Raw genomic sequence first — 54,113 nt, forward strand, 5'->3', positions numbered from 1 at the left:
TTGAAGGAAAATGCACTGAATATTTTAAAGTTCAATTTTTGCTGTTTGTAATTTCAAAAAGTATGTTCAGTTTCTCTGATTAGGATAACAGCTCTATTGGATATATCACTGAGGATAACTTTATAGAAGATTACAGGATTAGAAAGCTTTTTTTCTCCTGTAAGAACATTTGGAGAAGAATAATCAATATGTATCTTTTTTTTTCTTTATCTGCCCATCCCACATTCCTCCTTGGTTATTCCCAATTGTGGCACCCCCAACTCACACAATTTGTGCCAGTGTCTGGAAGAGAATGCATACAGAATCCAAGGGGGCAGACTGCCTATAGATGCTTCCATGGAGATAGTTGTGAATTGTGATGATGGAGAAAGTTTTTGTTCTTAAAGTGATTATCATGGGTGATAAGCTTTAGAAAGAAAATACCAGGTAAAGAGAAGATGTGCCGTATATAAGACAAACATTGGGCTAGAACCACCTGAAAGGATTTAGTGATAGGAAGAGGAGGGGTTTGTATTTTAGAATGTAATAGAAAATAATATTTGTTTTGTTGGAGGTTTTACAGGGGCACCATGACCCGACCCACAAGGACAGCTGCAAGAACAAAGGATTCCAAGAACAAAAAACTTCTACACCAAGAAGTTTGCAACAGACAACCACACCCCCCTTCCTTTTTAGTATAAAAGGAGCCTGAAATCTGACTTGAGGAAGATGATTCTCCAGGATGTTAGTCTGCTGTCTTCTCGGTCTGTCAGCTTTCCAAATAAAGTTGCTATTCCTTGCCCTAAAACCTCGTCTCCTGATTTATTGCCCTTTCATACAGCCAGCAGAATGAGTTTGGACTCCATAACAAGAAGACTGGGAGGGGGTGTACTGGGGAACTGAAACAAGTTGGGAGGGGAGGATACTAGCCTGGGAGCACAGAAGGAAGCTTCTGCTTGAAGCAAGGGTCTTGAAGAAGGCTGGGGTTTCCAGGCAGGGTAAAAAAGTAAGCAAGGAACCTGAGAAGTGGCATTTGGGGAATGCCGAGGCCTCTAGTTTGTGGGAGCGTTAAAGAAGAGAAAAAAGCAAAGTTAAGGCAAAAAAGTAAATCTGGGGCTACATCGTGAAGACCCTTAAGTATCAGAGTGAACAGTTTGTAATCAGCTTGTGTGTGGATGACGTTCTACCTCCCTTCTGCTCAGGAGGTTGGTATTTTTCATGAACTCTTTCATATATTTCTGTCTTCTGGCCTACAAGGTAAGATCCTTGGTCATTTTAATTTTGATTTATTACACTAATGCTACACAGATTTTAGATTTATTTACTATACTGATTGATGACTATATAAATCACTTTATACAACTTTCTTTATATTATATGCCCTGATCTGTATCTATGGTACTCGAATTATGTAATCAATATTAGAAAAGTCTGTTTCATGCATTATATAGATGTTTCTGGGTATATGACGTCTATAAGCTGAGTTGGTTTAAAAGCATATTTGCTTAAAGCAGATTTCTAAAATGTCTTCTTTCTAGATCATTTCAATTTGAGTAGATAATTAGCATGTGGCCCAATCAGGACTCACTTTTTAAAGTCCTAATTCAGCCACAGAATCTTAGAGCTACAGGGCCCTTAAGCAATCATTTCCCCTTCTTCCTTCCTCTTTATTGTGCAGATGATGAAGAAACCAGGCTCACTGCCAAGGCACACAACCAGTAACTGGCAATGCCAGGGACTGAGACACTGTTCCCCAGTATCTTTCACACCACTCCTCTTTTCTGAAATATATGGCCAACAAAAACCAAACATTTAAAGTCCAATACACATTTACAGTGAAAAATTTCATAGGACACATCAAAATGGATCAGTCAGTTCCACAATTCAGATACAGTTATATGACAAGTGGTATCCCCTCAAACAAAAGTGAACTTGTGGGCACAACAGAAAAACACTTCACAGTGAGACCATGCCTTCTCCTGCGTCTGACCATATTTTCTTAGTTTGGAATTTAGCTAACAATTTGGTCACTGGACCATCTTGCAGAAGCCAGGCCCTGGCACTTGGATGGCCATAAATAGTTCTACATTATATTACAGCAGACCCTTTGTTGGAGGTATTTTCCAAGCTGAAGTATAATGAACCCCACTAGCAACTAAGCAGGCATCCTTTGTATTAGCTCGCCTCGGGCTCTGCAGCACATATGCTGTTTTCTGCACTGGAACCTTCAGGGCTTTCTCTGGGGAGAAGACTGGTTTATCCCCATGACCTGAGTGCGGGCCCAACACCAGGCACGTGGTACGTGCTCAAGGCTAGTGGAAGAGAGGTGTGGACACTTCAGGCTTCCAAGGGGCGAAAAAGCAGCATGCTTAGAGAAATGATTTTTTTTTCTGGATTCTAACTTGTGTTCATTCATTTTGGGACAGAGGCAGATTACACCCTTCTTCTGAGTCCTGGATTATGTTTCTCCCTCCCAAGACCCCTGAATACAATTTAGAAGGAAGATGGAGCCTAAATCAGACCACAGAGTGGCTCCCATTCACTTGGGAGGCCTTCGTGCTTCCTGCTCTTCGTTCACTTGGTGACCCCTGCCAGCCTTGAGCCCCTAGAGCTGCCCTGTAAAGTTCTGAGCTTGAGCTTTAGGAAGGGGGGAATTGAAAAGCCGCGGAACCAGAAGCGAGGGAGAGGCGGGGCCGAGGGGGAAGGAGAAGCAGCGGGACCGGAAGGACTAGCTCTGAAGCGGCGGCGAGCGGCGGCGGGCGGCGGCGGGCGGCGGCGGGCGGCGGCGGCGGCGGGCGGCGGGCGGCGGCGGCCGGCGGCATGGAGCCCCTGCGGGTCCTGGAGCTGTACAGCGGCATTGGGGGTATGCACCACGCGCTAAGAGGTAAGGGGGCACAGGGCGCCTCTATCTGCACTTGTGCGTTGGCGCTGGTCTGAGCTCGGGCTCCAGGGAGGGGAGCAGCGGCGAGACGCTTGGGGCGGAGACTGGACGGCGCTCGGTTCTCGTGGAAATCGTCCAGGCGCGGCGCCCCAGCCGGCCCCTTCCGGCGGGGACTCTCTGCCTCTCTCAGCGAGCCTGGTCCGAAGGGCGGGCCGAGCACCGGGCTGTAATGTTTGTCAGTCCTGATCCGCAAGGCTTGGCTGAAAAGCCCAACCTAAATGGTACTGACAGAGGGGGAAGGGCGAGGCCCCTGCCCTGTGCCAGTGCCCAGTTCTGAGTGTGGCTGTTACCCGGGGGCTTGGAAACTTGGTCCTTTATCCTCGAGGAAGTCAGCCAGGAAAGGGAGGTCGCTGGGCAGGGCTGTGCTGGTGAGGGCTGGATCGACATAGTGATGACTACATGCAAGCTGGGAGTTAGTGAACACCAAGTGGAACTACAGGTGAAGCCTAGAGGAAAGTCCTGGTCAGTTCTGATAATTGAAAAGAAACGTCTTGTCTTGATACATCACGTCTGAGTACATTTAGGCTCCAGAAGCACTGAGTTCAGACTTAGTTGCAATGTGACCTTGGGCTAGTTCCTCAACATTTTTGAACCTGTTTCCTGGTTTTAAAAGCGTGAAAAGTAGTTCTTTCAGAAATGCATTATTGTGAGGATTAAAGAACAAGTGGGTAAAGTTTATAATAATGCCTGGTACACTGTAACCACTCAAAATACTATAAATTATTCTATTTTATGTACCTCTTCCATTTTGAGGTTTTAAATTTCTTTGGTCCTGAGTTGGAATCACAAGGGTTATTTTCTGTGATACTCAGAAATATTTATTGAGCTCCTCATCGGTCCCAGGTACTGAGCTAGGCACTGGAGATACAGAGTGACAAACAGACTTGGGATGTGTATGTTTATTCTTAAATTACCAAGACAACCACAAAACTGAAACTTCCCTGCTTCCTTTTTTAGGACCAAGGGTTAACAAGAGACTTGTACTGTAAGATAGAGACAATATGTGATGTGTTGGGCACATCAGTTTTCTAAGCATTATCGAGTTTTGATTCTGGAAGAGGTTTGTGATTATTAAATTTGTATTATGTACCTATTTGATGGCTTTCTATATTCAGTTCTTATGCCAAAACTTACCAGCAGGAAAACACAACAAAACTTTAGTACTATTTGCTCTCTTAGTTAATTTTCTAATGTTGTATGTTAGCATTCCTTGCCACATCTTGAAATCCTTTAATGAATGTGACTTTGAAGGTTGTTTAGTGCTTTATCATAAGCTATAATTCAGCCACTCCTTAAGTGTTGAATGTTAGTTTTCCCCCCATTTTTTTGCAAGTATTAATGTATTACAATAAATCTTGATTTTCTTTTCCCTGTGTTTTCTAGAAGTCAAATTAATTAATAAAAGATCTAAAAGTTGAATTCATTAATTCAGTGTGCTGACTTGTGCTGATTTGACTGGCAATGTGCTAGTTACTAAGTCAAAAATTATGAGAATTTTTTTAAAAGACTTGATAATACAGGAAGTTGCTTTGGGGAGGTTTCTGAGTGCCTCCCTCGAGTACATTTTCCTTAGGATTTGTATTATCCATTTTTAACCTTTGTGAATTTGATAGGGGAAATTGTATAATTTTAGTTTGCATTTTGGGGGAGTTAAGGAAACAGATATTCTCTCTTCTATCAGCCAATGCAACCTGAATTTGTACACAAATTTCTATTATCACTGCTGCTACCCCAAATCTAAGCTGTATCATCTCCTTCTTAAATTAGTAAAATAGTTTCCCAACTGCTCCACTGCTTCCTTCCACTCTGCTTTCCTACCCCATCCTTTCTCCATGTGGCAACAAAGGGATCTTTTGCATAGTGAACTGGAACATGTCACTCCCAGCTTTCGTGGTTTCCCTCTGAGGTTAGAATCTCAGTCCCCTCTTCTTAGGCCTATGAGGTCTGGCTTCTGTCTGCCTCTTTGACTACTTCTACCACTCTCCCCTGGTTCTCTCTCCCAGGAGAGGTTTCTTTCTCCACGTTCCTCAAACCCTCCAAGTTCCTACTATGTTCTGGCCTTTGCTTTTGCTCTTGTCTCCCCACAGAGTGCCCTCACCTGAGGCTTTTCCGCCGCAGCTGTATTTCATCTTTCACGTCTTAGTTCATTCGTGGCCTCTTCAGAGTCGCCTTCGTTGGCTGACCCTGTGATCCAGAGTAGCCTTCCTGCTGCCTCTGTCTTGTCCTCTCTCATCTGATGGTTTGATGTCTGCATATTAGGGATGTTGCGTCTTAATCGCCCCACACGTTTGCTGTCCAAAGTTCATTTCTTTGATGTATCAAAGTTTTCCATTTTTCTGTAATAGAATGCATTGCTGTTTTCCGTGGGGTTTTTAATACAATAATACAAAGTAATAACAACGGCAGTTAACTGCAGCAATTATTCAGGACCTTTCACATGTCAGGCCCTGTTTTAAGTGTGTAATAAGCTAGTTGGTCGTGGAGCCAGTGTTGTAACCTAGGTCTCTTTACCTGACCTCTTCACCATGCTATGCTGCCACTTTTCTGGTTAGAGCCACTAATTGAATCTATACCTTAAATAACAGTAAAAAGCAGCCAACAGGAATAATACTGAATTTAAATTTTGACAGATTTCTAGATAAGGTTTATGACTGACCTTTTAAAATTGTGGTAAAGTATACATAACACAAACTGTACTAGCTACTTTTAAGTGTACAATTCAATGGCATTAAGTACTACATTCACAATTTTGTGCAATCAAAACTACTACGTTTCCAGAAGTTTTTTGTCATCACAGATAGAAACTCTGTACTATCAAGTAATAACTCCATGTCTCACTTCCCCCAATCCCTGGTAACCACCATTCTACTTTGTCTCTATTCATTTGTCTGTAATAGGTACCTTAAATAAGTGTAATTATACAATGTTCTTTTGTGTCGGGCTTATTTCACTTAGTATAATGTTTTCCAGGTTCACCCGTGTTGTAGCATGTATCAATACTTCATTCCTTTTTATGGCTGAGTAGTATTCCATTACATGCATATATCATATTTTGTCCATTCATCTGTTGATGGGCACTTGGGCTGTTTCCATCTGTTGGCTATTGTGAGTAATACTGCTGTGAACATTGGTATATATGTATCTGTTAGAGTCCCTATTTTCAGTTCTTTTGAATATATACTGAGGGGTAGAATTGCTGGGTTGCAGTGAAGGAAGCAGTTTCATGAGTTACACAGCAGTGGCGCCTACAAGGGCACCTGCATATATGAATGGTTAACAAATAAGAATCTGTCTTTGTCATAAAATACAATATCAGTGAAAGAGTAAACTGTGGTTTAAGGTGGTGAATAAAGGAAAGTTCTAGCTGATTGCTACTGTATATATAGTCAACTACTGAGACAGCCTTAAAAGCCAAAAGTCTTGCCCTACCAAATAATTTTGAAAGGTATTTCAAGTTACTAGTATTGAGTTTTAGCCACATAATCACATTTAGTAAGAATTACCTGGCCTTAATATTTTCTGTTAAAATGATCTCGTTTGTCACTCAGTTATTTTCTCAGTCTCTTTTGTCTTTATTTCTCAGTGAATTCTGTGTTTAACTTTCTGAGTAGCTACCAGGCTTTTCCATAGTGACTGCATAATTTTATATTCCTTAGAGTAATGTATGGAGAAATGTTCCAGTTTCTTTTATCTCCACATTCTTGACTTGTTATTCCATTTTTTGATAATAGTCATCGTAATGGATGTAAAACAACATCCCATTGTGGTTTTGATTTGCATTTCCCTAATAACTAAAGAAATTTAGTATTTGTTTCATGTGCTTTTTGGCTGTTTATGTATCTTCTTTGGATACATGTCTGTTTAAGTACTTTGCTCATTTTGGAATTGGGGTCTTTTTATTGTTCTGTTGTATGAATTCTGTATATAATTTTATGACATATATGATTTGCAAGTATTTTGTCTGACATAAGTGAATTTTACCAGTTATAAAAGGTACATTTACTTTCTTTGGTAGCACAACAGATTTGCCCCAAGCCCAGTGGACATTTTAATAAGTCATGAAACATTTTTCATCCTTAGCTGTATGTGTAATATGCTATTGTAGTGTTGTAGTAACTACATACATGCTTCTATATCTTTGAAGTTTCTTTTAACTTTATTTATATCTGTGTTCTGTATCTTCATGTCCATTTATTAACACAGTCCACATCCTATGGTATTCCCCTTCCCGTTCAGCCTCTAGCACAGAACCACCCTTGTGACAGGTTCTCTGTAGATGACTGTTAAGTTTATTATTGAATTGGTCATTAGTCTACTATCATGTTGGTAGCCCCCGTTTTTGTATGATACTAAATGCTTAGTTGCGAACCACAGAATCCACGCTCTAGCTAACATCAGTGGAGGAAAAATTATTAAAGGACATTTGGAACCTCACAGAATTTACAGGACACCCAACAAACAGGCGAGGTGAGCAGGAGCTCTGCTCAAACCACATTCTGGGCACTGCCCCACAAACCTTCACACTGCTCTCACGGCTTTCACCAGTGATGCTGGGGACTGCTGGGGACTGCGTGTGAGACATGCCATCACAGTGTTCCCCTGAAAGTTGGATCTCTGCCACTTGCCTCACCAAAAAGACGGATTTTCTCGTTTGCTTCCTCACCTTGCTGCTTCTGAGTTGAACTGATTGGTGGACATTAGATCTCATTGCCAGACTAGGACAGACGGGAGAGTGAGTTCTGGCTTGTTTTGGGAAGAAGGGACTTGTATTTGGCAAAATTTTGAAAGATAGGAGACATAAACAAAGATTCTAAATGGCCACAAGTGTAACAAATGTCATTAGACTCTTTAATACAGACTTGCCCCTGTGCAGGAACCACTCATTACCACTTCAATAGTCTTTATGCCTGCGCAGTCTGTAAAGTTTTGGCTAATGGGAATCTTCTAGGTGAAAACATCTTCCAGAAAACAGTGGAGGAAGCAGTTTCATGAGTTACACAGCGGTGGAGCCTGCAAGGGCACCTGCATGTATGAATGTTAGCAAATAAGAATCCATCTGTCTCATAAAATAAAATATCAGCAAAAGAGTAAAATGCGGTTTAGGTGGTGAGTAAAGGAAAGCTCTAGCTGATTGCTATTGTATATATAGTCAAAACTGGACAGCCTTAAAAGCAAAAAGTCTTGCCCTCCAAAATAATTTTGAAAGGTCTTTCAAGGTACTAGTATTGAGTTTTAGCCACATAATCATGTTTAGTAAGAATTACCTGGCCTTCTTTTAGGAATCCTTCAGGCATTACAATTAAAAAAAATTTTTTTTGCTTCTATTTTGAAAATTCTTTCATTCTTTTTAATTTCTGATACTTAAACTCTTTCTGACAATCATTTAATCATGTCCAGTAATTTGAAATTTGATGCTTTGTTTTTGCACAGTTTGGTCTTTTAAATCATTATGTTATCTGGCGCCGTGGGAGCGTAACCATGCACAGTGTTTACGTGGGACAGTTCAGGGGAGAGGCTGTTTTGTCTCTGAGCTAAGAGAACAGTTCTTTTGTTAGAAGGCCTTGGTACTTCCTGGCTATGTGACCTTAAGGGAAAACTCAACTTTCTATATACCTCAATGTTCTCTTCTATAAAAAAGGTCAATAATAGCACCTACCTCAAAGGGGAATTGTGAAGATGATGAATTAAGAAAAATAAAACAGGTAAATAGTGTTTACAACATAGTAAGTGCTCAGTAAACATGGGCAAATATTATCAAATATGTAAAAGTTACAGAAAGTTGTTACATGGTGTTAAAAATGGCCTTTAGAAGAAACTGATTATTAACTATATGAAGCTGTCAAAGAGTCTTCAGACTAGATTTGAATTACACAGGAGTAAATTGTTGAAGGAAATAATTATTTAAAACTACAAAAGATGATACAGGAGGAAAATGAAGAGGTGAAAGAGAAGGGCATTGAAGAGAGTGGATTTTTCTGTCTGAAGGCTCTAGAGAATAAGCCATGGGCTGAACTGATAAACAAGCTGTGAGAAATTTCATGTAGCTGGCTAGATAAGAGATGGCTTCTTTAATGTATCCAGTATGGAGGGCTGGCTAGCCAACGACGGGTAAGATCCTCAGAGGAGGACAACCTAAGACAGGCACGGCTGGCTGGATCGGAGATGGCCTGCGACACGTATCCAGTATGGACGGCTGGCCAGCCAACGACAGGGTAATATCCTCAGAGGAGGACAACCTAAGACAGGCATGGCCGGCTGGATTGGAGATGGCCTATGAAACGTATCCAGTATGGATGAGGGAGCATATTCCCTCTCCCAGATCTGTTTCATGTTCATTTTCCTGGTTTCCTTCCCAGTGCTTTCTCAAGTCCTCCATGTGTTTCTCTGGCTTTTTAAGTTAATGCCATTATTTAGGGATTAGGCAGATCTGTCAGATACTAGCTGTGTGACTACTGGAACATAATTCAGGTTTCTGGGCCCAGGTACCCTGTCTGTGAGATGGACTTAATACACCTTCTCAGAGGGTAATGGAATGTAAAATGAAAGAGTTGATGTATGAAAACTCATATAGATACTTAGTAAATCTTAGTTCCTTTTCTTTATGCCACATTGGTTTGTAACTAGCTTTCCCCTCTTTTAGTTGTGTTGGCTTCCCTCATTGATAAAATTGGGATGATAATACTAACCTTGTAGGCCTGTTAGGAGGATTTGATGACATAATGTATACATAGACCTAGTATGGTTCCTGGTACATAGTATGTAAGTAACACTGCTGACATTCCTTAGAGAAGGTCAGACATTTTCATACACTTGTTATTTGTATTTATTTTGTGTCTTGTTGCCATTGGTGTATTCTTTTTGTTTTTTTTTAAACTGGTGTTTGCTGTTCAATTTTACTATGGTATTTTTTACCAAGAAGGATTTTGAAAGATGATTGGGAGTTTTCCAGATAGTCAAGAAGGGAAATGGCAAACCAGACAGAAGGAACACTTTGTGCAGACACACAGGCATGAAATAGCACGGGCTATGTGGACACTCACAGTGTTAAGATATCATTGCAGGGTAAGTGCTGCAAGAAAGGAGGAGGATGTTTGCAAGGAACCAGACCATGAAATGGCACATGTGACCTGGTAAGTTACTTAGATTTTCATCTCATGGGTCTGAGTAGGGGATAGTAAAGGAAGGTTAATGAACTTGGAGTTGTGTTCTAGAAATGTTACCCTGTGACCCTAGGATGGGTGGGGAAATAACAGGCCAAGTGGTCAGTTAGGGGATTAGTTTTGAGAGATGATGAATTTAGGCAGAGCCAGTAAATAGGAAAGGCTTTTACCCATAAGATCTACAGAATCTAAAAAACAGTAAGACCTGGTAGTTATTTGGATGTTAGATACCCAGATTAATGACTTGGGTGATTTAACAGATGGCATAGGCAAGAAGGGGAGAAATAATAGGTTCCATTTCAGAGTTTGAGTTGTCTGTGGGACCCATGGAATTTGTGCCTTTTGGACTGAGGGAGAGATAGGACTGGAGACGAAGATTTATTTCTGTCAATATGTTGAGTGGATAGGGAGGTGGGCCAACAAGATGGAATTTTGTGGCCGGGTAGATAAATAGTATTCAAGGAGGGAAACTGTGCAGGAAAAATTAGAGAGTGAGGAGAACCAAGAGAACGCTGTCCCATGAGAATAAAGGGAGGCGAGGACTTCAAGGAGTGATTGGACGATACAAGCCAAGTGAAATGAGGATTAAAATGAGTTCTTGGATTAGTTGCCACTTCCTGGCTGGTACCCCCTGCGTCACTCTTCTCAGCAGCATTAGTCTGTGTGCCTTGATGGTCAGAGAAGCTCAGAAACTCTTCACACAGTGTTGTCCCTTGAATCATTCTCAGGACACATTAATGTAGCAAAGGTGTTGAGAAGCCCTACGAAAAAGATGCTATTTGGCTTAAAACAGCACTTACTATGTATATATAAGCAAGGGACACTTTTTTTTAGTAGGGGAGGGGAGCACAGTTACCAGCATCCTGTATCACAGTGTTCCGTAGCGTGGCTTGGGAAATGACTGATTGGCACTGACGGGGCTGTGGGAGGAGAAGCTGGAATTGGATTTGGAGGTGGTGAGTGAGAAGTGCCAGGGCTCCGCGTCCTGATTAATGTGCATTCTGTTTGATTATGTTGACAGCTCTGACTGACTCTAAAGTAAGCTTCTCTGTGATTTTTCTGGATGGCAGGATTTGTTAATGTTCCCATTATCTCTTTTTTTTTTCTAAAGATGTGCAAAACTGAGCTCCTGTTCTCCTTACTGCTCTCACAGCCTTCCTTGTCCCAGTAGAGGCATCTCCCAACTTCCAGGGTCCAGGACCTAGTCTTGGAGCCACCTCTGTGTCTTCTCTTTCACTTACATCAGCAGATTCCATAGGCTAGACCCTCAAACCATAATTATGATTCTATCATTTCTCTCCATCTTTACCTTTATCACCTCGTCTCTTTGGTTTATCAAACATAATATATGTGTCCCTTAGAGTCACCTGACCCCACTGCCTCCAGGGACCTGGGCTGCTTGTTCAGTGTGGCCCCCAACTCTGATGCTGTTGCCTCATCCCATAACACTGCCAGGGGTCGGGGCTGGCTCACACCCTCAGAATGCTCAGTTTCTCCCTGGTATCTGCTCTCAGATGTGCAACCCTGGCTGTGAACATGAGATCTAGCTGCTCTAGCAGCTGTTTGGAGGGGTCAGATAACATGACTCTCAGTGGAGAGAAGGTGGAGACTCATGCCTGTGAAATAATAGAAAAGCCATGTATATATGTCTCTGCTGCTAGTTCCTAAACCTCTGATAACTTCCTCAGTGATAAGAACACTAGGGGCATCTTTGTTTTAATACTTGGTCTTTGACCCTGATTCCTGACACAGAGCCCCTAAATACCTTAGAGTTTCCTGAGTGATAGGCATATCCTTTGTTCCAATGAAATGACTCTTGTTGGGCTCCTGGATGACTTCAGAATGAGGACCGGTCATCAGAAAGACCAAAGCAATAATCAGAAGTTTGGAACTTTCAGCTCCTCCCCTACCCTCTGGGAAGAAGAGAGGGGCTGGGGACTAAGTTAAGGATTGATCCTGCCTGTGTGATGAAGCTTCCACGAAAACATTAAATATCTGTCGTTTGTAGAGCTTTTGGGTTGGTGAATGTATCCACCATGTTGGTGAATGTGCTAGGAGGGTAGCATATGTCAAATCCATGAGCACAGAAACTCCTGCACTCAGGAGCCTTCCAGAACTTGCCCTGTGAATTTTTTCATCTGGCTGTTTATCACCTGTATCCTTTGTAATATCTTTTATTATGTAATAGACTAGTAAATGTAGTTTTGTGAGATGTTCTAAAAATGTTCAAATCCAGCAAGGGGAACCTCCGATTTGTAGCTAAATTGGACAGGAGTTGTGGGAGCCTGGGGATTTATTACTTGAGATTGGTATCTGAAATGGGAGCAGTCTTCTGGGACTGAGTCTATAACAGGTGTGATCTGAAGGAAGACAGTGTCAGAATTGAACTAAATTGTGAACATCCAGCTGGTGTCTCAGAGAATGGCTTCTTGTGGGGAAGAGACTCACACATCTGGTGTCAGAAGTGAGTGTGGTAGTTGTATGTGAGGAGAGGAGACACGGCTGTTTTTCCTACACTTCCTCACCGGGTGGCTTGACTAGTAGGAAGATGAGGAAAGCGCCAGCAGATGTCCCCCTGCCCCGGTCCCCAACCGCCCCTGCCATGTTCCTTGCTGCCGTGCAGATGGGAATATGGGAGGTGCGGCTTCAGACCACATTGTGTCTTGACTGCAGGGCTTTTGTCAGCTTTGATAGGTCCCTCCCCATGACAGCCTGCCTGGCCAAGGCCTTGGTGACAGGGCAGTTGGCTGGGCTTTCTTGTGAAGCTGTGGCCGGGGTAGTAGTGCACTGCCATGTGTCTGCATTCCCTCCTGCCCCTCCGCACTGCCTCCACGCTTGTTACTTCGCAGTTTTACCTCCCAGAAAAAGCATTTGCCACTGAGCTTTAATGAGGGTTTTCAGAAAACCTGGACAGAGGGTTATTGCAATAACCTTTTTCCTGGTCTCCCTGCTACCACTCTATCACCTTGAGTTTATTTTCACACAGTGGTCCACGTGATCCTGTAAGAAATATATCAGAGAAGACATCCCTCTGATTAAAACTTCTGAGAGGTTTGTCACTTCACTTAATAAAACCCAGAGGCCTCAACAAAACCCTCAGGACTCCTTGGTCTGGAGCCAGCCCGTTTCTCTCTCTGACCACACCTCCTGCAGCTTCCCCCGCACACTCCATTCCAGTCTTCGTGTGAGCTGCTACAACAATGGAGTACCATGGAATGGGTGGTTTATAAACAATAGAAATTAATTGCTCCCAGTTCTGGAGGCTGGGAAGTTCAAGATCAGGGTGGCGGCCTGGTTGAATTCTGGTGAGGGCCCTCTTCCTGGTTGCAGAGAGCCACCTTCTCATGTGTCCTCGTGCCAGAGAACAGGGAGACTCAAGCTCTCATGTGACTTTTTAAGGGTGCTAATCCTATTCAGGAGGGCGCCACCCACAGTCACCTGATTTTAATCCTGATCACCTCCCACAGGCCCTACTTCCTTGTGCCATCACACCGGGAGGTGGTTTCAACACAAGAATTTGTCAGGGACACAAACATTGAGTCCATAGTACCAAGTCTCCTTGCTGCTTCTCCTACTGACAAGCAAGCCCCCATCTCTGGACCTTTACAGTATCTCTTCCTTCTGTTCCAGAAAGTTCTTCTCTCAGGTATCTGCTAGACCTGTTTCCTCATTTTCTTCATGTTGCTACTAATGAGACATTCTCTAACCATCCACTGTGAAAATTGAACCAGTTCCTTCTCCCATACTGTCTGGCTTACTCTGCTTCATTTTTTCCCATAGTACTTTCCATTGTTAGGCACACTGTATGCCTATTTATCTGTTGTCCACCCCCCAAACCCCAGAATATAAGTTCCATAAAAGGATAGGTGTTGTCTAGAACATCACTTAGACGTATTTGTTGAATGAATCAACAAATGAATAAATGAACAAGGATCATGTTTGCTATGAGATATGTATAGCTTGAAATATACACCATTATATTGTGAGAAGTTTAAGCTTAGATATTAAATTTTTATCATGAAGGTCTGTGTTTGTTATTTTTTTGTTTGTTTTTTTGATGAACTAAGTATTTCCTAAATTTGATCCATGGATAGTGTTTTGAAGGATGTTAATAGGTGTTATGTAGGAGACAGAACAAATGTGTGTGTTTGTGTCTGTGTGTGTGTTGGACAGAGGCCAAATAAGAAGAATCATGAAAGGTTTTTATATGTGTGATTATATGTGAAATTTTAGTAGACAATAGAGATTTTTTTTGGTACTACATGATAAAGCATTTGAAATTTTCTCAAAATAATCAAGTCAGTTGTGAATAACTTGGTTTTAACTCAATGTAGAATTTTAAGTGTATGTTAATAATGTGAAAATAATGAAGTTCAGATGTTTTGTCTTTCATTCCTGTCAAGAAATGTTACCTCTTTGTATGGAAGGTTGAAAAGAAGAGGTTGGTAAATGAGAGCAAATCTATGTGATTACAGAATGATTATTATCATAAAGGTATATGAGATTAATGTTACATGTAGAATTTAGTATTTTTTGGTGTCTAGAGGTTTCTTAGGATTTCTTTTGGCTTTTTGCCTTGCCCTTGGAAAATTGTCAGGAGTATTTCTAAAAAGTGCTCTTCAGAAATAGTGCCAATTAGCTCTCAACCTGCCTAAAAGCAAAAAACAAAAAGCATCTCATTTTTGGAAAGTACTTAGTAGATTGTATGCTGAGATTAAAAAAAAAAAAACAAAAAACACTGTAAATACCATGAGTTTACCAGAATCAATAGTTGCTTTTACTTTTATCCACAAATTCTTTTCATCCGTGGACCTTGAGTTGCCACAGACCTTGCAGAAACCCTGGACTGGAGTAGAACAGCCCCATTAGAGAGTTAAGCTTAATAATTCTGAGCATCCATTAGTGATTTTTGTTCAAACTCAGTGGTGAATTTCATAATCCTTTAGTTCTCAATGAATGAGACTTAAGCAACAAACAGAACCTTTCAGCAAATACACGACCCTCAGAAACTTGGCATGTTCCTTAATTAAAGGTGAATTTTGGTCCAGAAAGAACCCACAATTCAAAGGATTTACAGTCATACAATTCTAGTTAGAAGTCCTTTGAACTTTAATAGACCACATAAGAGATAGGAAACAAGTAGTTTTGCCTTGTTTAAATTTTATCCTAAAAATCCCTGAGATTTAGATGGTAATAAAGTCCCAGAGAAATATCGCTGCTTCTTTTGAAGGCATTTTATTTTTGTGGCCTCAGTTTATTTTCTTGTGGTTGTTTTTTTGCTGAGTCGATAGTTAAAAACTATATTCTTTGAAGATTTAAGCTTAATGCCTCTCTTTGTTGATTCTGACTTAATACTGGTCCTTTATCTCTGCTTTGCTCTCCATCCAGTGAGATTTCTTTCAGCTAATTTTGAACTGTCAGAATGTTGGTGGCCCTGCTTGAGGGGCAAAGATGTGAATCTGTAATTTTACAGATTGTTTTGTGGGTTGGCATTTCAGGATTTGGATAGGGAGACATACTTAAAATCCCAAGGTCACTTATAATGAAGAGATTGTCTTCTACATTTCTCTCATGATTGTAACAGCAAAGGGCATGTGATTTCATTATTCAGAATAAAAACAAAGCCAAAACCCAAACATATATACACATGCCCTTAAAGACATATTTGTCATGAATTCTTCAATGCAATATATTCATTTATTATACTTGAACAGCAAAGTAATAAAATACTGCTTGGAAAAGTTAACATTAGCCCTGAAAAAAACTTAATACCAGTTTAGGATGCTTACTGAGATCACTTGACGGAATTGATGAAAAGTCATATAGATGAATTTAAAGATTTAGAGATCATTTTGGGGAGGATGACCTTACAATTACAGATATTAGATACCATTGTAAACAAATCTTCTAGAAGTTACATTACAAAGCAATACAGGAGGGGGTTATTTTGTGGAGATCATAAATAGCTAGTGGGTATTTGTCATTGGCATAAAATTTCCAGTGACATCCTCATGTATGATCTAAAAACATGCTAGATGTCAGGGAACTTTGAGTGAAGGAAAGCTAATGTGCTCTTGAAAACTGTTAGCTAGCTTAAAAAGTGGTTCTATTTCTGATAATGACCGTGATTCCAAAGATGCATATAGAATAAAATTGTTTCACGAAATTTGAGTGGAAAAAGCAAAACTTCTAAATGAACATAATAAGATAGTGTTATTTAAAAATGTTTATATAACTAAATTAATAAATTGTATAATATGAAGTCAGTTCCTTTGTTCATGTATATAGTGGAAATGTCTATACATCTAATTTTGGATATTCTCATGTGGAAAATGAAGGACTGACTTTTATTCTGGTTGTCTTATACCTGGGCACATACACATAGTATGTGTATGTTTAACGTGGATGAGTTTGGACACAGAAAAAGGTCAGGAAGGATGCACATTGTCCTGCTATCAGCGTTAGCTCCCTGGAAGTGGGATGGAGTAGAGACGGTGGTCTCCTTGTTACCTCCAAGCACCAAGAACATTCCTGCTTCGGTGCCATTGAACTTACTGTTTCCTCTGCCTGGAATGCTGTTCCCCGGATAGCAGCATGATGAGTCCCTTGTGTTTACTCTCATGGTATCTTCCTAGGGCCTCCCTGGCTGCTGTAGAAGATTGCACTTTCTGCTCTGCCTCCCTGTACCCTTTTTTGTTTTATTTTTCCCCTTAGCACTTATTACTGCCCATCATACTGTCTGTTTTGCTTGTTTATGTTTTTGATTGCCTCTCCTTCCAGAATGGAAGCTCCATAAGGTGGGGACATTTTTGTTTGGGGGTTTTGTTTGTTTTGTTGTGTAGGGACTTGTTTGTGTTGTTCTATTTGGTTCACTGTTGTATCCTTGGCATCAAGAATAGTGCTTGCACAGAGTGGATGCTCTATAAATATTTGTTGAATGAACAAATAAGTTATAGAGCATGGGCATTTTAAAGATTGATGGTATTGTCAGGTTACTTTTTAAAAGGACGTATGAGTTTTAAATCTTGGAGTGTTTGTGTGACCACAGGTATGTCAGTATAATATTTAAGACTATACAATTTACGAGGTATAGTTGTGGATTTTTGATTACTAGTGAAGTCAAATATTTTAAAAATATCACTTTTACATTTAGTGTTTTTTTAAACTCTACAAATACATTTGTTGAAAACTTGGGACATACTGAAAACATACTCATTTATCCATTGATTTATTCAGGACATAATTATTGACTGGTTTCTGTGTCAGTTACTGTGCTGTGTGATGCGGATAGAAACAAACCATATTCTTTTCCTCCTGAGATTATTGTCTGCTGGGAAATACTGATGTGACACAAGTGAAGAAGAAAACTTAAAAATCATACATGGTGCTTATTCAGGGATAAACCTTGTCGAGGATTTAGATGATATCTTTTCGATGTTTATTCTACATGTGTCCATGAACGTTAAAATAAATTACAGCTTTCTTTTTTTTCACTTAGAAAATCTTGAGTTTTTCTTGCCATTAAATATATTTGTAAGCTTGGTTTTTTATGGTTGTGTGATATTCCATTTTGTGGAATTTCCACATTTAGGAAATATAATTTTCACTATTATAAACAAAGTAGCATTTATACTTTATGGGAATCTTGTCTTCACATCCCTATTGTTGCCTTTTGTATTAGTTTCCTATTGCTGCTGTAACAATTTATTGTAAACTTAATGGCTTAAAGCAACACAGATATAATATCTCACTGTTCTGGAGGTCAGCTGTCTTAAAATCAAGGTGTTGCCAGGGCTGTGTTCCTTCTGAGGCCCTAGGGGAGAGTCTGCTTCCTGGCCTTTTCCAGTGTCTAGAGGTAACTGCATCTGGTTTATGACCCCTTCCGCCATCTTCAAAGCCAGAAGTGTAGCGTCTTCAAATCTTCCTCTCTGACCTCTGCTCCCGTCATCACATCTCCTCCTCTGACTCTAACCTTCCTCCATCCATCTTGTGATTACGTTGGGACTATCATCATATCCCAGGAAAATCTCTTTTTAAGATCCTTAATTGTATCTGCAAAGTCCCCATTGCCATGTAAAGTAACATTTCACAGGCTTCTGGGATTAGGACATCTTTGAGGGGTCATATTCTGTCTGCCACGCCTTGAGATATGTGCCCAAATGTGAACTCGGTAAGTCCAAAACAGGTTTTAAGGCTTTAGATACATATTGCCAAACTATTCCTACATCACTGAATCCTCAGTTGATGCTCACATCTGCAGTGAGAATTTCTGTCACGCCCGGTTCTTCTTAGCATTTGATATTCTTATTTTTAAAAGCTTTTGTCCTTTTGATAATAATAATAGCAACCGTATATTGATTGATTACTCTAGGCTGACACAAATGTAGGAACTTTATAGGTATTAACTACTTTAATCCTCAGAAAACTATGATGTAGTTACTTTATTATTTCTGTTTTACACATGATGACACTGAGGCATAAGGAGGTGTCAAGTAGCTTGTCTAAATCAGTTGGAAATGGTAGAGCTAAAATTCAAACACAGGCAGAGAAAGAGCTAACTAGCTAGATCTCCATATTCAAAACCTTTCTCAGGACACGTGAACACACAAACACACATATATACACTTTAAAAGATCTCTGTAGGGTGTGCCTAGGACAGCTTTGATTAAAGAAAATAATGATAGCTAATGTTTGTTGATTTTTATGGGACTTAGTGACTTAGTGGGAAAAAGTTTAAAGAAAAGTATCTAGTCAGGAGGAGTACAGAAGAGGAAAATGAGAAATGAAGTAACTGAATTGCATTTTCCTCTGAGGTCTTATGACAAACTTTTGCTTTCCAGTCTAGTGCAAAATTCTAACACTTAATTCTTCTTTTAGAGGTGCCTGTAGCAGAAATTCTGGTTAGGGTTTAAAACTTCATAAAGTCAGTAATGATGAAAAGTATAAGCTTTCAAGGAGGGTTTACTATATTATGTGGTGTAGCATCTTTATTTTCCTTTCCCTGTAAGCTAATTTGGCACCTTTCTCTCTGGTCCCACTTCCCCAGCTCTGGTCTGAACACAGAGCTCAAGCAGTTCCCATCCGCATTCTGGTTGATGGGCTCTTATGTTTAGTCAGATTCACAGTATGTCTTAAACTGAAGTCAATTTTTGGGGGGGGTTAATTATTAGCTAAACTTCTAAGGAGACTTTTAAGAAATTGAGTATAAAAACTTTAAAACTTACTTTTAATTTTATTTAATTTACAGAAATACTTTATGGTTTTTGAAATGTAAGAATCTTTAAAAAGAAACAAATATACTTTGGCAGTCATTTTAAATTCAGAATTGTTGCAGATCTATTTTTGCTTAATTTTTTTCTTAATTAAACTATCACTTTGAATGAAAAGAAATAGACATCGGGTATATTCAGCTGATCTTCCATTTCACAACTAGATGTCAGTGTTAACATACCTGACTAGCTGTTTCAGGTGTGATTAGAATGAGGTAATTCAAGTAATTACTCACCTAGATGAGATACAGTTTAGAAAAAAAAAGATAAAGAAGGAAAAGAAGAAAAAAATAAGTGACTTCCCTTATGTCTAAGTAGGCCAGTTAATTTTATATTTGCAATTTTAAATATTGAGTATCTTCCCCACCTTAGCTATGCAAGAACAGTTAAACTTTTTGATTTATTTGGTTAGGGAAGGCAGATAGAGTGTGAACTTGTACATTTTTACTACTCCCAACAGAGGTTCTTCTCTTAAACTTTTCCAGGAAGTGTGATCAGAAAAAGAAGGAAGATAATTACTATTAGAATATGATATGTGTGTGTGTGTGTGTGTGTGTGTGTTTTCTGCCCACCTCAATAAGAAACATGCTCAAGACCAGGGATTGTGCATGGATTTTGAGTGGCACTGCTGATGTCTCACCCAGGAGTCTCTTTTAACGTAACTAAATCTGCCTTTTTCAGTTGAAGTCTCATGTATGTGGGAGCATGATACACCTTATCCTTTCCTTGTAGATCCAATCTGACATTCTTTTAAAATCACTTATGTTGCATTTCTCTAACTAGGATGTCTCACCTTTTAATATGCTTCCTGTTGATAAATATGCAGTCCAGAATAATAACTGAAATACCACGAATGAAACCCAGGTAAGGTCAAAGTACTGCAAAACACATCCTCTCCTTCTGCTGCCACTGAACAATCCTGTGGTTCCCGTTTCCCCAGTTCTCTCCTCTTTGAGAATTACTAACCCTGGATCACCTGAGTGATAGATCTCACTAGGCAAAAATCTGTTGAATTGTATTCATCTGATATTTTTAGTTAAACATCTTAAAAATCTGTGTATGCAGTATAACAAAGATTTTTGGAGGCTATAGGCTTAAACTGTACAGTTAGAATATCAGGACAACCTGTCTTTGGAGCTTAATTTTAGATTTTTTAGAATTGACAGGCTTGCTTTTTTAAATTGTTATTTATAAGTTTAATTTTTCCTTGGAAACACACCCATACCTCCCAAACAATACTGTTTTGAAAAAGAAAGCTGAATTAGTGTCAGTTAGATCTTAGTATGTTCACTTTCATCATGGAAATAACTTTTTAGGTCATGTGGTCCTAATTTTATAACAATCTAGAATGTGCAAACAGTGCATTTGTTTATTGACTAAAAATCTATTGTTTCCTGAGAAAGAATTTTCGGTTCATCAGTTCTTGCATCACCACAGAAAATACTCATTTGACACTTGCTTTTTGTTGGTTTTTATGTCTTGCAGGCACATAATACAAGAACATAAAATTAATTATTGATTATGGTACAGATTCGGCACACGTCTTTGGATTTTCAATCAGCCTGAAAACAGAGAAGAGTCATACACATCAAATCCAGGCAATCCCAGCTTGCTGCAATTGTAATAAAAATGCAAGCAGGCTACATCTTGCTAATTGCAGGTTATCTTATTTAGCAAAACAATAGTTTAATGAAGTTTATTCAGCCCCTAGATTTCTTAAAGTGATTAGTAGTTGCTTAGTTCTGGACCTCGGTTATAAGGTTTGTGATTTTGCAGAGTGGTCCTTATATACTAATATTTTTGTTAGTTTTTTTAAAACCTTTCTTGATTTGTGTTGTAAGTTCTCTCTGATGTCTCTGACAAAGATATAATTTAGAACTTAAATTTACTCTATGTGAAGGCAAGTGAACCAGTTATTGAATTTAAACTCAACTGGAGGCAGCTACCTATGATGCTACCGACTGGACCTTTAAGTTTCCAGTGATTTATATACAAGGCAGCAGGGGACCTAGAAGGGGGCCCAGGGTCTCAAGCCTAGTAGACACCTAGTAAAGACTTACCTAGACACATTTATGCCCTTGTCTCTCTGACGTCATCTTTTCTAGGCCTCAGTGTCGGGTTGTGATTGTTTTTGGAGTGTGTAGGAACCTCCTTCCTTGCCCCGTCTTCCATAATGTGGGTCTGCCTGCATCACGGGGGCCTGCCTGCGGCATGAGCCCTAGCTCCTCACATCCTAATATTTTTCTTTTTCATTGTTTGATATTTGGGCTTCCTAATTTAACTCTTTTAACAGGAATGGTTATTCAAGAAAGAGCTTTTTGGAACTACTGTGTAATTTTGTAACAGTTTCTCTGATGATTTTCCTGAGAACGCTCCAATAGTTTTATTTTTAAAAACTCTTCACATTTTCTACTGTTTTGGGGCAGGGTTTACACATAATTGGATTTGTATGTGTATGGGGGAAGAAGTGCAAAGAGGGTGGTAATTGCAAAATATAACAGTAGCTACGTTTACACAGTTCAAATTTTGACTGTCACTGGAGGACTGTGGCTAAATTTTCTGAATCTGGAAGCATTTTGAAAATACCTTTCTTTAGCAGTGGGACAGAGGGGCAATGAAGAAGCTGTGCCCTTGCAATTATTTCCCTTACTCTTCTTACATTCTCTCCTGGTCTGTTAAAATGTTTTAATTTTGGATCTGTGAAGTTTCTACATTTGGATACCAATTAATTTTGCATCTCATTTAAAAACTTACCGAGATCTTCAATAAGTGTTTTGTGATATGTGAGTTATATCTCAGTAAAGCTATTAAAAAATTTTTTTTACTTAAAACTGACCAAAACTTACCTAAAGGCATATTTATAAATTTCCAAGTGATATGGCTCTTAAGAATCTGCTTCACTTTTCTATTTTTGTTTTGTTTTACTTTAGGAAAACTTTTCATTCAATTCCTAAGTGTATATCTTGCCAGAGGGAGGGAAGCAAATATAAGAGATAATGACTAAAACACTTAAATCTTACTTTTAGCATCAGAATGCTGTTGGGAGATGAACTAGAAGTGTATAAATATTCCACTTCAGGCCTGGCTCCTCCTGGCCTAGGTGTCCACCTACAACCTGAGATCTGGCTGGAAAATTGAGGAAGGGAGGAAAGGTACTAGAAAAATTCTGCTATTTTTGGCTTCTCTCTGTTGCAAGCAAATTGATGTCAAGGACTTTACATTTTAAGACATGCCATTTCTCATTACAGAAAGTTGTATACCTGCACAAGTGGTGGCTGCGGTTGATGTAAACACTGTTGCTAATGAAGTGTACAAGTACAATTTTCCTCACACACAGCTCTTGGCCAAGACAATTGAGGTGAGTAACAATTACTATTTTAATAAGTGTATGTAGCAAGGAAAATATGACTGAGGATTACTGCAAGATACTGGCTTCTTGTTTCTTCATTTGAGGATAAGTCACATATAAATGAAAACATTTAGGAGAAGGGAATTAACGTTTTATATTATATCAGAAGATAGCATGTTTTTTGTTTCTTTTAAATTTGCAGCTTTAGAGAAGGATGATCAGTATTTTGGTCTCTGAGAAAAAGGATTGAAATGTAAGGATATGCTTAACTTCTAAATGTTTGGTTCTGTAGTGCTATTAAACTTTAATTCTTTACTTTTAAGCAATACTCAACGTACTGTATATATAGAATATATATATATATGTAGCAGGAGTGAAAAAAAAGTAAAAAGAGTCATTGGGTATTACGACTGAATGTGTCTTGTTTTAGCCCGCCTGTCAAAGTTAAAGGTTCTGTTTCACCTGTGACAAACTCAGAAGTATTTAACTTTGATGTACATTTGTTAGTTTAAAAATAGTATGAAATTGTGTTTTTCTCCTAATTCATATTGTGAAAAATTTTACACACAAATTTCTCACGAAGCAGTAATTTATATATAATAAGCTGCACTCATTTTAAATGTGTAGTTTGAGTTTTGACCCCATATATACGACTGTATAACCGCAGCTGAAACTTAGAACATCCATCACCCTAAAACGTTCCTTAGTACCTTGTGTTGGTCAGTCTCTGACCCCAGCTCCGGGCAACCACTGATCTGTTTTCTGTATTACAGATTAGGTTTTCTATTTTTAGCATATCATAAACAAAATCACGAGTGTAATTTTTTTCAGTGTTAACTTCTTTTGTTTAGTGTAATTTTTTTTAATTTACCCGTGTTGTTGTATATATCAGTAATTTACTGTTTATTACTGCTCAGTAATATTCTGTGCACGCTACAGTTTGTATGTCCATTCACATGATGTTAGACATTTAGATTATTTCCAGTTTTTGACTATTATAAACAGTTGCTATGAAGATTCATGTACAAGTTTTTGTGTGGACTTCTGTTTTTATTTCTTGTGATAAATACCTAGAAGGGGAATTGCTGGTAAATTTCTTTAACTTTATAAGAAAATACCAACTGTTTTCCATGGTGTTTCTATGATTTTACAGTTGCACAATCCATGTTTAAGTATTTCACTTGTTTCACAGTCTTCTAAATTGTAGCCACTCTAGTGAACATATAGTGGTATTGTGATTATAATTTGTGTTTCCCTGGTGACTAATAATGTTGAGTATCTTTTCATGTGCTTACAGGACATTTCTATGTCTTCTGTAATGAAATTTCTTTCCCATTGATTATTTAGAATATTTGTGTTATTATCATTTAGTTTTAAGAGCTGTTAAAGTTTTCTGGATTCAAGTTGTTTGTCATAATATGTAAAATAAATATTTTCTTTAATTCTATAACTTATCTTTTCATTTCCTTAACTTGATTTTTTCCTGTTTGCTTCCAGAAGTTTTATAGTTTTGGCTTTTATGTTTAGGTTTATGACTCATTTAAAGTTTCTTTTTGTGTGTAGTCTGAGGTAGAGGTCATTTATTTTTTTCCAAGCACATATAAAATTGTCCTAACACCATTTTCTTGAAAGACTGTCCTTTCCCCAATTTCCTTGACACCTTTACAAAAAAAATAGATCATGCATGTGTGGCTATATTTCTGGATTCTCTCTTCAGTTATATCTATATGTTTATCCTCACAGCAATAACACACGTTTGGTTATTGCAGCTTTACAGTGGGTATTAAATTCAGGCATGGTAAATTTTCAAACTTCTAATTTTCTTTTCCAAGATTATTTTTGCTATGCTGTCATTTACATTTCTATGTAAATTTCAAAATCAGCCTGCTAGTTTCTACAAAAAAAAAAAAAAGATACTTTGATTGGAATATCACTCATTGATTTTGGAAGAACTAATATCTTCACAAAATAGTCTTCCAGCCCATGAACGTGATCTCTCTCTTCACCTGTTTAGGTCTTCTTTAATTTGTATCAGCTATATTTTGTAGTATTTAATGTACAAGTCCTACATGTACTTTTGTTAATTTATCCCTAAATATTTGTGGGGTTTGGTGCTATTATAAGTGGTATTTTTTTTTAAATTATTTTCCAATTGTTTGTTGCTAGCATGTAGAAATACACTTATTTTTATTTATTGACCTAGTATCCTGAGACTTGGCTATATTGACTTATTAGTTCTGGTAGCTTTTATACTGATTTTGTAGGATTTTTTTTAACATGTACAATTATATTGTCTGAGAAAAAAAGAGTTTCACTTTTCCCTTCCAATCAGTGTAATTTTTTTTTCCTGCCTTATTGCATTATCTAGGACCTTTACAGTGTTGAATAGAAAATGTTATATTGGACATCTTTGCCTTCTTCTAGATCTTAGGGGAGAACATTCATTTACCATTTTATAGATGTTAGTTGCATATTTTTCATAGATGACTTTTTATCAAGTTGAGGAATTTTCCTTTTATTCCGTTTTCTGAGAATTTTTATTATGCATGGATTTGAGTTTTTCAAATGCTTTCTTTTTACATCTTTGGACATGATTATATCATTTCCCCCTTTATTCTGATAATATAGTAAACAAACCCCTTACCTTTTTTGAATATTAAGTCAATATTACATTCCTGGAATAAATCCTACTTGTCATGATACTAGCGTCATTTTTATGTATTGCTGCATTTCACTTGCTAATATTTTGTTAAGTATTTTTGCATTTATCTTTATAGATGATTTTTATAGTTTCCTCTTAATGTGTTTGTATGATTTTGATATTAGGGTAATATGAGCCTTATATTTTCTGTAAGAATTTGTGAAGAATAAGTATTAGTACTTTATATAAATGATAGAATTTTATCAGTGGAGCCATCTGGGCCTGGAGTTTCCTTTGTAGGAAGCTTTTTAACTATGAATTTATTGCTATAAGACTATTGAGGCTATTTGAAGAAATTTATCTTTTTTAATCTAATTTGTCAAATGTATTGGCATAACATTGTTCATATTTCCTTATATTTTTTTATCTGCATGATCTGTAGTGATGTCCAGTATGTCATTCCTGATATTAAGAATTTGTATCTTTTCTGTTTTTCCCTCTATTAGTGAAGCTGGAGGCTTGTCAAATTTATTGCTTTTTTCGAGTAAATAGGTTTGGATGGAATTGATTTTATCTATTATTCATTTGTTTACAGTTTCACTAATTTCTACTCATTTTTATTATTTTTCTACTTACTTTGTGTTTAATTTACTCTATATTTCTTAACAGTGAGACTTTAGATGATTGACTTGAGATTGTTTTTCTTTTTGATGTAAACTATATACTATACATTTTGAACACTATACATTTTCTTAAGTTTTGGCTACAAGCTGCAGATTTTCATAGGTTGTATTTTCATTTTCATTCAGTTCAAAATATTTTCTAATTTCTCTTGTTTTCTTCTTTGGCCTATATGTTATTTTGAAGTATGGTTTTAAAATTTCCAGGTATTTAGGAACTTTTCAGAGATCTTTCTGTTATTTATTTCCCATTGAAATAAATGACTCTTATTGAATAAATGGCCTTTATTGTAAAAATGACTCAGTCAGTTAATCTAACTAAGCAAGAGAGGAATCAGAGTAAAGAACCCAGGAATAAAACTGCCATGTTCGGAAAGAAATTATGGTTAGGAAGCAGGGTGAAATGTTGTAAATCTTTGCAGTGTAGAAATGATAATATAATTGCAGTAGGAAGGGAAAGTGAGTCTCAGAAAATACGTCTATTCTTGGAAAGATAAATGAAGCTGTAGATTTTTAGGACATTTTTAATGTTGCTGTCAGGAGCTCAGCTGAACTGTCAGGGGTCAGAGTAGCTGATTAAGCAACAGGGCAAAAATGAGAGTGAAGTCTTAATTGCTGTGTGGGAAAAGCAAGTCTCTAATAAAGCAGAGAAAACGCCGACGCCCCCTGTTCCATTTCCCTAGGGGGCAGCACCCCAGTGGAGAGTTGGGTCAGATGTGGGGGTCAGCTCACTGTTGAAAGAGCCCCTGGCATCGGGGGAGAAGGTGAAGCGGGGAAGGCTGGGAGTGGAAAGTGCTGGGTACTAGTCATAGCAGGGTGAGTATCTTCAAGGTTTCCCTTCCTCCTCCCTTAAAGCCTTCAGGGCCACCTGTGTGCAAGGCCTCAGATAAAGAGACATAGGAATGCAAATATGTGAAGAGCGTGACCTGCCAGGGGTTCTGAGCCCGACCTGCCAGGGGTTCTGAGCCCTTGACCACACTGCAGGGCACAAGCCTGGCACCAGGTCTGAAGTAGGGAGGGCGGCTTTCCCCTGGACACCTGCTGGTGAAGCCTTCATCGTTGCCTACAGTCAGTCCTGAAAATTACATACAGGTGTTTAACCAGGAGCAGGACTCCCCAGTTACAAAGATAACTCATTATAAAACTAAAATCTGTCATTTATCTAAGTAGAAAATGGGAAATTACTAATCACTACTGTGTAAACATCATGTGAGCAGAGGCCTTGTCTGTATGTTCATGGTGTATTCCCAGGCCGAGCACAGTGTCTAGCATATAGCAGACGCGCTGAAATATCGGTGGATTAATTTATGAACATTGTTTAATGAACAACATGTCGTGGCTAAAAAAATGGACAGATGCCAGGTGAATGGTAACAAAGGACAACAGAGGTTTCAGAATTGATATTAGATAAGATCTGTCTAAAGGCAAAAGCATTTACGAGTCATAGAAAATTAGTTTATAGTGTAGTGACGATTAGTACAATGATCAAGAAAGATCTAATCGTCATGATATTCATCAGCAAAGGAATGTCAGCACTCAGAGGGCAGGGAATGGGAGGAAATAACCACTTGGTAAGTTTTTATTGGCGATTTATCATGCACCTCAAAGTTTTACTTCTCTTTAGTGTAACAGTAGATTTCACTAAAATAGTCAAAAGTTGTTTCCTAATCTACCAACTTCTTCCTAAAGTTTAAAAGAAAATTAAGTGTAAGAATAGCCAGGAAACTTTTTGAGAAAGTAAATAAAGCAAAGGTGTTTTTATTAACTTGTATGGCCTTGTTATGGAAAAAGGATAGATATCCATTAGTGTTAAGATATCAAATTATTAAAATTAATCATTGAGTCTTTGTAACTACTTTCTTGAATCCTGACACATTCATCGACCTAGAAAATTGTGGATGGTTTCACTGAGTGAGTGTTTTCTGCGTAACTGCTTGTCATATGGGTTGTACTATTAAAAAGAAAAAAAACTCTCCTGGAATCCTTTAAAATTGTGATTTTTTTTTCTTTTTACATCTAACTGTATTGGAGGCATTAACTCTGGACTTAGGTTCTAAACTTTAGATTCTAGACTGAGGATGCTCCTGATATAAAAGATTTTTGTCATATTTTTATTTTGATTTTAGGAAGTCAGCTTTAATCAGTCCACAATTAGTTGTAAAATCAATAAGTTGCTTTTCATAATAGCCCTGTGTGGACAGGCTGTTTAACTTGCATATGCTGTGCTGTGCTAAGTGCACTGGCCTGCCCCAGGTTTTCTGACAGACTGTTGAGTATGTGATTGTCAAATTGTTTTCTTTACGACTCTGATTTCCAGAGGTGCTTTGGAACTTCTCAATATTTAATTTTCATTTCATTTTACACATATATCTTAAACTACGTAAAAGCCTGTGATTTAATAACAATAGGCGTGTATGTTCAAACTTTTAATACAATAGAGACAACTGGTGTGTCTCCCAGGATAACTCACTCTTTATAGAATTCAGAATAAATCTTTTCCTGCTTTGTTCATGTGCTTGAACTTTTTAGAAATGTCTCATAATTGGAAGGTTGTGATTCTGGGCTTGTTTTAAATTTCTGGCAAAGAGTGTACACTGAGACTGCTTAATGAGATTTGGCAAACCCATGACTTGTGTTTCTCTATATTTATCTTCTGATATTGTATATAAAACAGGAGTAAAATAGTCTATTTCTAAACTATTTAGTCCAGTAGAGATGATTTTGATTCATCTTACCTACAATCTTTTGAACTTCTTTGACTATACACAACTGTAAAACAATATAATAATTGTGGATATATGAAAATGAAACCTTTTTCTCTTTGGTGTTATACTAACAGAAACATACAAGGGTGTATGTTGACAGAAAAGGATGGTGACTAGTCAGTAAATCACATTTCCTAAATAAAAAGTATTATTAATAGAAAGGTGTTAAAAAAAATTCTCTAGACCCTTTGCTGAGAATCATTAATTATAAAATAAAGTTGTCCATGTTTGATTCAGAAATCATAGCAGTCTTAGACTTGAGGTGTCACAGGGCACGAAGTGCTTATGAGGCAGGAGACTAGCCTTCCACCTCTGCTCTGGCTGGCTCTGGGTTTTGGGGGAAGTCATTTAATTTTTCATAGCTCCGGTTTATGGCTCCACTTCCTTCACAAAATTGCTTTGGAAAGTTAGTTTAAAGTTTATTGTAAAAGTATTAAGTGTTTTATAAACTTTCAAGTACTATAAATAAAACTTAACTGTTACAATTTCTGATGTATTTATTTATAATTAGTTAGCATTTTCCTTCTTCCCCATTCTATGCATGTTTTTATATTCTTTCTTCCCCCCAATGTTCATTCTTTAGGGCATTACACTAGAAGAGTTTGACAGATTATCTTTCAATATGATTTTAATGAGCCCTCCCTGTCAGCCATTTACAAGGTATGTATAATAAATATTTCTCTGTTAGGAAGAGAACTTTTGAAAGACTCATTAAATCAAATCATACTGTAATTTCAAGCATGGACACTTTGAAGTCCATCAGCTGCATTTTTGTAGGCTTGAAATTTTTCATAAGTAATTCCTTTACTCACACTTGTAATTTAGCATTAATCATAAGGAAAATAGCAATTACTGCCAAACAGTAATTTGGTCAATAGTAGATGTGCAGCAGCTACATGGTACCTCTTTGATATCTACCAAAGATCCAATATTTGTTTCTGACCTAAATTACATTAAATTATTTAAGCTAGTGAGCATTCCGGAATATCTTCCTACACTGATTATTTAAAGTAAATTTCCACAGTAAATATTCAAGTTCCAGATTCCTTGACTGTAAAAATTTAAAGCTAGTCAAGAATGCATTTGTGAATTTTACATTTCTCAAAATTGTTATGTACATTAAATAATATGTACAATTAATCAAATGACTCTTTAAAACTATGTCCCAATTCAGTTTTTTATTCTATGGTATTTATTTGGCTGTGTATTTCAGGGAATTATATTTTAGATAGACTCTTAACTAATCCATCTTCACTTAGATATTTTTAATAATAATATTTCTAATTATTGTAAATAATAATGATAATAATGATAGCCCTCTGAGTGCCTTACTGGGAGTATGCCATTTAGTTTAACAAGCTTATGGGATAGGTACTAGTCTCATCATTTTATAGGTGAGAAACTGGGGTATAGAAAAGTTAAATAACTTTCCCAAGGCCATACAATTAGACAATGTCAGAGCCAGGATTCATTACTTATTTTGTAGGGTCCTGTTTAAATACGTGATGTGATTTTAAGTGGGATATCACAAGTAGTAAAAATTCTAATTTAAATAAATATTCTCATGCTTAATTTCCATCCAAGTTTTATTTGAAGTTTTCTGGGAAGTTAATTCCCCGAGTTCATTGTGCACCTTTGTGCTGGGCATTGCTTTCGATGCTGTGGTTTCCATCCTATGGAACTTATAGTCCAAGGGGAAATGGCTGACAAATAATGGGCTTATAACGTGATCTAAGCTCTATAATGAATGAATACTGAAACCGCCATGACAGCATGGAGGAGAAAATGGCTTGCTGCATACCAGGTGGGAGGAATTCTTTTAGAGATGATATCTGAATTGTCTGGGAGCAGATTGGGAGTTTATCAGAAAAGGCAGGCCTTCCATGTAAAGATGGCTCCAAGCATATGCAAGTGTGTGTATGGGCTGTTTAACTATAGTTAAGTCAGAGGTACTGAACAGAATGCAGCCCCAGCACTGGGATGCCTCATCTGTCTGCAGTGGGCCCTCTGCAGTGGGCTCCCTATATATTCCCTGCTTCTACTTCTGCTCTGCATTAGCCCTGCTCCAGCTGCTGACAGCCACAGTCACTGATCCCATAGTACAATCACCCTTTTGAACACTGAGAGAAAAAAGGCCAAAATGAGAAGAACCCAAGGTTTCTGAGCAGTCTATTCAAGTCCACCCTAACCTCCCATCTGAGCCTCAGATCCACTGTTGGTGTTGATCCTGCCGTCTGGTGTGAGGAAACAGATGAGTGATGTCAAGTAACTTGCTTAAGACTATGAAGCTAATGAGGAGCGAGGGCTTAATCCCTAGTCCTCTGCTGCTGTGATAAAGGCCCAGTCTTAGTCGTCCTTTCTGCTTGGTTCTTGATCATATTGAATGTTACTTACAAGACCTAATTGCTAGTCCAGATGCCACTTGTTATGTGACATAGTCTGACCTAGTTAGTTTAGCCAAGTTGCAACTCCTTGTAGAAGCAAGCCTTCAGCTTTATTCCCTCCTTGTTACACTGGGCAAGACGATCTTAGTCCTACCTTCTACTTTGATCTGCTTGGATGGTGATCAGTTATCCTTGCCATCAGTTCTACATTGCCACTCTGCCCAACCAGCTCATTCATCTAAACTTTTCTTGTCTCACGTGGGACAGAGCAAAAGGCATCATCAGCCAGTTGTGTGTGTGTGCCTTTCCTAAACAAACTGATTTTTACGAGGGTAATTGATTTTATTCTTCATCGACTTCAAGTTCTGCTTTGCCTCATATAAGTCACTTGGCATATTTTTTTGCAAAAAGTGTGTTTATTAGACAGGCAAGGCTTTTTTCTTTTTAATTAAATGAAAAAAATACACTTTTGTTCTCCATAGCAGCAGAGGTGATCGTATTTTTTGTGAGGGCTGACTAATTTTAGTTCTCTCAGTTCTGACTTTTTAGAAGTGACTTGGTATCTTTATGAACTTGATTCTTGATGAACTTAACTTGCTTTCCGTACTTACCCCTTTAGAATTGGCCTGCAAGGTGATGTGACTGATCCAAGGACGAACAGCTTCTTATATATTATAGATATTCTCCCAAGGTAAAAACTTAGACCCCTGTACAAGCTTACTGTAAATGTAGAACTTTGGATCTGGATGAACACGATGTTTGTCATTTATAGAGATTAGAGCTTATACACGCTGCCTTCAGATACCATGTGCTTCGTTTATCTTTTGCCATGACTCGTGGAGTGACTGCAGATTTTGTCAATTCCATGGTTGCCACTAAAGTGAGAGACAGGGAGTTACAGCCTAATAGCTGAGTTCTGTTGCCTCTGCTCACAGTATTAGAGCAGATGATGCTAATGTTAGTGAGTGTTGTTGCCCATGGCCTGGAAAGTTGTGCTAACCCCAGAAACTGTCCTTCTGTGTGTACATTTGAGTTGTGCCGCCCAGAGGCTCTGTGCAAACTGAGTTCTGACACAGACTTCAGTGGAAATGAGCATTTCCAATGTTAACTTTATCGGGTGTGCCGTGTATATGGGGAAAAGGAATAAGTTATGAGTTGTCTCCATCCCTGATAAAATTCTTTTATAAAAAGAGAGTTCGGACAATTATTTACCTCATATTTCCCACCTGTAAGGATTTTCTTTACTTCTTACTTCTAAGTAATAAGATGTTTGGAATTCCATTTGTTTTTGTTTTGTTTTGTTTTTTAGATTACAAAAATTACCGAAGTATATTCTCTTAGAAAATGTGAAAGGTTTTGAAGTATCTTCTGCAAGGTAAAAAATGTGTGTCTTATGTTCATCTTAGACTTGGTATATTTCATAATAGGAGTTGTTGTGAAATAAAGATCTTAAAACTAAACATGTACATTCTGACATTTTATATATTTTATGTATTTTATTCATTAATGCTGATTTTGAACAGTTAGTAACGTGAAGTATCCCAAAATTAGGTTCAACCGATTCTCTCCCACTTTGATGTGTCTGAATTTTGCCATAATGAGTACTCATTTTAATGAGAATATTTCTCAATTTTTGCTGCTTATTTTGGTGCTGTTTCTTTAGAAATAGGAATGTTTTTGGTTCAGATTTGGTCCTGTGGACAGGCATTTTCTGTCCTGCAGTTAGATGGGAGAAGCAAGCCCTGAGTCCCTTTCAGATGGTAGCCCAGCTGGAGAGAAGGCATCCATCTAAGTCCCTGATTCTCCAGCTGTCTGTCTCAGTGTTGCCCCATCTGATTGGCTATGGATACAGTTCCATTCCCATAGCAAGTTTATCATTCATGGATTAGTGTGACTCTAACTCTCACCAATTTTATAAATTGTCTGGTAGCTTTATTTATTTATAATAACAATTACCTCTTTGAGGAATGTAATTTCTCAAGTATTGGACTTAAAAAAGAACTTGGATTATTCTTTCTAAACAACTTGAGTGGAGATAAAGTTTTCACATAAAATGATGTTTTATGTGTAATATTTTATACAAGAATCCCATTTTGAACAGTAGAGTGAAAGCTTTTTCCTTTCCCTTTATTTTTCTCTTTTCAGAGACCTGTTAATACAAACGATAGAAAATTGTGGCTTTCAGTACCAAGAATTTCTATTGTCTCCAACCTCTGTAAGTACCACAATTATAAACTCTCATAGAAATCTTCCCAAAGGGAATTTGAATCAATAAAAAGAATGGATCCATTTTGGATAATATTATAGGTAAATCTCAAAATTAGTTCAGACATGGTTCTTACTTTCTGTATCTGAATATTATAGCTATATCTGAATTCTACTTTTTTTTATGATTACTGTACTATCAGTAATGAATGTAAGAATGTCTCTGACTTCTTACCTGGGAAATATAAAGTGAACGTGACTCACAGACATATGATTCATCAGTTTCCATCTTTATGTCATTCAAATAAAGGTACAAAGTGTGGCAGTTTAGAAGGTTTAAGAATTTACTACAGAGAAGTCTTCTACAAGTCAACAACAGAGTTTTGTTTGGCAGAAACTGATGTAGACCTGTGTGAATTTTTTACTAGGTTGCTGACAGTTGATACAGACCTTCCTGATTTCCTATAACAACTCACTGTCCTGCTTTACTTGCAGCTTGGCATTCCAAATTCAAGGCTACGGTATTTCCTTATTGCAAAGCTTCAGTCAGAGCCGCTCCCTTTTCAAGGCCCTGGTCAGGTATTTCTTACTATTGTTGTTGTTGTCATCATCATCATCATTATTATTCGTCTACTGTAAATATACGTCAGTCTGCTAATTGGCTTTCAGGAGCTGCTTCACGGAGGTCTATGTGTGTCCTGTCGTGCCTATAATGTACGCTATGCCCTACGTCTGTCTTCTACGCCTTTTTCCCCTCCTGATGCCACTTTAATTGCTTTAAATAAAACCAGAAAATTTCCTTTCATTATTAGGAAAAAAAATAAGGTCAAAGAGAAGTTTGAAAAATAACCATTCCTGCTGGTTATTAACCATTATCCTCCCTTTTCCCCTATAATTTCTCTTCTGACCATTGACTATATTGCATCTATTTTTTCCCCTCGATAGAAGCCATTGACTACTTTTGATAAAATTCACCATGCTATCTTAAAAGGGGCTTGAGTATTTTAACACATCTGTTGCATTTTCTTTTAACTTTATGCTGTTTAGCCTTAATTGATTAAAATATGGTAAAGATTAGTACAAGCTAGAATGAAATGCTCAGTTGTTACTGATCGGATCTCTAATGATGCTAGCAATTTTATATGCTTCTGCTGAAAACTAGTGTGGGTAACAGTTTCAGTGGTTCAGTGAGGCTCTCCGTAACCATCACAGGTAAGAACTCAAAAGTCATGTCCTGGTAACAGGGGTTCAGTAGTACCATTTGAATCCCCTGTAATACAATACCAGTATTATACAGTATTATATTATATAATATAGTAACAGTATATCTCCCTTTCATAGTGGGCAGCTCCAAAAACAACATATAAAGTATATTAACAAAGACTTCATCATTAAAAATTCCTGGAACTGTTTTTTCTTTCCCAAAATAGGACTTTACTACCAGGTTACATGTTTTGCAGGAACAAGTTTTTCCTGTGGGACTCAGGAATAGAAATAACCTTTCAGGGTGAAGCATGTTTTTCTTTTTTAATTACTAATTTTCCTTTAGATCATGGATATGCTTTAGTTTTTTTTTTTTTTTTAATGGAGGGGAATGGCAAACTTTGATCCAAAACACATTTTCCAGAAATGTTACTGTTGCTTTCTCACCTGCTTTTCCAAATATGATGCTGTATCTATAGTCAACATACTTGCTATCTTAATAAATACAGAAAGCAGTAACTTCATGAAATAAATCAACTGTAGCCTGATGGCCTGTCACTGTATGATGAGTAACTTGTAATAACTTGTATAAATACTAGTAAACCTCAATTTCTATCTCTTTTAATGACAGCTCTGTAAATGCTAAAGAGTTCTCTTGCATAACATTGACTAGATGTTATTAATTTGTCTCTTATTTTTAAATAAAGCTTTTGACAGTTTGTGTATTTTTTACTTGATGCCAGATACTGACGGAGTTTCCCCAACTTGGATCTGAAGATCCACAAAAACATGAGATAGCTGCAGAAAAGAAAATTGAAGAAAAGAAAATCGAATCAAATATTTGCTTTGATAACAGCACACACTGTTCTGGAAAAGAGGCCATTCTTTTTAAGCTTGAAACTGCAGAAGAAATTGGCAGGAAACATCAACAGGACAGTGATCTCTCTGTGCAAATGCTAAAAGAGTTTCTGGAAGATGACGTTGACATGAACTCATACTTTTTACCACCAAAGTCGTTACTGCGATATGCTCTTTTGCTAGACATTGTTAAGCCCACTTCTAGAAGGTCCATGTGCTTTACGAAAGGGTAGGTTTTAAAGAGACTATTCATGGCATATCCAAAATAACCAGGTTTTTTGTAATTATTGTTTCTTTTAGTTCTTCTCAGAACAAGGAGCATTTTATAAAATGTTTCTGCTAGAATGATTTTTTTCGCCCTTAATTGCTTGCTTTCGTGTTCCAGTAGAATGCACGAGGGAAAATTCCTTCTGGCAGAACATCGTGTGCACGGCCCACGAAAGTGCTCATAAAAGACAATGCCATTGTTTGGTGACCTTCATAGGCGCTTAATTATTCACGGTGGAAACACGGTGTCTGTGGATGGTGAATTGCTAATTTTTTTAAGCACCTTTCTTTTTGTGGTACATCAGACCTCAAAAACTTATGTCCACTTCCATGATCAGTGAAGAAATTAAATTTTAAAAGCAAGAAATAACATTGAATAATCTAGAGCACATTAAAGCATATTTAAATTGTATTTCATTTTTTGAATGCATAATGTATTCTCATGGTTCAGAATTCAAAAAGGAACTAAAATTGTAAGACTCCCTTCCAGTTCTGCCTCTTGGCTGTCCAGTTTCCATCCCTACGTGCAACCAGTGATTTCAATTCACTGTCTAATCGCCTGGGAGGTATTATGTGTGAGGGTGTATTTATACATGCATATTTTTACTGTCTGATTTACATGAATGATAGCATACTCTATTCATTATTATGTGCCCTTGTTTTCAGTGGACAATATAATTGGGATCCTACTGCATATGAGTGCATAAAGAACTTTCCTGTTCTCATGGTATAGGTATATCGTAATTTTTTTTTTGCTGATTACCTATTGATGGACATTTAGGGGGCTTCTTTTGGATTATTTCTCAAATGTTCATGTGTTTTTCAACTTTTTTTTAAAACCTAGAAAGAAGGGGGAAGTTAGACACTTTGAGAAATGTATGTAAAAGATCCCTCTCTCTGCTTTTCTAGTGCCACTCAAGCTCATTGGACAGGTAGTGGTAAGATTGAAGAATTCATGCCTTCTCTCTCTACCTGCTAGCTGGTTGTCTTGCGCCAGGCACCATGTCCCTGATGTGAGCGTACCAGACTCAGTCGGGTTGTATCACACTCTGCCCTTGTGTTTCCAGGGGAATGGGCATATTGCTCTCCATTACCTTAAAAGACTTCACTCAGCTGCTGTCTGTTTCCGAGTCTGATAGGTTCTGTTTAGGACTCTCATAAAACAGAACTTATCAGTTTTGTAATAAAAAGCAACCTTGAAATTCTTTTGTAATTATAAAGATAGTATTAAAGAAGCCTCATTGTCAAAGTCTATTTTAGTGTAGATAATATAGTGTAGATAATATAAACACACACACATACATGTGATATATGTGGAAACTGTTTTTCTGTGATATGACTTTTTTTCTCTAATTATAGTTTGTTTCTAATTTATATTTTATATCTAATTTATGTTTTAAATTCATGTATTAGGGAAAAAATAAAATGTCAAACAGCCATCTTGGCAATGGTCTTAGGGAAAGAAATATTACTAATACATTGCATTTCTGTAGTGTTTTATATTTTTAATAGTTTTTTCCCCAATAGTCAGGTTGTCGTATGATAAAGAGTCAAAACATACTGTGTCACAGTAAGAGGCAGGTGCATGTTTGATGGGCCTGAGTGTGTCATGCTACTGGAGAGTAGGGTCTTGGGTTTGTGAGAAGAAATGATGGTTCAGGCATTATTAAAAAAAAAAGCAATTTATTTTCACCTACATAACATTCAGTGTAATGTGGCAGGGCTGCCAGTATTGAATAGCATTTAGATGTAAAGTCGTAACAAGTGCTTACTTTCTAGTGATGAATATTTAAAAAATGATATTTAATAAGAATAAATGACAATAATACATAATGCAAAATTGTATTTACACAATGAAAAACTATGCCAAGCTTAGTGTCTGAGAAGTTTAAATAGAATGATCTTCTGTCTTTCACCTAGTAATTTTTTAATCACAAAGCATATTTATGTGATATTATTCAGAATATTTCAGAGGAATATAACTTTGTAAAATGGATTAATTCAGTCATGAAATATTTAAGAAATGTAGCCTTAGCAATTAGATGAAAAGATTCATGTTAATTTTTCAGTTACGGACGCTACGTAGAAGGGACAGGATCTGTGTTACAGACTACAGAGGATGTGCAGGTACTGTGCATGCTTCAGAACTAAAATATCTGAAAATTATTTTAAATAACATTTTGCCTAATACTTAACATTTGAGAATGTTGAGGTAATCTTACATGTTCAATTGGAGTGAATATATGTATATAATATTTACTATAGACTAAATCTTTTGTTATTGCTAGATATGAGTATATGTCCAAAAAATACTTTGTTTTTACTCTTTTCTGTATCTCACCTTTTGTATTTCTTTTTAGTCCATAAAGAGTAATTTGAAATGCAGAGTATAATAGTGAATATTTTCTAAATTTGTGCACAAGTATCTTCTTATTGGAGCCTTCCTTTGAAGCACATACTATAAAAATGCCTTTTAGGGAAAAAAATCTATATTTTAGCAAGGCTTTTTATTAATACTTCAATTGCAAATTCTTTTTTTTTTTGTAGTATGATAGAAGACAAGCTCAATATATTGCAGGTTTTATATACTTCTGAATAATTTTGAAGTGAAGTCACATTATCTTTTATACTGATTTAAACTCTTACTATTAATAAAGTTTACCCATGGTAAAAAACCCTATCAGAGGCAAATGAATGTCTGGATTTGAGAAATCATATTTACTAAATATTTTTTATCATTTAAAGAAAACACTTAGATAAAATTGGTCATAAACAATAAATATTTATTGGCTACTTGTTCACATTGTAAAGTTGACTTATTGGTTGACCAAGTTTCTTTTTTGTTGTAGTTTTCACTATATTTCTGTTATGTTATATTGTCATTTATTAATGTCATTTATTATGTCATTAATGTCAGTTATTAATATTAATATTTATATTCTTATGAGTTAATTTTTGAGGACAGATACACTGAAAGTATCCAGATCTGTTCCACATTAAGTTTTTGTTCATTTTCAAAGCTTACGTTGCCAGTGATGAGCCAGTTATACAGTTCACTGCACAGAGACGTTTTGCCCTGTGCTTCCGTGTGTTACAGCAGACTGCACGTCCACCATTTTTAAACTGTCTCACAATAGATGATGGTATCTTAACAAATGTAGCTGCCCTCTACTTGATCAGTCATCTTGGATGCTTTCTTACAGATTGAGAATGTCTACAAATCCCTTACCAGTTTGTCACAAGAAGAAAAGATAACAAAATTGTTAATGCTCAAACTTCGATTCTTCACTCCTAAAGAAATAGCAAATCTCCATGGATTTCCTCCAGAGTTCGGTATGTGGGTTACATGCGGATCCCAGCTTTCACTTATTAAAGACCTAAAAATTCACTAGGGTTGTGATGAATGTAAGAAAACTTCCCTTCCTGATTGTGCTGTTCTTGACATTGTCCTTCCCTCCTGTCTCTGCTTGTGTTCGTCACCTGCCTTAGTCCATTCCCTTCAGACTCAGTTCTCCCTCCCCTTTTGCTCCAATATTGATTCCAAGTGCTTTGCAGGGACAGAAGGGCCCAATCAGCAATTCCTCATGTGTCCCCACAGATGCTTGTTAATAGCATCTCTCTCCAAATAATAATAATAATAATAATAATAATAATAATAATAATAATAATAATAATAATATTATTATTATTATTATTATTATTATTATTATTATTATTATTATTATTATTATTATTATTATTTCTTGGGGTCCTATTCTAATAACCCCACACTAGATCTTCTGAGACTGCCTAGGATGGTCTTTTATTTAATGAAGAAATTAAAAGGCAGTGGAGGAATTTTTGTGTGTGGGGGGGGATGTACTTGTATTCCTTCTCATCGGAGGGACATTCTTTACAATCCTGTACCTTCGTCCTTCCCTACAAAGTTTGAGTACAGGAGAGACAAAGTGGAGAGGTAGTCTAGGAAGCAGCTTTCCTGGTGGAAAGTAAGGGTGACTCAGATGCCAGAGTGACAAGAGATTAGGGGATCTGAAGGAGGGAATCCCCAAAACAAAAATGAAGATAGGGTTGTAGAGTGAGAAAGACAAAGTCCTAAGGCCTTTCATGGTCCAGGAAATCCAGGGATTGTTGCTGTTAAGACATTGGACATGGCCCTTTGCTTCTTCAAGCGCCCCACCCTCCCTGATCCCACTTGCTTGGCGTCGGTGCTCCTGCTCTGTGGGTGCCATCCTTTTCCTGGGGGGAGTGAATGTGCTCCTAGCACCTGGCTGTGGGAAGGGAGAAAGGTGGACCTCCCTAACCTGCCTCCAGGGCTCCTCAAGGAGGAAACGTGTTTTTGATAACTCTGATTGGGAGCTTGAATGCAGAAAAGCGAAACTTTGCTGTGCTAAATCTAATGTTCTTATAATAAAATAAAGTATTATTCTTGAAGAACATATTGTGATCATATAGATCAGGTTTTAAATTCTAAATAATGGATTTAGAGATGAGGTTTTGGAATGAACCTTTTTGTACGTTGGGAACAAATTGCCAGTAGAATTTGACTACCCTCTTGGTAATGGACTCTCCGTGCGTAGTCACAGCAACCAGGTTTATTTTGTACTTTCTGCCTTTTTCTTGATGATCTCATTCAGTTCCAAATATCCCGGGGAGTGTTATTTAAGAAAAACACAGACTTTCCTTGTTTTAGTTTATGTCACAGTGAGTGAGAACATCATCAAACAAATAAAAAGAGCTGAGAATTGCTCTCAGGAATTTAATTCCCATTCTACTGTCCTGGTTACTCTTTTTTCCTTTTTTAAAATGAGCAATCAAAGGTACTTTCCACAGTACTAAAGAGAGAAAAGAGATTTACTGTCTAATAACAACTAGTTTCTAAGTTTTATTTGAGTGCTTATTTTGTCTGGTAGTACTAGTCACTTTGGTAATATTGAAATTTAGCACAAATCCCAGAGTCAGACTAACTGAGTTTGAATCCTAGGCCCGGCTTATCCATTCTCTGCCTTAGTTTACACATCTGTAAAGTGGGGATAATTACAGTACTGACTTCACAGGGTTGTTGTGACAGTGAAGTGAGTTCACATATGTAAAATGTTTACACAGAGACACATAATATAAAATTTGCATCAGCTTTTATGTTTTAAATGATAGGTATTTATTTGCTTTTGTAACCTTTACTTCATAAATATTTTTTCTCAGTATTTAATAAAAGTATCTCAAGGGCAAAATAGGATTTTTTCAAAGCTCTCTGAGAATATATGTATAAAAGACATGAGAAAGCCTGTTTAATTGCTTGATCTTTCTTTAAAATATGTGGTATATTTGTATAGTCAGGCTTGCCCTATTGTCACCACTGAGCAGGGCTGACAGAACTGTCCTTCACGTGTGCCTCTGACATCATCGACCCTGGGTCCTAAATGGCATTTTTTGAGCTGCTTGTCTACCGGCAGTGATGGATTTGCATTGATCCTTGGCACATTTTGTCCCGATTCTCTTTGTGGCTAGTGGCATGAGCGGGCTTTGGGAGAAGGGAACACTAACCTACGCTTACTGAATGAAAGCTGCTGTCCTGACCTCGTTAATTCTAGGTTTCTTTGTTTTTGAGGATTATTATTATTTTCAATGTACCTAAGTTTTGAAAAAGTCACCTTTTAACTTTAAAAATGTATGTAAATTTATGTAAGTGGATGTGGATTTTAACATCTGTATGTAAAATGCACACACACTATATATAGTTTTTACAAATCTTACTGTTTTCAAACATTTCTCCTCTTCTGATATAATCTTAATATCACAAAAGACCACCCCTGGGATATTCTGAAAGTTTGTTTGTAGATGTATTTCTACCTCTGGCTACTTTGAAGTAAATAGTTTTTGAGATGACTAATGTGCTTGCCTAAGACATTATCTTTATAATAGCAATTTTATGATCATACTCAGTTGCAAATATGGTTTTATTATGGTAATCACTTATTTTATTGCAGTAAGTATCATGTCAAGTGTTGATAAAGCAACTTTATCAAGGTTTGAAATTTTGCTATATGAAATTTTGCTGTTTTTAATGATCTTTATTTTATTATCTGATTTTCTTTTCCTTTATTTAATTGCTATGCCAAAGGCCACTGAATGTGACATTCTGATATTATAATTAACATTATAGTGACCCTGTTATGTATGGACAGTCTTTTATGGTGTTATGTGCAAGGTTTGGTTCCAGCAAATGTACTATCTGTGGGCCATTTTTGTTTTGAAAAAAAAAAAAAAGTAGCAAATTTCTCCACCATGAGGAAGTCAATTTGTGGGAGCAGAGTATAAAAAAGCAACCTTGAGGGCCTTGTATCCAGAATATATAAAGAACTCTTGTGACTCAACAATAAAAAGAAAAATAATCCAATTAAAAATGGGCAAAAGATTTTAATAGACATTTCTCAAAAAAAGACAAATGGCCAATAAGCACATAAAAAGATGTTCAGCATCATTAATTATTAGGGAAATGTAAATCAAAACCACAATAAGACACTATTTCACAAAAAGACAAACAATAACAGTGTTGAAAAGATGTGGAGAAATCAGATCCTTTGTGTGTTGCTAGTGGGAATATATAATGGTGCAGCAGCCTTAGAAAACATCCTGACAGTTCCTGAAATGTTAGACATAGAGTGACTGTATGATCCAGCAGTTACACCCCTAGGTTTATATCCAAGAGAACTGAAAATATATGTCCACACAAAAACTTAATATGTACAGACATATGTACATGTTCCTAACAGTCATGTAATAATCAAAAAGTAGAAAAACCCAAATGTCTATCCATGAATGAATGGATAAATAAAATGTGGTATATCTATATGATAGAATATTATTCTGACATTGAGAGGACTGAACTATTGGTGCATGTTATATATGAATGAACGTTGAAAACACTAAATGAAAGAAGCCAGAAACAAAAGACAACATGTTGTATGGTTCCATTTATATGAAATGCTTGGAATAGGTAAATCCATGGAACAGAAAGTAGATTAATAGTTCAAGGAGGGGAAATGGAGAGTGACTGCTAATGGGTACCAGCATTCTTTTTAAAAAAAACTTTTCTATGGAAGTGTATCTTTAACATGTAACATTGTATTCATTTCAGGTATACAACATTACAGCATAATGATTCAGTATTTTTACACATTGCAAAATGATCACCCACTGCAATAAATCTAGTTAACATCTATTACTATACATAATTAGAAATTTCTTTTTCTTATGATGGAGACTTTTAAGATCTTTCTTAGCAATTTTCGAATAGACAACACAGTATTACTAACTGTAGTCACCATGCTCTACGTTAAATCCCCAGGACTTATTTATATTATCACTGGAAGTTTGTACCTTTTGGCCCATTTCATCCATTTGTCCCCTGCTCCCTGACCCCCGTAACCACCAGTCTGTTCTCTCTATCTATGAGCTAGGGTTTTTTGTTGTTGTTGTTTGCTTGCTTGCTTGCCTACTTGCTTTGGTTTTCAGATTCCACATGTAAGTGAGATCATACAGTATTTGTCTTTCTCTGATTTCACTTATCAAAATACCCTCAAGCTTCTTACGAATGACAAGATTTCATTCTTTTTTAATGGCTTAGTAGTATTTCTTAGTATGTATACATCACATTTTCTTTATCCATTCATCTATCAGTGGACTTTTAGGTTGTTTCCATATCTTTCTATTGTATATAGTGCTGCAATGAACATGGGCGTGTGCATATCTTTTTGAATTAGTGTTTTTGTTTTCATTGGATAAATATGAAGATTGGAATTACTGGATCATATGATAGTTTTACCTTTAATTTTTTGAGGAACCTCCGTACTGTCTTCCATTGTGGCTGCACCAATTTAAATTCTCACCAACAGTGCACAAGAGTTCCCTTTCTCCACATCGTCACCAGCACCTGTTATTTCTTGTCTTTAGGTTAATAGCCATTCTAAAAATGTGAAGTAATATCCCATTGTGGTTTTAATTTACGTTTTCCTGATGATTAGTGATGTTGAACATCTTTTCATGTGCCTGTTGACCATCTATCTGTCTTCTTTGAAAAAATGTTTATTCAGGTCCTCTGCCCATTTTTTACTCTGATTGTTTATTGTTTTGCTGTTGAGTTTTATGAGTTCTTTATATATGTTGGGTATTAATCCCTTACCAGTTATATGATTTGCAGATATTTTCTCCCATTCAGTAGATTGCCTTTTCATTTTGTTGATTATCTCCTTTGCTGTGCAGAAGCTTTTTAATTTGATATAGTCCCACTTGTTTATTTTTGTTGCCTTTGCTTTTGGAATCAGATCCAAAAATGTATGGACAAGATTCATGTCAAGGAATTTACCACCTGTGTTTTCTTCCAGGAATTTTATGGTTTCAGGTCTAATATTCAAGTGTTTAATTCATTTGAGTTAATTTTTATGCATGGTGTTAAAACAGTGGTCCAGTTTCATTCTTTTGCATGTGGCTGTCTCAATTTTCCTAACACCATTTATTGAAGAGACTATCCTTTCCCCATTGTATATTCTTGGCTCCCTCATCATAAATTAATTGACCATATATGCATGGGTTTATTTCTGGGCTCTCTATTCTGGTCCATTGATCTATGTGTCTTTTTATGCCAATGTCACAGTGTTTTGATTACTGTAGCTTTGTAATATAGTTTGAAGTTAGGGAGCATGGTGCCTCCAGCTTTGTTCTTCTTTCTCAAGATTGCTTTGGCTACTTGAGGTCTTTTGTGATTCCATATGAATTTTGGGATTGTGAATTCAATTTCTGTAAAAAATGCCATTGGAATTTTGGTAGGAATTACATTAAATCTGTAGATTGCTTAACAATATTCTCTAATTTATGATCATGAAGTATCTTTATTTGTGTTTTGTTAATTTTTTTCATCAATATCTTACAGCCTTTAGTGTACAAGTATTTCACTTCCTTCATTAAATTTATTCTTAGGTATCTTAATTTTTTTGATGTGATTATTAATGAGATTACTTTCTTATTTTCTCTTTCTGATAGTTTGTTATTAATGTATAGAAATAGCAGATTTCTGTATATTGATTTTGTATATGCAACTTTACTGAATTCATTTATTCTAATCATGTTTTGATGATGTCTTTAGGGTTTTCTATATATAATATCATATCATCTGCAGGCAGTGATAGTTTTACTTCTTCCTTTCCAATTTGAATTCCTTTCTTTTTCTTTTTTTTTCTTTTTCTTTTTGCCTAATTGTTTGCTGTGGCTAGGACTTCTTATACTATGTTGAAATAAAAGTATCAAGAATGGGTATCTTTGTCTTGTTCCTGAACTTAGAGGAAAATTTTCAGCTTGCCACTATTGAGTGTGATGTTAGCTGTGGGCTGGCTTTCTTTTTGAGGTGATGAAAATGTTCTGTAATTAAATAGTAGAGATGTATGCAAAATTCTGTGACTATACTAAAGAAACATTCAGTTGTATACTTTAAAAAGGTGAATTTTATGGTGTATGAATTCTATCTCCTTAATGCTGTTATCAAATGAAAGAAAATAACTGAAATAATGGTAGCCACTGCTTTTCCTAAAGTGCACTAATGTCCAGATTTGTATTAGTTCTGTGGATGCTATGTGTGTTACATGTTTGTGTATCGAGCATAATATAATATGTGATGTGATAATATCACATTGTGTAAACAATGCAATGTTATTTAATACTTTTGGCTTCAAATTCTCATTTATTAATTGAACTTCATGGAGTCCTTAAGGACTTACTTATATAAATAACCGCTGTGCTTTTACTAAAGAATACATCATTTTATTTCTGGTACTTAATATTACAAATGTATAATAAATTGTAATCTTTCTTTTCTAGGATTTCCTGAGAAGATTACAGTCAAACAGCGTTATCGTCTACTTGGAAATAGTCTCAACGTACATATAGTAGCTAAACTAATCAAAATCCTATATGAGTAATTTTTAAATAACTCTGAAAGATGGTCACAGTATTCCATCATATCCAGATGGTAATTTTGAAATTCTATTTTGAATTAATTTGGACAAAATTCAACTAACTTATCTTAATCTCTCTTTGATATGAAATTGAGATTTATCAGAAAATGCCAATTTGTTTCCTTATATTTATATTGCTGTGTTTTGTAAGGTGAAAATTATTGTTATGCTTTAGGAGAATATATTTTTATATGAAATAATTAAATATATGTAAAATATTCTCTATAGTATGGTATAGACAAATTTAGGCACTTCAGAATTTTAATGTCTGAATATTTTATAAAGCAGTCATAACAGGCATATGAACCTGAGAAATTGTATATTTGTGCATATTAATTAAAGAAGTTGCTTTATGAATCCTGTTGTTTTACTTTTTAAAAATGATTCTTCCTATTTCTAAAATGATGATTGTAATTCTAGCCTTTCAAATGTTGAAAGTTTTAATTTTGATTTTTAACATTCCTTTATTTTATCTAAACCAAATATGTAGAATATTTTAAACCAAATTATCATCATTCACCTTATACAGTCATCTGAAGAAAATGTTAGGAAAAAAATAAGGCTGAATTCTTCATTACCTCTCCATCAGTAAGCCACAGAAAATGTAGGTGCACATTTCCTAATTATCTTTAATTCTATTTCCATCTGAAAGGCAAAACTCCTTCTTTGTTTGTACATACTTGCCTTTAGTTTGCTGTTTTCAGAGCTTGCTTCTGTCTTCCTTCTCAGCTTCTTGTTGTAAGTTGAATTTGCCATCACATTTTAAAGTCTATAGGAAAGCATTCATATTTTAGGGAGGAAACTCTGCCCTCTGACCCTATTTCATATGACTATTCTGTGAATTAACTTTTATGACTTAAGTTTCTCTGTCCCTCCCTGTCTGTAGACTTGGAATTGGGGTTCTAATCAGACTAAGTCTTGTATCATAAATCCCGTAGTTTTGATTTCAGTGATAAAAACAAGTGACAAAGAGAAATAGAAAGAAGACCAGAAATTATATCACAAAATTTTAATTTGTATTTTTCTTCTTAAAAACAATTCTGATGTGGAGAACTTGGAACTCTGTCTTGCTGGTGAGAATGTAAAATGGTGCAGCCACTCTAGAAAACAGATGCTGATTCCTTAAAAATAGTAACAGAGCAACAACTTTCCGCTGGTGTCCTGGCTCAGAGCCGCACCCATTCATTGCCCCAAAGATCCAACTGTCTCTCCGGTTTTCCAGCGGGGAGAGACTCCAGCCACCTGGGGGCAGCTTCCACCCAGGGGACTGTGACCAGAAGAGGGGCTGAAAGCATGGCTGACCCTCATGGGCCCGGGCAGGAGATGGTGACTATGGCCATGCAGATGTACGCCAGGGCCTGGGGGCTGCGTCTGGGCTTGGAGGTGTGGGGCCTCTTTGGGTGCCACAGAGCCATGACAGCAGTAACGGCAGTGGGGCTGGGGCCTCACACCTTCTAGAGTGCCTCCTGCCCAGACGCGATGACTTCTCTTGGAGGCATATTGGCCCCAGGGACAAAGACCAGAGGGAGATGCTACAGGCCCTAGGGCTGGAGAGCGTTGATGAACTGATCGAGAAGACCATTCCTGCCAGTATCCGCTTGAAAAGACCCTTGAAAATGTCTGTGAAAACGAAATCCTTGCAACTCTGCATGCCATTTCCAGCAAGAACCAGTTCTGGAGATTGTATACTGGCATGGGCTATTATAACTGTTCAGTGCCACAGACAATTCTGCAGAACTTCCTGGAGAACTCAGGATGGATCACCCAGTATACTCCATACCAGCCAGAGGTGTCTCAGGGGAGACTGGAGAGTTTACTCAGACCATGGTGTGTGACATCACAGGCATGGACATGGCTAATGCATCCCTGCTGGATGAGGCCACCGTGGCTGCAGAGGCAATGCAGCTTTGCCACAGACACAAGAGGAGGAAATTTTTTATTGATCCCCGTTGCCATCCCCAGACAATAGCTGTTGTCCAGACTCGAGCCAAGTGTGCTGGAGTCCTCATTGAACTGAAGTTACCCCATGAAATGGACTTCAGTGGGAAGGATGTCAGTGGAGTGCTGTTCCAGTACTCAGACACCGAAGGGAAGGTGGAAGGCTTTACAGAACTGGTGGAGAGAGCCCATCAGGCAGGGAGATTGGCCTGCTGTGCTACTCACCTTTTAGCTCTGTGTGTCTTGAGGCCTCCTGGAGAATTTGGGGTAGACATCGCCCTGGGCAGCTCACAGAGATTTAGGGTGCCACTGGGCTATGGCAGACCACATGCAGCCATTTTTCTGCCAGAGAAAGCTTGGTGAGGATGATGCCTGGAAGAATGGTTGGGGTAACAAGAGATGCCAGTGGGAAAGAAGTGTATCGTATTGCTCTTCAAACCAGGGAGCAACACATCCGGAGAGACAAGGCTGCCATCAACATCTGTACAGCTCAGGCTGTCTTGGCAAATATGGCTGCAATGTTTGCAATCTACCGTGGGTCTCACAGGCTGGAACATACTGCTAGGAGGGTACATAATGCCACTTTGATTTTATCTGAAGCTCTCAAGTGAGCAGGGCACCAACTCCAGCATGACTTGTTCTTTGAAACTTTGAAGATTCAGTGTGGCTGCTCAGTGAAGGAGGTCTTGGGCAGGGCCACTCAGCGGCAAATAAATATTCGGCCCTTCGAGGATGGCAAGCTTGGTATTTCTCTTGATGAAACAGTCAATGAAAAAGATCTGGATGACTTGTTGTGGATCTTTGGCTGTGAGTCATCTGCAGAGCTGGTTGCTGAAAGGATGGGTGAGGAACGGAGAGGTATTCTAGGAACTGCCTTCAAGAGAACTAGCCCATTCCTCACACATCAAGTGTTCAACAGCTATCACTCAGAAACAGATACTGTTAGATATAGGAAGCAGTTGGAAAACAGACATTTCCCTTGTTCATAGCATGATTCCACTGGGGTCCTGCGCCATGAAGCTCAGCAGCTCTTCTGAACTCACGGCTATCACGTGGAAGGAATTTGCAAACATCCACCCTTTTGTGCCTCTGGACCAAGCTCAAGGGTACCAGCAGCTTTTCCAAGAACTTGAGAAGGATTTGTGTGAACTCAGGCTATGACCGAATCTCTTTCCAGCCTAACAGAGGAGCTCAGGGGGAATACGCCAGGCTGGCCACTATCGGAGCCTACTTGGACAGGAAAGGAGAAAAACACAGAACGGTTTGCCTCATTCCAAAATCTGCACATGGGACCAATCCTGCAAGTGCCCACATGGCAGGCATGAAGATTCAGCCTGTGGAGGTGGATAAATATGGGAATATTGATGCAGCTCACCTCAAGGCCATGGTGGATAAACACAAGGAGAACCTGGCAGCAATCATGATTACATACTCATCTACCAATGGAGTGTTTGAAGAGAACACTGGAGAGGTGTGTGACCTGATCCACAAGCACGGAGGGTAGGTCTACCTGGACGGGGCAAATATGAACGCTCAGGTGGGAATCTGTTGTCCTGCAGACTTTGGGTCTGATGTCTCACACCTAAATCTTCACAAGACCTTCTGCATTCCCCATGGAGGAGGCGGCCCCGGCATGGGGCCCATTGGAGTGAAGAAACATCTTGTGCCTTTTCTGCCTAATCATCCCATCATTTCGGTGAAGCCAAGCAAAGATGTCCAGCCTTTGGGTACCATCAGTGTGGCCCTGTGGGAACTCTAGTTCCATCTTGCCAATTTCATGGGTTTATATCAAGATGATGGGAGGCAAGGGCCTTAAACAGGCCACAGAAACTGCTATATTAAAAGCCAACTACATGGCCAAGCGATTAGAAAAACACTACAGTGTCCTTTTCCAGGGTGCAAGAGGTTATGTGGCTCATGAGTTTATTTTGTATACAAGACCCTTCAAAAGTCTGCAAATATTGAGGCCATGGATGTGGCCAAGAGGGTTCAGGATTACGGGTTTCAAGCCCCTACCATGTCCTGGCCAGTGGCCGGCACGCTCATGATTGAGCCCACCGAGTCAGAAGAAAAGGCAGAGCTGGACAGATTCTGTGACGCCATGATCAGCATTCAGCAGGAAATTGCCGACATCAAGGAGGGCCGCATCGACCCCAGGGTCATCCCCCTGAAGATGTTGCCACACTCCTTGATCTTCGTCACGTCCTCCCACTGGGATCAGCCATATTCCAGAGTGGCAGCATTCCCACTCCCCTTTGTGAAACTGGAGAACAAATTCTGGCCAACCATTGCCCGGACTGATGCCATCTATGGAGATCAGCGCCTGGTTTGTACCTGCCCACCCATGGATGTTTATGAGTCCCCATTTTCTCAACAGAAGAGGGCCTCTTCCTAATCTTCTCTCCCTAAGTTCAAGTGACTGATCTGATGTGCTTTGGAGTGTCTGATAAAGAAATCTTTCATTTTCCACCAGACTCAAGTAGTAGTTTTATGTACTGTGTATAGTTTTGTAATCTGTCCAGGTAAATGTAAATAGTTAGCCTAGTGAGTGGCAGATCATCATTGGAAGAGCGATTTGCTTTGGTGCCTCTGCTTTCTCATGTAGCAGTTGATGTTCAAGTTGCCTTGATTGGGACCATTGTTTTTTGCATAGAAAATCTGGAATGTGCTAGTAACTTTTTAACTTCAGTGTACCAAGTTTGCAGACTTTATAGAGGCTATTACTGGAGATTTGATAGACATTTTTATTCCAAATAAGTCCTTGTGGACTATGCCATTTATGGGAAATCCCAGGGCAAATATTTACATTTTATATACACTGAAGAAATCTTTTTCCTCCTACTAATTTGCCTAATCTGTAATAGCATTTCTGAGTGTTTTCCTTTTCCCACAAGTGTGTTTTTTTTAAATCTGCAATTAATAATACTCTAATAAAAACATTGCAATTTGAAAAAAATAATGAACATAGAACTACCACATGATAACAGCAATCCATTTCTGAGTATATACCCAAACAAATGGAAAGGAGGGACTCAAACAGATATTTGTATACCAGTGTTCATAGCAGCATTATTAACAATAGTAAAAAAAAAAAAAGTGGGAACAACCAAAGTGTCCATTGGTGGATGAATGGATAAACAAAATACGATGTAGACATACAATGGAATGTTATTCAGCTATAAAAAAGGAAAGAAATCCTGACACATGACAACATGGATGAACTTTGAAGACATACTCAGCGAAATGAACCAGACCCAAAATGACAGTTTGTATAATTCCACTTACATGAGATACATAGAAGAATCAAGTTCATGGAGACAGAAAGTAGGCTAGTGGTTATCAGGGCTCGGGGGACCTGGGGCCTGGAAGTTGGTGTGTAACGAGTATGGGTTTGGGGTGGTAAAAAAGTTCTGGAGGTGGTCAGTGGTGATGGTTGCACAACAGTATGAACGTCCTTAACGCCACTGAACTGCATACTTGAAAACTGTTTAAATGGCAAACTTTATGTTATGTACAATTTACCACAATTGAAAAACAAATTCCTTACCACCTTTTTTTCAGAAGCACTCACAGAAAACTATGGGTATAGGGAAGCTGTGAGCCAATGCAGATTGCGTCAACAGCCACTATCCACGTTTTGTGTGTGTGTTTAGAGATAAACCTTAGTGCAAGTCTCATAAATCATAGCATACGACTGTCTGCAATCACTTTCGTGCACTTTCACTGGGTTTTCCTCACCGCTGAGAAGAATCTTACCAATAAAAAGGGTCAGGAGTTTTACTCTGATTACTCTGTAATTGCAGTGTCCTGTGCCCCACTGAGCAAAGTTACACAAAATGCGTTAAGCTACACATCACCAGCTCTAGCCCCACGGAAGCTCTGTGGAGATGTTTGCTTACAAACTGAAAGGAAAAGCACAGCTTTGGGAAATGTTTAAAACTATTGAAGTATATCCATGGGCAGGTAGATGGTGTTTCCTGCCCTTAACTTATAACTGCAAATAAATAGCAAGCACCAAACTCAGACCTTAACGAAGATATATTTACCAGGGTGTCATTTAATTAGCATATATACCCATGCATAATTTAGAATATGTCCTGTTGCCGAATGCCCACTATACGTTATTGGTAATAAATATGCATATGGTTTGCCTTGGGAATTCTGTTTTCTGATATTTGGACTGCTATAAACTTACTCAACATTTTGGAAAATACAGCTTCTTCCTTTGAAAAAGAACTGTGTAATTGAATCTTTGCCATTTTTAACAGGAAACTGATTTTTCATTCTCCCTTTTGCATCACTGACTGTCTTTTAAATGGCTCGCCAAATGATCTTAATTTATTTTATACCCTACCCCGTATTTTAGTAAGTTTTCCATACCCAAATATAATGAGTGAGATAATCAGACACACCAGTACAAACAAAATGAATCGAATTGGAAAATGGTTTTGAAGAGGAGTTGGGTAGTCATAGAAGAAGGAGCCAGAGCTTGATAACAATCTTAATCCTTGGTGACAGGCAGTAGAGCCAGATGACAGTGGGGAGGGCGTTAGTGACCCTGTTACTGAGCATCAGCTGACCCTCTTCAGTTTCAGAGAACCCCGAACGTTGTGTGCAGTCAGACCTGCACTGTAGGCAGTGCCCTGTGCCTTGAAAACTGAGAAAATTCCTCTCGCTGCCAGCAAACTTGCTCCCTCTCCCAAGACAGAGCCTTTTGAAAAGATAAAACCGGTGGTTGAAATTATGAAAGTCGAGGGATTACATAGCACTTAAAAAAAAAAAAAGAGGTAGTAGGTAGGATTCCTTAACAAAAACCACAATCTGTCCTTTGTTCCAACTTCAACCTCGTTTGGGTCAGAAGTTATTAAGCTGGAGACTTCTGAGGATACAGAAATGAAGCTAATGACAAAGGAAGCTGGTTTGGTTCGAGCTGCAGCAGTGCAGAAAAAAGGAGTGAGCGCCGCACCCCCCGGCCTCAAGCAGCTCCTGAAGGATGCTTTCTGCGGGCCAGCTGCCACGTTTGCATCCCGGCTGAAGTGGCTCTTCTCGCTCTTTTTGTTTGGGTAACTTTACAATTTAAAATACAAATTTGGAATCAACAGCTTCCCAGATAAGCCAAGGTAACACAATAAGGATTTAAGCCTGTATGGCCACCCATTGTAAACGGACTTACGAACAGCTTTGGACTTTGAAACTGAGTGAGGGTCAGAGGTTTCAGCAGTCTTCTCATAGCCTGTGATTGAATGGGTTACATAATGTTATAATGTTCACGACAGCCTTGAACCCCCCGGTACTGGAAGTCGCTTCCTCTCAACTTCTGATGTCAAAGGGTGCTGCATAAAACTATCATGTCACCTTCTTAACGTGCATCTTTTTAGACCCACCTCCAATCCATCCTCTTCCTTCTCCATTCAGCGTACTCTCCAAGATGTCTAGTTGTGCCTAGAATATTTCATTTGGTGAAGTCCCTCTGCATATTTTATTAAAAAGTAGTAAGAATCCCACATACGTTCTTCAACTTCAGATTATACCAGTCAATCTCTGCACCATTTTCCCTCTCCTGTCATTCTTTCACTTTCCTACTAAAATTTTAAACTTCAGTTTTTTAAAAAAAATCCTCACTTCTCTCCCTTTCTCTCGTTAGGACTTCTAAGAACATTTTACCTCATGCTCTTCAAAATCTTATGCAACTGTTAACTCCAACTACATTACTATTTCTGTCTTGATTTGTGAGTTGATTCCTTTTTAAATGTATTTATTCAGCACGTGCAAAGAACTTTTTTGGCATCTTACTCCCCACGTTCTCAAAGAAATTTGTTACATGTTTACCGTAGGTTCTGAGTCTTATTTTCAGTTACACCCAGCGCTTACAACTCTTCCTCAGCTACACCATACTTGCTCCCTAAAAGCTTCCAGAATCTTATTTTTTTCTACAGATCTTAATTTAGGTAGAAATTTTCACAATAAAATAGAAGGCAGGACATTAATTTTCCCATAGAACTCTTCTTTTTAGCCTTGGGCTGTTCTTATTTATTTGCTTGTACATATTATGGCTTCATTGTTTACTTCAGGTATTTGCTCTGTAATTTATTTTGTTTGCATCTTTATTCATATCAGGGCAGATTTAAACTATAAGAGTGTGCATATGGAACATGTTTATTTAGCCAAGTTGGCTCTATAATCAGGTGAGATCCCCCACAGAGTCTAAAGAGAGAGGAGAGAGAGGTTTGGAGCTGGACTTGTGTCCATTCCTGAAGATTCAGTCCTCAGACCTCTTCACCCTTCACTGTCCAAGCCATTTTTTCTCAGAGATCTCACCCTTTTCTACAACTGCTTTTTTTGCCCATGACACCCAGAAAATTCTAGAATGCTCAAGCTGGGACATTTCTCATTTGAATATCTTCCTGTCACGTCAAGTTTAGCATATCTGAAAACAATCATCTTCCATTCCAACATTAGTTCCACTCATG

General features: G+C 37.7%; 1 protein-coding gene and 1 pseudogene across 6 annotated transcripts; both read left to right on the forward strand.

Moving 5' to 3' along the window:
• Positions 1-2,704: 2,704 nt before the first annotated feature.
• Positions 2,705-46,062, forward strand: TRDMT1 (tRNA aspartic acid methyltransferase 1). 6 transcript variants are annotated; one of them, XM_032474137.1, is made up of 12 exons: positions 2,724-2,863; positions 20,133-20,213; positions 22,376-22,501; positions 22,598-22,707; positions 31,788-31,859; positions 32,478-32,543; positions 33,314-33,383; positions 33,869-33,952; positions 35,320-35,663; positions 37,771-37,828; positions 38,905-39,034; positions 45,569-46,062. In XM_032474137.1, the coding sequence occupies exons 4-12, from the start codon at positions 22,652-22,654 to the stop codon at positions 45,667-45,669; spliced, it is 981 nt and encodes a 326-aa protein (XP_032330028.1). In that variant the 5' UTR covers positions 2,724-2,863; positions 20,133-20,213; positions 22,376-22,501; positions 22,598-22,651; the 3' UTR covers positions 45,670-46,062. The 6 variants fall into 6 exon arrangements, with proteins under 6 accessions (XP_006189023.2, XP_032330025.1, XP_032330026.1 ...); XM_006188961.2 differs by lacking the exons at positions 20,133-20,213; positions 22,376-22,501 and adding an exon at positions 29,368-29,444 and having other exon boundaries at positions 2,705-2,863; XM_032474135.1 differs by lacking the exon at positions 20,133-20,213 and having other exon boundaries at positions 2,714-2,863.
• A 469-nt stretch (positions 46,063-46,531) lies between these two features.
• LOC102513920 lies at positions 46,532-50,704 on the forward strand (annotated as a pseudogene).
• Positions 50,705-54,113: the final 3,409 nt, after the last annotated feature.

The sequence above is a fragment of the Camelus ferus genome, chromosome 35 (assembly GCF_009834535.1).
Source record: "Camelus ferus isolate YT-003-E chromosome 35, BCGSAC_Cfer_1.0, whole genome shotgun sequence".
Classification (NCBI taxonomy): domain Eukaryota; kingdom Metazoa; phylum Chordata; class Mammalia; order Artiodactyla; family Camelidae; genus Camelus; species Camelus ferus.

Excerpts from the sequence above, each read along its gene's own strand:
- TRDMT1 (XM_006188961.2), top strand. The coding sequence starts at position 2,800 with ATGGAGCCCCTGCGGGTCCTGGAGCTGTACAGCGGCATTGGGGGTATG. Across the intron at positions 33,384-33,868 it reads TTCTATTGTCTCCAACCTCT|CTTGGCATTCCAAATTCAAG; the intron begins GTAAGTACCACA and ends CTTTACTTGCAG. Across the intron at positions 39,035-45,568 it reads TGGATTTCCTCCAGAGTTCG|GATTTCCTGAGAAGATTACA; the intron begins GTATGTGGGTTA and ends TTTCTTTTCTAG.